Genomic DNA, 70,217 nt, shown 5'->3' with positions numbered 1-70,217 from the left:
ACTTATATTAACATTTTCATGAGTTTTAGTAAATTTACAAATGTGCAATCATTACAATGTAGCTTGAGAACATTTCTGCCAACCAAAAATATTACATTGCAGCATTTGCATTTAAACTCCTTTTCCATACCAACAACTGATTAACTTTAAATTTCTGTAGTTTTGCCAACCCTACAAATTTCATAAAATTAAATCATGTAGTAGGGAGGCTTCGTGTTTGCACTCTTTCACTTAATATTTTGGAAATATTTCCAATTTTATCACGTTAGCAGTTCATTCTTTTTTGAGTAGTTGTCTATTGTAAAAATAAAAATACAATAAGTATTGATTACTTATTTGCCAGTTGATTACTTCTAACTCGTGAGTAATATTGTTGTGATCATATATGTATATGTATATGCACAGTTCTCTAGAAATATTTGTCTTGTCACAAATAGTTACTAATGCATATTTATTATACAAATTAATGTTTCACTATGTTTGCAGGCATGTGCGTGTCTGTCCTTTCTGTCCTTTTTTTGCCCTCTTCTCTCTCCCCTTTCCTGTTCACTTCCTCTTCCCCATTAGTTTAAAGTATTTGCTACTGAGAAATATTTTGTGAATATTTGTGAATATACCTTAAGTAACCATTTTCTAACTTTCAAATTGCCTTCATAGTGTTTAAGGAATATTTGCCATATACTTATTAAACACTGTGTTCAATTTCTACTTGGTATTTTTTATGTGAAGAAATATAAAATATTATGAAAATAGATAAGGCATTCAATAGCATTTGGCAGTGTTGGAAGATGGATTCAAGTCTGTATGAAAATGCAAAGAACAATATGAAATATACTTTCATCTTAATATGCAATTAATTAGTTTTCAGATTTCAAATGAATACTTTTTAAAATTAGAACGAAGTGAGTTCATCAATTCTCTTAGTATTATTAGACTGATAAAATAATTGAGTTCTGCCCAAGTAAACCATGGTAGGAGTATAAAGAGGCAAAATAAAGAAGTCTGTCAAATGCAACATCAAAAGTTTTCTTTGACAATCTTTATAAATGACAATAATTATAATTAGTATAGTTATAAATGTATTCATCTGTGATGCATTTACCTGGCCCACAATCCTTGCTCCTGACAGATTATTTGCTTTCGTGCATGTGATTGATGTACAAGGTTGCTGTTCACAATGTTAATTTAATTTCTATCAGGATTCTAGGTGAATGGGTCTACTAGTTGGGTTCTGTGGTTATTTCAGAAACACAGACAGAATCTGTACGTGTCCTGTAACACTGTAGTGAAATTGAAACCCTAGGCTTGCAAAGACCCACTCTTCCCACTGAAATGATTCTCCTCAAGAAAATCTACTCAAGTGTCCTTGCTCTCATGCATCAGCCTATTTCAAAGTTTTTATAAGTAGCTGTTTTTGTAAGAAGGAAAATGAAAGTTCTAGTCAAAAAAAGACCAATACCAGCTGCCACTCAACATAACCTGATATAGTATCCAAACCCTTCATTATCTCATTTTCCTTCAGTGTAGACAGTATCCACTGGAGACAAAATGAAAATAAAGTTAAATCAAAATTTTCTTCTTTCAGAAACCTTTTCTGCTGATGCTTGACTTTTTCAGATTCAAAGAACAAAGTGGATGGCCCAGGACAGTAATTATGAATGAATGCTCTTATAATATTCCCAGTGAACAGTTTTATCAGGCCTTAACTGTTATTCTCTCCTCTTTTTGGGTATGTTGAACTCTTAATGGGTAAGGTAAAAATCATGCTGCACATGTCTGTAATGATAACTCCTAAAAATGAATTAGTCTGACATGGAAAAACTACATGTGGGGATTAGCAGTATGAGTCAAAGGAAAATGATTTTTTGTTACTAAAAATATCTCATTTATATTTGTTACATTTGATCTTAATTGTGAAGTGGATTGGATTAAGAGACACCAAAGAGGCACTTAAATTTTCAGGGCATCATGAGTTCATTGCTGAATTAACTGGAGTTTATATCTGAGTGGGTTAGTGTCTTGTTTACTTTTCTTGCCTTGCTGAGACAAAATACCCAATGCCCAAAATTAAGGAAGGAAAGGTTTATTTAGCCTACAGTTTGTCCACCCCTTGTCAACTTGGCAACCAGATACATTTCTTTAAACCAGTTTCCAGGTACAAAGACATTATATTCCATTAGAACCATAACATTTCACCCGCTAAAGACTCATGCACATTCCTTTATGCAAAAGGCATTTAGTCCATCTGCAAGAGTTGCCAAAGTCCTAACAGTTGCAGCATTGCTGAAGAGTCCAATTCCCAAGTCTCCTCCGAGATGAAGGCAAACTCTTAGCTGTGATCCTCTGTACAAATGAAAAGTTAAACACTTCCAACATTCAGTGGCACAAAATAAGCAGTACCATGCCCAAAGGTACAAACAGGGGGACATAGAGCATTGGGACCAAAGCAAGTCCAAAATCCAGCAGGGCTAACATTATGTCCTGTAATTCCACATGCAGCATCTGAAGCAACTTGTGGCACATTGTGAGCTCCAAAGGGTTTGCATGAGTCCATCCTATGGCACTTCTGGTGGTTATAGCTTCCATGGCTTCTCTCTTAGGCCTGCTTTGCTCCCTCCTTGCAGCTTTCCTTAGATGATCCACGGTCCTGGCTTTTCTAAACTTCTGAGGTCTCCAGTGCACTTTTTGCTTCACACTCACAGCTTCACACACTACCCACTCAGGGGCACACTGCCTGGCCTCCGAGGCCTTCTGAAATCTGGGTAGAAGCCTCTTTAACTTCAGAACTCCTGCATTCTCCATGCACCTAAAGCCAGGGCCATGTGGATGATGCCAAGATCTGCTGCCAACTGGAGCAGTAGCCAAGCTTTCCTCTCTTTTGGCCATAGGGGTTGAGTGCCTGGATTGCTGGGCACTCTAACTCCATTTCTGAGGAACAAATCCTCTATGCTGCCACCATTCGGGAACCTGGTGCTCTGAGGCTTCCTTCTCAAGGCAAGGTCTTTCACCTTTGCAGTTTTGAGGCTACAAAGGTGGAGACCTGCTGCTTCTTGTGCTGCCTTCACACCATCTTTTCTATTCTCCTTTTCCTTCTCAGCAATAGAGATCTCCTCAGCCTTATCTTTGCAGTCCACAGCATTACTGGAGCTTCCTTTCTGGTCAAACTCATTTTTAAATCAGTTTTAAATCAGTTTTAAATCATCCTGCTGGGCTCTTTGCTCTTGATTCTCAATATAAATCTGGCTAAAAGCCCCAAACAATAGCCATGCCACTTCCTCAATATCTGACTGCCTTGAAATTTCTTTTGCCAGATTAACCAGTCCGCTGCCTCCCTTAATCTCAGTCTTAGGCAAAGTCTCTGGACATGAGCAAAATGCAGACAAACTTTCTGACATGCCATAGCACACATCGTCTGGAGTCCAACAACCAGTGAAGTCCTTCTTCCCAGCAGAAACCTCCCGAATCTGGTCTTTACCTGCAGGATTTCTATCAGCCCTCTGGTCTTCGGAGCTCTGACCAGAATCTCCCAGACAGAACAGTCGAAGGTGTTCTAGCGCTTCTCTTTCAGGTGACATCTCTGAACCTTTCCAAACACTTCCCACAAAACATTTCCAAAGGCTCTTGAACCACGTGGTCATGTATAGTCACAGCAACAACCCCACTCCTCTGGTACCAAATTCTGTCCTGGTTACTTTTCTCTCGTTGCTGAGATGAAATACCCAATGCCCAAAATTAAGGAAGAAAGGTTAATTTAGCTTACAGTTTGTGGAGGTTTCAGTCCATACTTGGCTGGCTCCGAGACAGAAGACAGCAAAGCAACAAGAGCAAAGTGGGGAATGGCAGCCGAACAGCAAAGCAGCCAGGGCAAAAAGCAGAATGGCACCAAGCAGCTTCTTTCCCTGCCTTACATTGTAAACAGGCTACCCCCACCTAAGGGGCATGTAGCTCTTACACAATCTCCATGTGCTCCTCTTCCAAAGGCTCAGGATGTATACAAAGTAAGCACTCTGGCTTCCTGATGAGTCACTTAGGTAAACCTCTAGACTCCCCAAGTTGACACAATGTATCAACCATAACAGTAAGACTGATCCTAGCAGGGGAAAGGAAGTCAGTAGGGGTATGACACTGAAGGGTGCATCTTTTCTCTAGGTGGGCCCTCTCTGCTTCCTGACTGCCATGCAGTGAGCAACTTCCCTCCACCACGTCCTTCCACCATGGTGTCTCTGCCTTGGCTCCAGCTGAATGTGGACTGAAGCTTGGAAAACAATGCTCTCAAATAAAAACTGTATTTCTTCCTCTAAGTTATTTTTCTCAAATGTTTGATCATCGTACTGAAAAACTGATTGACACAATATAATTTAAACGTAGACACAACAGACCTAGACACAATAGTTAGCTTTTTATTAATATAATTAATTCAATTAAGTCATTTTGAAGGGCTCAATATCATCTAATCAAAACATTTATTCACAGTGTATCAGCTACCAGAGTGACATCAGTCAAAATGGTGAAACAGGCACCCTCAAGGTCTTATCCAAAGAAACATCAAAATATGCAGAAAAAAAAAAAAACTTTTCAGAATTGTGCAAAATATTCAAAAATTTAAAGAATCCACAAGAACACTAAATCAAGATAATGGGACCTTAAAATTATAAGAAAATTTGAGGGTGTGTTCATTTGTACAGGTTCCAAGATGCTTTGCTGCTTGATAGTGCCTAGATAATAGGAGACAACATTCCTAATGTGGAACCTGGACCACTACTTCCACAGGGAACAGAGAGAAATTATTTTCAACACTGGTTGTGTATATGACACTGTTTAGGGACTCTGAAAAAGAGAAGAAAATGTCTGTCATTCTTTCACCTAAATTGAAACTTGTGGTAGAAAAATGGAGGTATTTTATGAAAATACATTGTTAACAAAAAACTTAGAACTACAAAAAAATTATTGTTAAAGTAGACAATATAGAGATTATTTGGAAAAGACATAAGAGTTTATTTGGGAAATTAGAGCATTAAAATCATTGAAATAGAGTGGGAAAGTGTAGAAAGTTTAGCACATTCCTAGGAAAGGGTGCACACTCAGGACTGACCCCAGAAAGGTCAATAGTAAGTTTTCACTAGTGTTGAAGGGAAGTGTCTCAGCAGAGACAGCCTGCACATTCAGGCTAAGGGATTAGTCATTTTTCTTAACTTTATTCCTTCTCTTCTGTTGCCTCTTGGCTCCTGGAAATTTCAACATTTTTGTTTTTCAAAATACTACCTAAACTAAAACTAAAGAAACAAACTTTAGTAATCAACACATGGCATAAGATACCAAATATACAAAATTTAATTTTAATTTGCTTAACAAAAACCAGCTACAGTTCATAGCATGTAACATATCAGAAAGAGGGATATAGTCTAGCTTCTAGAATAATCATATAATATTTAAATTGTTCCACTCTAACACAAAGAATTATAATATGGACAGATAAGAAATCACATTTTTTTCATGGAAGAATTTAACTGATTTGCTGAAAAATCACAAATACTGGACTGCACAAAGATGTTTAAATCAATTTTCTTAAATATGCTTAAAGAGTTAAAGGAAACTGATACAGGAAAATAAAAACTCCCAACCTGAATGATATCTGGGACAGGTTCGTGTTCTCTAAAATTGAAGAATGAATTTTAGGAACAACAGAGGTTAAGAGCAGAATATATTTATTGAGGGAAAGAAAAGTAAGCTTCTGTCTGAGAGAGGGACAGAAGGGGGGCCCAAGTGGGTTACCCCAAGACTCTGTCTTTTCTAGGGACTTTTATAGAGTAAAACCACAAGGTGAGGTGGGTCCAAGGTAGGGGAAAAATGGACAAAGCTATGGACAGCCAATAATAATTGTTCAGGTACAATTGATTAAATTGGGATCACATGGGAAAGCGAGTCACGTAGCAAGCTGGCGTGAATACAGAACAGGGGCTTTTCCTGTAAGGGCTTGGGTCAGGGACTCTTCAAGATGATCGCTACCTATTTAGAATGTCGATCCCTCATGTCCAACCCTTGGGAGGTAAGAGGATGTGCTAACCCTAACCCTTTGTCTTGAGGTCTGCCCCACAGGTATCTTGTCTTTCATGTTGGCTCCTTCGAGGGCCTGGCCCTGTCTGACTGCCTATAATATTTCTATCTAACTCAGCTGCCTGTGACAAAACCACAAATAAAACTCCAAAAAAAGGCAAGATGGACTAATGGAAACTAGTAATAAAAAGATGGAAACATAAAATGGAAATAAAAAGAATTCTGGAGATAAAAACTGTAATAAATGAATTAAAATTTCTTTCAGACACTTTTCATGGAAAATGTGATCAAACAGAAGAAAGGTTCAACAAATGTGAAGACAGATCAATTGAAATTACCTGATGGATATTAGAAAAGGAATGAAGAAAAATAAGAATACAATACATTTCTGGCACCCTCTTAAGTATATCAATGAAAACATAATGGGAATTCAAAAAAAAGAGAAAGGGAGAACAGAAAACAAGAAGAGCTGTGCTTAAACATACCAGCAAAAAAGTGATTCTAAGATGTCAAGAGCAGCATCCTATTTACATTATCTTCCAAAAGAAAAAGCTACCTACAATGAATTACCTACAAAGAAGGAAAAAGTCTAGAGAAAAATTATAAAATGCTACTTAAAGAACCTTAAAACAATCTAAATTTATTTAAAAAGACATCCCTTATAAATGGATATGAAAACTTTATACTATTATAACACCAACAGTACCCAAAATGATCTAAGGACTCAAAGCCCTCCCTGTCATAATTCTTATCAAATAAATATCAAAATATCTACAAACATAAAAGCTAATTCTCATGTTTATATCATTTTAAGAATTCTCAAATACCTAAAATCTTCTTGAGAAAAAAATAATAAAAGTTAGAAGATTCATATTCCACTTTAAAATTTTCTTCAATGGTGCAATAATCAAAATGCTGCTATTACTGGCGTAAGTATAGACACAAAGAGATTGATGGATTAAATTCAGAGCCCAGAAATGTATCCATACTTGTAGGGTCAGTGATTTTCAATGAAAATTCTGAAATTGATCAACGGAAATGAATGGTGTCTGTAACACCAGAATACCAGCAACCAAAGGGATAAAAGATCTTACTAGACATCTTTTAATGAGAAGCATCTGACAAGTACAGGAAGATATTTCCACCACCATTAATTAATTAATTATTAGGTAACTGCAAATAAAAATCACAACATTCAATTTTTTACCCAGCTATATAACTGAAATTTTAAAACAGATGGGTACATTATGCAAATACTTTATTATTTAAAAATTGATGGAATGTAAAGTCATACAGCCCCTGTGGGAAACAGTTTGTGAGCTTCAGAAAGTTAAACAAGTAATGATGGAATGATCCAGCAATTTTACTCCTGGTTATTTATTAAAAAATAAACAACTGCAAACAAGTATGTAAAGTCATATGCATGTGTGCTTAATAGGCTAAAGAAAGACAAAAATCTCAAATTTCCATAAAGGAGAGAATGAAGAATGAATGAGGATAAACACATGCAATGAGACATCAATCAGTCCTAAGAACAAATGATCTAAAAATATAGTGCTGAGTATAGATGAACTGTATCACCTATTGCATGATTCCACTTATTGCACGTGAAATATGTAAAATGGGTGAATACATTTATGCACAGCAAACTGATGTGGTCATTGGCTATAAAGAAAGATGACTTGTAGTAATTGCTTTATGATTAGAGGTTTCCTTTTTCTAGGATAATGTAATGTTTCCTTTGGGGTGATGGAGATAGAGTTTACAACCTTGGAATTTACTAAATGACACTGGTTGTTCATTTTAAAATGATTAATTTTGTTATGTGAATTTTTCCTTGATAAAAATCATTCAAAATTGTCAGTCAAAAATGAGCTGAGATTTGAGTTATTTAGTATACATGATTCTCAGTAATCTTTATTTAGAAACCCATCTAGGCTGAAATCCTGGTTTCATCTTTGTCCAATTATGTTACATTTGGTAAGGAACTTTTTCTTACTATTGTAGACCATCTTTAAAGTGGATAAAACTTAATAACCACAGAGTGCATTATAATCGGTTTTATTACAATTAAATGTGTGACTATATCCACATCAGTATTATTTAATTCTTCAAAATTGGACTACTACATAGGAATGAATTATAACGATAGTTTTAGTTGTCGGGATGTTCTATAACAAGCGTGAGTTGCCAGTTCCGTCTTTCTCTTGTCTCCTAAACTACATTGCTGTTTGTTATTGAAAAACCATGTGTGCCATTTATATCACTACTTCACAAGTATTGTAAATTCTTCAGTGTGATAATTCCATCTTTCTTAGTTTTCATTCGAGCACTGATGTTCATATCTTTGGAAATGTTTAAATGGAGTAACTCATGTACAAATGTGCTGACGTGTGTACCTCACGGTATTGCTGCTGCAAATTCATACACAAAGTGTCTCAATGATTAGGATTCCAGAAAACAAATTACTCTGTAGTATAGGATTCTTTAGGTTTCAAAACAACATTTAACTGAAATTATATGAATTATACATTTAGAAGTAAAACTTTCATTTTTCTGTATTAAATACATATCTCTTGAACCATGATTCAAAAGTAGTGGCAGCTGTACCTTTTTACAATATTTCAACTTTGTATCTTTGTGAATGAAATAGTTGTTCAAGCATCTAAAACCCTATTCTGGGAACAAAATTGTCATTTCAAAGCTTTCTTATTATAATTTACTTTTTCTGGATAAAATTCAACCATAAAATAATTAATGAGTGTATTAGCCTACTCAGGCTGTCATAACAAAAAGACATAAGCTGATACTTTACACCAGAGAAATGTATTTCTCACAGTCTTACCAATGCACTAAAGTACATGTCTGAATTCAAGGTACAGGCAAGGTAGGTATCACTCCAAATTCTATTCTTTTGTACTTTGGGTAGCAGCCAAGTACCTGTGTGGTCACCAGACCTCTTCTTTATGTGCACTCAAGATGTGACTGAGTGAGAAAGATTTCTGATGTTGCTTTTTATTCATGTACGAATTTTGGAATTCCAACCTTCCACATTATGGGCTCAACTTAGCCTTGATTACTTCACTATGAAGCCTATTTCCAGTAATAATGACAGTAAGGGTTCCAGATTTCACATAGGAATGGAGAGTGGGCACAATTCAGTGCGTAGCATGTAGACACTCCTTCCTTAGTAAAAATTCTTCCTGATAGGCTTCAGTAACAGCATACTGTAACATACATTAAACACTTCCAGGGTTCAAATATTTTAGCTCAGATTCATACAATTTGGAATTTTATTAAGTCTTCATAAAATATCAGTGTTTTATACTATCCAGTAAATGCACACATATTATTTTAAATTATGCAAAAACTGCAAAATAAAGAACAAGACAAAACTGCTGATGGAAAAGATGCTTGCCCATCAAAGCACCACTAACAATTCCATCTTATGCTCTTCAATAAAACATGCTGTGTAGAAGTGATTGCATTTGAAGTTATTGGTACATTTGAATGCAAACTACCCAACCATGAAAAATGAGGCTTCCATTTGGTATAAAAATAAATTAGGAAGCAATGCTTTGCTAGCAAAGCCATTAGAGTACCTCAGTTCATAACTATTCATGGTACCATTAACAGATGTCTTTGTTCACACTGCGAGCTGACTTATCTTATTGTTATATTCAGTATTACTTTATGTCTAAAGTGAATCGAGGCAACTTGTTTTAAGATATAATAAAATCTATCCTGATATAGAGATCCTGTGGGAAATTATACAATAATGTTACCTACATAACTAATTTTCTTCTTATGAAATCATGATTCCCACTACACTTTTAGGACTATCGAAAGTATTGTTTAACATCACCATTTCCATGTTAATATATCAGTAAATCATAAAAATGTAATACTTTGTGCTGAAATTGAGCCATTTCCTTTGGAAACATGAATTTTCACTTCTAAATTAAAAGTTGCATGATGTGAATTCTATGCATACTGCATCTTGCTTATTGACACTAAAGTCTTTTTTAAAATAATTATTTTTTGCAAGTCATACCATAACCCTGGTGACTAGCACATGTAAGATAAATCACTCTAAAAAATGAAAAAGATGAACGTTGTCTTTTACATTTATTGATATGAAATTTCTAAAAAATAGTTGAAATCCCTAAGGATATCTTCAAAGGAATTTTCATGAGTTCATCCATATGTATACACACATACACACAACACACATACACACATGCGCACACACACACTGATATGCCTGTCACAAGCAATGTGGTACAAAAAGCAAAATGTTTTTCTTAACAAAGAATTATTTTAAATCTCACATGGAAGAGCTGTGTCTCTGAGTTTATTTAATTATGAAGCTCTGCTTCCTCATTCACAAAATAGGGATAATAAACTATATTATGAGTAAGGATTAAATTAAATAAGGATTATAACAATGAACACTCAATGTGGTAAATGTATTATCTTCTCTGAAATCATGATATTTGTCTAGAATCATCCTGAAGTAATATTCTTCCTAAGCAATCAATATGTGATTGGTTATTTTCCTCACCCTGTCTCCTTCAGTCAAGGAACATTCAGATTACTCCGTAACTCGTTGATGTGTCAATTTCGGTCAAGTCTTCTCTAAAGGCATTTTGGCCAGGGACAGATGCTTATTATTTAAGTAAAATATGGGCACTTATTTGAGACTGAAAATTTTGAGCTTTCCTGGGTGATGTCAAATGAGTAGGAATAACATCCAAATTTATTTTGTTGTAAGTACACCAGAGAGATTCCTACGTTTGGAAAGGAACCATTTAGTACAGGATCTCTGGTGGGAGACACCTCCCCATCTTGTGAAGGATAGTGTGAAAGGCTAATTACTTCACTGTTCAGTACAATGGTTTTGTTAAATAGGTCTTTTAAAAAGGTGGGAGGGGGCTGAGGATTTAGCTCAGCTGTACAGTGCCTGCCTGGCAAGCGCAAGGTTGTGAGTTCGATTCCCGGTACCGGAAAAAAACCAAGAAAAGAAACAAACAAACAAAAAAATATAAAGGTGGGAGGAAGAAAATGAAGAAACAAAGATGCGGATTATGCTATCCAGTTACCTGTTTGCTTTCAGATTAGTTTCTCATACTTCTGGCGGAATCCTGTCTCCCGAACCCCTTGGAGATCAGTTCTTTCTGATCCATTCAGTGCCCCCTTTTCTAAGTAACACTACTCCTGCTTGTGTCTCTCCAGCTTCAGTGGTAGTGTCAGGATCTGGACACTGCAGATTTCCAGTCAACTACACAGTTTTCCCTTTTATTTTCTATATTTTGGAGACTTTCATGAGAAAAATCCATACCGAATTCCTTTTAATGACGCAATTTGGCCAGGGTGTACTCCTGATAGATGTGATGCAGTGACCACATTGTTAATCAGTGGAGTACCACTTTTCAGTTTTGAAGGAAACTCTTTGAAACGGTCTAATTTGCAGAGATTTCTCTCTCAGTAATTCAAGTCAGTCTCTCAACATCTGTGATTTGTAGAAACATCTTTGCAGGGCCAACCAAAGAACCATTGCTCTTTTAAAAGACCTATTTAACTTTGACTTGGACAAAAATGCATCACTCAAAAACAGTGACAAAGTTTATATATTGTTAATATGCCAAAATCTTTATTAGTGAAATACTTTGATTTCCTAATTTTATTTTTCATTTTGCTTACATTTATTTAGGTCAGAATCTAGTAGCTTTAACTAATTTACTTTATAGGAAGTATTTATTCTTCATCATAATTTGCAATGTTAGTCCCCACTATGAAATCAGTTGCCCTTATCAGATTTGCTGTCATGTGAAATATTTCATATTTCAAATTAAATACATATTTAAATTAATTAGGTGTACATACACAAGAGAATCATTCTGCTTCTGAATAAAGCAACAACTGACTATGAATGAATACCATTTCCTCAGTTAGTGTTTAAAAATTATAATTATTAATTTAATATTCAGGAATTAGTAGCAATTACATTTTAATAGATATTCAGGTCAGAATTCCAGTATGTATTGACTAATATTTGGTCATACATATAGCAAATTCCCAACATAAATTTCAAAAGATGGAGAAGAGCAACTAGGTTGATTCTGATATCATATCTCCATAAGGTCCCTTTCCATAGATCTTATCATATAAGCCAAACTTCAGTAAAACCAAAGCACTTTGGATAAATCCATTCAAATGTTTAAAACCATTTTCTTTGTATTCCTGTCCAATCATTAATGCCATAATCCCACAAGTAAATTATTTTGACTGCTGAAATTATAGGTATAATTTGTCAACTAGGATTTATACACAAGTTGCATAAATTCATCAATTTAAAAATCATATATTTTATTTTTTCAAGTGCTGTCACAAGCTGGTGATATATTTCACATATTTTATGACTTACAGTAGTGTCATGACAGTATTTCAGATTCCCCTTGTTCTTATATAATTCCCAGTCTCTGTATCAATGTATTAATCACTTAAGCAACAACAAACTAGAAAATAGTACAACAACATTCATAACAACAAACTAGAAACACTATATCAAAATATGTACTTCAGTTATTTCCCCAAGAAGAAATTTCTGGAGTAATATATATAGACTATTTCTAAAGGGGATGTTAAAGTCATGGTCACAACGTGCACTGGTTTAGTTTATTTCTATCAAAGCAATAAACAACAGTATTTTACAAGTTTTTCTTAGAGCTATTAGTCTGAATTTTGACAACATGTAGAATAAATCAAAATGTACTAATTAAATCTGGGACCAAAAGAGTCTCCTATTCATCAATTTTAAGAAGCCAATTTTGCATAAAATATCAAGATGAATAAACCTATTAAAATTGATATTTACAAAGGAAATATTATCAGACCGAAAAGTAGATGATTGTTATTCAAAAATAAAAAGATACTAAAATAATTATTTTTAAAATGTTTAATGATTGGAGAATTTATCATAATGATAATACAATTTCCAGATATATGTTTTACATGTTTCTTTTGGACTTATTTTTCAACATTTTTTTTCTTATGAAATATTTATAGAATTTTGAAGAAAATTTGATTTTCTTATCATGGTTAATACTGGGTAACATTTGAAATCCTTTTAGAGTTTCATTAGTTGGGATGCCGACTGGTTACTCTGGTATAGATTTTAGAATAGCCATAACTTTAGCTTACAAGTTGATCTCCCTTTTAATTAACAGCTCCACAGTAAGCTGTCTAGCACATTTACCTGCCTTCCCTAGAGTGTTGTTCTTATACACTGAGGATGTTACCGTCTAGAATTATTACTATGATGAATGAAAAGCAATAGCATTAATAGTACAACTAATTGTCTCTGCCACAGGCTACTTTTTGGTCATAATATTGAGATGTTATGATTCAAGTTGCCCATATTTCCAGAGTGAATATGCTGAAGACAATTTCTATCTGTTCTTTTTTCAGGTATGTAAAACTTGATTGGGGAACATTTAGCAGTGGTTTTCCCACAGAAAAATGAGTGTTGTCAGTTTCCAGACTGAAATATCTATGACATAATAGCCTTTTTGGGTTTTTTTTCTCATTTACTGTTCCAACTACTACCAAATTTGTTTATTTTATAGGAAACAACTTAGGGTGCTAGGGAAGTGATGCTGCCCATGGGGCACTGAAGTGAGAAGCCTTGGTTTCTCTCCCATGTGACAGTCTGTGGATAACTATTCAAGGACATACATGGAAACCCCACTATGTGGCAGACCTAGACCACTTCTCTTCCGCTTCTGTGGCATTATTTGTTGCCCTTTACTCACTGAGAGATGTTTTGCCACCACACCATGAGCTATATAGCCCCATGAGAAAAACCAAGTGAAAAATAAGCTTCTTTGCTTTTCCATCAAAACCATGATGCAGAAGTTGCACATAACCCCTCTACTCCCATCATGGTCTGCAGAATTCAGCCATTTGACACAAGGCACAAGAAATACCTGTGTTTGTGGGACCTCAGAAAATGGTGCTATTATTGAATCCATCAAAAAAATATTTCACTGTGGTAGAAGGAAATAATAAAAGAAAATAATTTGGTAGAAGGCTGTGTACAGTTTTTACAACAAAAGTAATTCTGTAATCCAAAGTTGACCAAATAGATGATAGATAGGTAGGTAGGTAGACAGATAGATATGGATAGATAGATAAATAGATGAGAAAGAGTGAGAGAGACAGAAGCATAGATAAATAGACAAGATAGATATACAGATAGGTACACCAATATAACTGGGAGTTGAACCCAGGACCTTCATACTAAGCTACACAGCTTTTCATATTTTTTAAAAAATTTTGAATCAGGGCTTTTCTAAGCTAAGTTGCCCAGGCTACACTCGAATCTGTGATCTTCCACCCTCTTCACCCATGAGTGCTGTGATTTTGTGCATTGGCTCTGTTTGAATAGTTAGTAATACCTTTACAATCATTGTACTATGTAGATATATTAAAATTAAAGTATATGCAGGTTTGTGTGCTTTTATGTCAACTATAAGAGAAAGGATATACACACATATGATTATAAACAAAACTATATAATCAACTAAACATTAATATTATTTTAATGTAATGTAATTCAGGATATTGTTCATCATTTATATTATTTTTAATGATAAAATGATGTAGCCTTAGCATCAGTTATACATTTTACCTGTTTCTGGATGTGATGAAGCAGAGTAATGTAGAAAATATTTATGTATGTAAATATGCTTTATTAAATATTAATAAAAGTCAATATTTATTTGCTAGTTAGGTAGGTAACTTAAGAAATCATTTTAAACAAAATACATTTAGAGACTGGGGATTTAGCTCAGCAGCACCGTGCCTGCCTGGCAAGCACAAGGTCGAGTTCGATTCCCGGTACCGGAGAAAAACAAAACAAAACAAAACAAAAAAATACATTTATTCACCAACACTCAAATGCCATTTCAATGTTGAGCATAGCTTCAAATTGAAGTTGTTTTATTATCCTTAGTAACTTTGTAAACCTCTCTGTTTCACTTTAGGAAGACAGCATTTCTTTCCAATTGAAATATGGCTTAATGTGTAATTCAAATATTGCTGGAAGCCAAATCTACATTTTTCACTCTGTCATATTTCAATTACTTCTAATGAACTATTACAACGTATTACTATAAAAATTTTCATATCTCTTGTTTCCAAAATTAACAGGCTACTGAATGGTAGAGTAGCGATTCTTTTAGGTTTAGTTTGGTTGCAGTCATACAATAAAGATTCAATTCCTCCACCAGTTTTAACAATGGAGCAAATAGTGCATTACCAAACTTAGATTAGGCATTAAGCTGAGCCAAAGGAGATGCAGGGTCAAGCATGTGTGGTGACATTTTGTGGCAACATAAATTGGAGTTTTATGACCTTATTATTTAAACCCAGTAACAAGAAAAAAAATTCTCTAGGAGAACTTGAAAACCTTTGTCTACAATCTCCATTTAAGAAATTGATCTAAAGCCACCTGAACAGAATCAAATGCTGCTCACCCTGAGATCCATCCCAAGGGCTGGCTCAATTCACTGGGAGGCAAGCCACAGCAATTAAATGCAACTGAGTCTCAGACCTTTCAGCATTACCGAGATTTCTCTATTAAATCTACTTTACAAGTACATAGACTAATATAACACACCACTGGCACACAAATCAGAATGTGTATACAAATGTACTTACATGAAAGACCCTGATAATTATTGCTGGCCTATGGAAGAACAGAATCAATGGGAATGAGTCCCCAGAATGGATTAGTATCTCTCATATAATTACTTTAATATTGGCCATAGTTTCAATAGAACCACTAAAACTTTTTCTTAGACCATTGTATAATGAAAGTTATGTATAAAATGACTGGCATTCTCAGTAAGATTATGAATATGACTCTTGCACATTGGACATCATTTTGAGTTTAAAAGGAAAATTTATCTTGCTTATATTGAGTTATACCACATGTTAATAATTATAATCATGTTAATGTAAAAAGGATATATTTTTATATTAGTTGTGCTAGACTAATTCTATAACCAACACCTTTATTTCTCAGTATTGTTTAAAATAATAACATTTCATTTTTCATTTACATTATCATCCAGGGTTCTGCACTGAAGTTTGTAGTGAGTATTCACCAATCTACAGGGTACTTTGAAGGAATTGCATGTAGATGGTGCAGGCTGCACGCATGTGCACTGAACATTCAGCCTCAAGACTGCTAAGTTCCTCCAACATTGCACATACCTCAGACCCCCTACATGACTACATCTCTTCTTAATTAATGAGTAATGCGACTGTTAATTTCACTTTCACAAAAGAAAAACATATATGTTTCTAACTTTATAAAATTGTATTACTTTATTGGAACTAGTAATCTATCTTGTACATTAATATAACTAAAGAAAAGATAGGTGAAATGGCATACAGATAGGTTACAGAAATAATCTGCCTTAAGAAAATGATATAAGCTATAATCATTGCTTAAAATACACAAGTTTAACAAGTGAGTTTATGTTCTGAATGAAGACACATTAATATTTTCAGGGAATCCCTTACCTAAGTTGAAGATTTTCTCTCAGACTCCCAGTACACCATATAAACAAAAGCAGACTCTGCTCATTTGTGGCTTGACACTGCAGTAGGCATGACCCAAATAAATAACTCAAGCAATCCTTTCATTAAAAGAAACTAAATGCCAATTCAGTTTTTTCATTAGCATGTAAGTCTCTTATGTCATAAAGTAATGTTGATCTTATCAACAAAAATGTCTTGCCATTCTGAGATATAATGATGAAATATCAGCTTAAGAGACATTTGTATCATTTTTGGTAGTAACCCATTGGGATTTGTGGACAAGCCTCCATGGCACAAGAACTCTTTTCCAAACACTAAAAGAATATACTTAAAAATTATAAAATAAACAAGTACTCTAAATTACCTGCTTCATGAATATTGTTTTGGAGTGCTAATATCTTTTAAGGAATGTACATTAGAGGGCATTGCAGTAGAGTCACAAGCCTTATATGAAACTCAAGAGAAAGGTAGCCATGTCTAGTACTCATTTCCTTTAACAGTGCTTAATGTTTTATCAATGAGAAAAAATTACTACATATTTATAAACTTAAAATAGCAGTAGTGTATGTTCTTATATCTCCTACCAGCCACCAGTGTGGGTATTTGTTTTGCGATTTAATTACAAATGATAACTTATTCTATTCATGGATTCTGTGTTCACTCAAGCGGACTGTAGAAGAGAGACATTTTGGCAGTTGTCTTAGTGTCCTACCTACCTCGTGCTAAAGAAAAAGTTATTAGATTTTCCTTCTTCCCATCTAGTCAAAAATATTTATTTTATGATGTTAGATATATACATTTTAGGGTAAACAATTCAACTTACTGTATATTTAATAATAATATGCTGTTAAATATCACTGAAAATAAATTAGAAAGATGGTTACCTTGTGGTCAAATTTTGAATTTCTCATGAGTAACATTTCTGAGTTGTCTCACATTTAAGGTAAAATAACATTATTTAGTATGATTCTATAAATCCAGTTTTTATGCATTTTTTCTGAAGCATTATATGAGTAAAATTTCAATTTTTTACACAGGGAGTCTATAAATTAGGAATAGATTTAAACCATTTTCTTTCCTTTCTATAGAAGCAAAAGATATCAAGTCATAAATAAAACTTGTAAGATCATTTATACTAACTATCCAGAATTATACAGTACTTGAAAGTTGATTAAAAACTATTTTACCTTAACATTGCCTTCAGTTTTACCTGTAAGCCTTTCTATAAGCATAAGAAAGGTTGTTATTTTTGTTGTTGTTGTTATTGTTTTCTTATTTTTTGTCTCAGTTGACTATTGGGATTGTCTAGAACAAAAAATGTGTAAAGCTTTCCTCAGTATATCAGGGAGATAGATGACAAAGGTAAGCTTGTTGAGTAATGTAGGAACATCTCGTCAGTGGTCCAGTAATCTCTCCAAAGGCAGATATAGGAAAGTTGGCTAACAGTAATCCAGGATTAAGGTGCGATCCTATCCATGCTTTCCAAGACAAGAAATTATCAGAATTGGTAAGAGAGATGAGTTAATGCAACAATTCTATTACTTCTTTAAGCGTATGAGTCTGAAAGAGTCACCATTCAGAGTTTGAAGTTATACACTTTGTTCTTTATGATGACGCTTCATGGTATAGGCAAGTGAATTATAACACAAAAAAGATGTAACAATGTCACTTTATGTAGCAGTTGAAAAAATGGATGGCATACTAGGTACAGAAATTAGTATTTGAATTTTACAGTACGTACAAATATCAACTTGCTTTTTGTGTTGTTTAAATGAAATTCTAATAAAAGCAAATGAAAATTAGTTAAACCAACAATTTTAGAAATGAGAAAAATCTTAAAATGAAAGTTTTTCTGATTTGCATCATGACTTGAGTAATTTTGGTAAGTATTGTAAGTGCTGTGAAATACAACTACTTTTGTATGATCAATCACAATATTTGATAGTTCTTATATCAGAGGAAAGTCTTAAATGTACATATTTATACCTAACAAGTTTGATTTGAATTTCTATTACAGTAAAATAAGAACATGCTCTTTATATTTAACAATTGTAAAAATATTCCACAGTAACACAAAGCAGTGACAGACATATTAATTCAGAAAAAAATACAGCACAAGGAAATAGTATAAGAAAATTCCAACCCCCCTTTTTTAGAAAAAGACACAATAATGTTCAGAACTTTAAATATTTCAGAAACATTTTTACTTTGCTTAAGAATGTAAAGTGTTTGTGAACCGGTGTTTGTTTCAGATTGAAATTTATATATATATATATATATATATATATATATATATAAATATATACATATATATGCCATTGTATTTAATAAGTCGTTAAGCTCATTGGACATGGTTGAATCATGATGTCTATAAATGATTATTAGTATTTCTTATATGAATAATATTAAAATTGCATTGTGACAAGAATTTTCTTCTATGAATCAGAAGACAATTTCACATGAATACATTCTTGAATCCGGATTACTTCCTTAGAATAGAAAGACAATATTAAAAAACTCCCCTTTTAATGCTATTTGGGCTTTTATCATTGTTAATGTTACTTTAAAATTTCTTAACGATACCATGAAAGAATGCAAAATTATTGAGAAGTTCTTAACTGCAAATTATGTATGTAATGCACATTTACAAATGCATTCCAAGCCTTTATTTTTTTAAGCTTAACTGACTTCAATGGAAGTAGACTAATTCTATAAATGTTGCTATTTAGCATTTTTGATGTTACAGCACATTTTAAATTAAGGCAAATTGATTTATTTTTACCATTTTTTGCAGTTTAAAAGCAATGATGTCGAATTGGTCTTCCTGGGTTAATCTGAAGCTGCTGTAAATAATTAGTAACTTGCTATAGATCACATTGTGGAACTTTTTTCACAAAACCCTAATTCTGCATCTGTCGCACAAGTGTTTATTATGGATGCCGAGGAGCAACAAGGTAGGGGTAGAAGCCTGTCTGTTGAGCTCTTTACCAATTTAAAACCACCACATCCACTTCTGTATTGCTTGATAAATTCTAAATGCTCCAAAATACCATAATCTGAAATTTTACTGAACAAAATTTAACTCATATTTACCGTGAAACCCTTGTGACAGTCCTAAATTCCTGATTCAGCTTTCCACTGCTGACTAACTATCTTGGGAAATAAATTTACAAGAGGATGTACTTATTTTAGCTCCTACTTCCAAAGGTTTCAAACCTTGGTCGTCTGACTCCATTTTTTATCGTCCTAAGGCAAAGCAGAACCACCACTGCAGAAGGGTGTGACAGGGAAAACCTGATCCTGTCAGAACAGCCAGGAAATGGAGAAAAGAATCTGGGGTGAAGATAGACACTTTCCTGATATTGCCTCAGCGACCAACTGCCCCCAACTCTGTCCCACCTGCTAATAGCATTTTCAGTTCTAAACTCGTTAATGGGTTAACCCGTTGATGAAGTCAGCCCACTCGTGATCCTATCACTTTCCAAAAGCGCAGCAGCAGCCATGGAAGTATGCACTCTGCTGAGCATTTGGGGGAAGTTTTGCATCCCAAATCATAACAAGGACCTTAAGTTACAAAATATAAATTTTAAATTCCTTCGAAGTGTGAAATAGTTTTCAGAGCATAATTTTAAATATCAATTTAATCACTATTCCAAAAGACATCTTGAATATATTACTATGCAGACACCCCTCATTGAATGTCCACATTGTGGTCCTACAACTAGTTCATTAAATGAATTAGTCGCCAAATGAGGAATTGTATATAGGATGTACATTACAATAGTCAGAACAAACAGAGAGTCAAAGGAAATTCCACCTAGATGACAGAGAAGTGAGGTCATTGCCATGACTGTACCTGACCATGTGGTTCAGAAACCTTTGGAACTGGTTTGCTGGAAAACTTGTTTTGAAAATTTGGGAAATGCCAACTATATATGCCTTAGAATACTGTGTTCTGAGTAAGCAAACATTTAGGGGGAGAGTTTAGTCATATCTTGGAAGAACAGAATGCTGAGGGAAGTGTAGATACTAACAAAAACTTTACTGAATTTGAACTGGAGGTCCTGTGTATTAAACCTGGGCACAAAATTTGTCTTCATTTTGCCCATTGCCTGAGACTTCAAAAGAGACTTAGATTTTAACCATTGTTGTTTAAACTTAGGTCTTTTAGGAATAAAATAATAAATAGAAAAATAAAATGAATCAGTGCTTACCTCCTTTCGAAATTAGAAATTGATCACCACCTTTGAGACAAATGTAAAATTACAGAAATGGCCAGCATCCTTTTCAATGTTCTTTTTTTTTGTAAATATGAGAATACCTCAGTCAACTTCTGAGTTTGAGATTACAAAGAAATTGTGATTTCTCAAGAAATGATCACCATGTATTAATATCATGAGAAATAGGATCACTAAAGTAAACAGATACATAATTACACCTGTAAAATATGCATTTTGATGATGAAGAAAAAAATAATATTTTGATTTGAATCACTGGGAAATCAATACTATTTTATTTATGAAGCTCCCAAAGATAGAAAATTATTTGAATTGATTTTGAAGTTCCAAAAAAATACAATAGAGACATATGGGACCTTAGAAATGGGTCACAAAATTTTACTGCTGCAGGAAGATTTACATATTTGCATTAAATTATTTGGCTAATCATAAGTAGATGGGTTTTGGACACCAGGAGAAATATTTCGGAAAAGGATTAAAGTTTACTGAAATAGTCTATCATCTTGTCATATGCTGGGTATCTGGTAATGAAACTGCACAGGAAATAGCCTGTTCTGTTTTACTGCTTTCACTTCTTGTTTCCATCTGTCAAACTACAACTTCCTGGTGCTGGCTGAATCACATTACTCTGAAAACTTTATTTATCAATTGCATGTTACATTCCCTGAAAAGAAGCTTCTTAATCATGGTATAATTGTGTTCTATTTATTGAGAGTTGTGGAAGCATTACATTCTTTACAAAACAAATACATTATTTAATTGTTACCTTATTGAAAAGTACACATTTAGCTTGCCATTTGTAAATCATCTCCTATTGCACAAAGCTATGAGTCAAAATAATATACATAAGTATCTGTAATTCAGTAGTCTCCTCCCCTTTAAGTTTGCCTCCACTTGAGAATACAGATGCAATGAAAAAGTTGTTGATATTTTTGACTATTAGAACAACACCTCAAAATGGAAAACCTTTTACTGTGTAGGACAAAGCTTAGTTAATGAAAATTTTCTCATTAACCTTGAAGAGACGTTTATTAACATGTTCATAAAGATACAAACAGCAGCTGTACTTGTATGAATTACAGGCTTATGTGTATACATTTTAGGACAAAGTTAAGATGAGTTCATGTCACTTTATCCTTATTGTTAGTTTGACAAGCTGATAACTGTCTTTCACGCTCACTTGCCCTTCATCCAAGGTCTCATACTTTAATTTATAATTGCTTAGAAGACATCAGCATTTGTCTGTTAGTAGGCAAACTAAATTAGGCTTATAGTGAAAGGTATGAATGCATTAATTTATTTGTATATTTATGTTTCTTCTTTCTTTATACTAGGGCACTTTATCTTTTGTAACTCAGCTTCTGAGAAATAATTTGAAACTCTGACAAAATAGGAAATATGGAATACACACCTGCACCAGATCCAAGTCAAAATACAGTAGTTCTATAACACATCCTCTGGGTCCAGTCTACATCAAGATTACACAAAGACAGTAGATAATAATTTATATAAACTAGCCATGAAGAAAGATAATTTATCATTATTTTCCTCTTGTGGGCCATGAATCCAATTTCAGCACTTAAATCTTATGTCCTCATTATAAAAAGTAATGATCTTCTCTTCTTACAGAATGTATTTTTATAACTGTTGAATGGTCCCTCCTCTCACTGCACAAACTCTGCATAGGAAGACAACTTTCAAAACCTTTGCAACTTTGATTCCAGTGGCTAAGTTCTGCACTGTGGTCATCAGCTGACATCAATGTGTTAGTACAAGTTAGTCTGGTCAGTCTCTCTCTTTGAATATTTTGGAATTAGGACTAACTGGTTCTATTTCTTTCATGCTGAATAGTGAAAAAGAGATTTCAACACTGGTGATAGGTTTATAAATTTCAAATGAAGAAAGTTACAAATCTCTCCTGTATGTAATTGAATGATTTTTTACAAATTACTCCTTTGTATAATTGAATAATTTCCAAGATAGGAAAAAATGCCAATTATAAAGCAAAAGTCTTTTCATAATTATGTATAGACTCAGTTTCCAAAATAACTGTGGCACTTTTCCTTTGGGTGCTGTGGGCAGCCATGTACATTGAGGATAGGATTCCAGTGAACCAAGGTTTAAAGGAGCTGGCTTTAACAGTACAGACTGTATTTCTTGTATAGACACAATACAAACAGAAGGGGAGTAAAATGCAATAAAAATAAGACAGACAAATAAGCATATCTATTTTCATGTAACATGCTATTAATTTTAATATGATAAACTCTAGATTTCTTTTTAAAGGAAGTGTTGTTAGATATCTGACTTACTACATTTTTCTATGCTTTGCTATAATAGTATTGTGCTCCACAGATAATGTGTTTTTTACAGATTGAAGTTGTGCAACAGACCTATGATGAGCAAGTCCATCAGTGGCATTTTTCTGAATGCTCATATAAACATTAGCATTTTATTAATGAATTATTTTTATTAAGGCACGAACATTTTTACACTTCTGCTATCACACACTAAGAGGCAGCTTTACAATGTAAGCATAACTTTCACACCCATGAGGAAAAATAACTTTCGTGTGGCTCACTGAAGCTGTGGAAACAATCTTACAAAATCTCCAGGTATGCCTGTAAAATAACCAGTGATGTACAAGAACAGTATTAGAATTTTTGAGCCACTAAAATGTCAATGCTAAAATAAATGACAATGCTCTTATTAAGTAAGGTAACATTCACTAGGTGTTGTAATAAACAGTGCAACTATACCAGTCACATCATGTAATGAAATGCTTAATAAGTTTCCAACACAAGTCACATGACTCTCCTGGATGCCTCTCTAGGGGATTAGGAATGGGAAATATGAATTTCTGTTGTCCTTAGCATGGTGTTCAAAATATCTGGACTTGCTTTAGCATTCATCCAACCTGCGCTAGGGAGGAACTGATATGAATACATTTTGCTCCTTGTGTTAGTACAACATTTATATCTTCACACAGCCATTAGGTTTTCCCATGTGAAAAGAAAAATGGAGTGCAGAATTTTTTCACAGGTAGGAGTTCATAAACATGAAGTATGGGCCATGTAGATTTAATGAGAATAAAATTTCATGCACTCTTGTCTGAAAGAGCCATGACCGTCCATGATATAAAGAAATAGGAAGGTCAATAATTTAGTCCAATCATATTGCCTAAAATTAAAATCCCTACTTGAGTATGATTACAGAAAAACTTCCATGTAATAAATCCAATGGGTAGATTTTTAAGTGACCCTTTTTATTTTACTGATTTATTCTTACCAAATAATGAGCAGCTAATATTTGCTTTTTTTTATTAATGAATAGTTATTAAAGAAGACATAGTAGTGACCCTATCTACTCATTTACCTGTGGATATCTCGCTTTGTCCATTAATTTCACAATAATTATTAGGTATAACCTTTCTGATGCACAAGAGTAGCACATGTGAAAAAGAAATGATTTTTATAGCAAGAAGAGATTCATAACTTTGCTTAACATATACTGTAAAAAGTAATGACATAGTTTTGGAGTATTAACTTAAAGTTTTTTGCTATTTGGCTTAAATAAATATCAAAATAAGACTTAAATTGCAAATGCAGTTTATTTGATTTTATAATCTTCAGCACTCTAATTCTCTTTTAGTAATGATTTACTAAATTAGTAGGGTTTTATATTTTTAAATTGGAATATTTTAAATTGGGATTTTATTTTGTTTTATACTCAATATTTAAATTCTATTTTCTCTCATTAGTCTGATCTTATATTTTTAAATTGGAATATAAATCTGAGCAATGTGCATTGTACATGCTTTCATGTTATATAGCTCACTGCCAGATAGTATATTTGTTATTAAATATTAGACATGATGTGCTATACATAGGGACACACCTATATCATATGGCTTTAGCAAAGAATAATGAGAATATTAAGTGTAATATTGCTTAAGGGTTTTTAGTTTTACAAATAGCATGTGCTTTCTTGGCATTATAAAGTAGACTTTGAGGTTTATTCTTCAAAGCAGGTATTGAATATATGTCTACACATTGAACAAAGCATAATCAGTAGACATATTCTCCCTTTTCAAAATATTGAGATTGTGACTGGATAATCAATGACTATACTAATTTCTCTTCCTGCAGAAAGTAGAAAAGAAAAATTGAAATGTAATTATGAACCTTATTATTACCTTTTAAAAAAGCATTAGAACATCCTGCTGTACTCCCAAGGTGAAACACATCTTATGTCTAGTGATAATTTTTTCTTAAAATCACTATATTTTTGAGAAGGGTTACACTACCCACAACTCTTTCCAGGTAAGTTTTAAGAGGAAAACCAAAAGTAAGACTGTTAGTTACCCCTACTGAAGTGTGTCTAAGACTGATGGGTCTTCCATGGTTGTGGCATGGTAGCAATCATTTTCCTCCTGGCCATCACTTCTTGATGTCATAGCGTTGAAGTGGTGATCAGAACCCTAATGTTTTTGCTCTATCAAAAAGAAGACAGACACCTACTGATTTCAGGATTTCAAGCAGCTGCTATTTGCAGTATTCTACACAGTAACCAGAGTGCACTGGCACGTGGGGTGAAACATACTGCAGTGAAACATCCTGCAGAATATTTTTGCAAACTTCTCTGGCCCAGGGAAAATGAAGCCTTTAAGTGAATAATTTCAGTGGTCCAGAAAGACATGAGGAAAAAAGAGCTGGACAACTCCTTGGCATGAGCTTTGCTGCCAATCCCAATGGAAAAAGCTGCTTCCTGAACATTGAGAAAAGTATAAATGATGTGGAACTTTGGTTTCCTTTTCTGTTTTAATTTACATCAGCTCAACAATTTGCTTCTTTCTAGCTCATTAGCACAGCTACTTAACAGACTGTTGTTTTCTTACAGTACAGTCCAAGACATGTACTATCCCCTTATCAAGTCTCTGTACCATGTCTATACTCTTAGCTACTTGCTTTATAAGTAGAAGCACCTCTTGGAGATGTAATCAAAACTAAGGCCTGAATTGAATTCTAGCCTAAGCATGACATCTACAAACCTCTCAGCAAGTAGGACTGGTAATTTATTTCCAGGTAAAGAAGCTGTGCTCTCATTTATCATATTGGAAATTCCACAAATAAAGAGAACGCTCACCACACTAAAGATTATCACCACCATGCCACTGCTCTAGAGTCAGTGTGACCAAGGAAAGGCAAAAGAAGCAGCAACCATGCTGAGGGAGGGGAATAAACAAGAAAGTAGAAAGGTGCAGAGGAAGGGAAAAATGCTTTCAAACCTCTTGCTTCTGCTTCCATTTTTCTAGCTATGCAATAATTAAAATTTTTAGTTTGATTACATACAGAACAATCATGCTTTTGATTGAGAAGAGTGCTGTCTCACAATCTATGGAAATAAATAAATTTATTCAAATTGAAAGAACTGTTTCAGGTACCTAGATCCTCACTTGCCCATTACCAATACGATGGAGAGATATGTGTGTGTGTGTGTGTGTGTGTGTGTGTGTGTGTGTGTGTGTGTGTGTGTGTGTTTTGTTTTCTCACTACTGGTTATTAAACTGAAGGCTTTCTTCATGCTTGCCAAATGCTTAACCACTGAAAAACATTCCCACACCATGATATACTAGTTTTGTAAGAGAGTGATCTGCAGTTAACACTGCTGGATCTCAAAGTTATTATGACATTGAGATCCTCGTAGAATATTGCCTGGGAATATTACCTATGCTTGTTCAGGGATAACCCCTTTTATTTTGGAGAGGATTATCTACCTGCTACAATTCCAAAAAAAAAAATGGAGTTGGAGGGTGATTTTATGCAACTCAACATCTTTTATTTGGCTCGTGTGTTTCCACAGACCTCCAACTGGTTGGGTCAATTCAGGACCTAGTAGACATCCAGTCCCTGTCATAAGAAGTACAAACAGCATCTTCTAAAAACCAGAAAAACTATCTACAAAGTTAGGAGGGAAAGCAAAACAAAATGATCAAATAAAATAAAATCTAAATGCAAAGGAAAGCTGCCTAGAAATTGCAAGGACAAAAAGGATTGTCAAACTTCTTTGTAGCCAGGTAGATACAATAAACTGTACAAATATTTTCAAGACAAACTGACTAGACTTCAAATACAGAGGACTCAGTGGTACCAGTGGTCACACACAGTTCATCCTACATTTATTTTGTAATTGGATGATCACCTACGTTAGCTAATTGTATTAAAGTTTGCTTCTGTCTATGACAAATAGTTTTGGTGCTTGGAACAGGATGTTCACTGAAGTTAGTTCCCTACCCTTTAATAAACCTAGGAAAAAATCTGTTACCTTCCTTGACAACTTTGGGACAGGGAGAGGTTCTCACATTTTTGAGAAAATATTCTGGGCTCTAAACTGACAGAAAGCTTCTGGAAGTAGTTATAAGTCAAAGAGGCAGAGAAAGAATCAACAATTACAAAGTAAATGCTCCCAGAAAAGAGAAAGGAAGTGCTTGCATGATTATGTCTCCAAGATTGTGTAAGCCCTTGGGTCAGAGGAAGGTCCAGGGCTGTGGGTAGAAAGAAGGCCAAGGTTCAGATAAGCTGAGTGCAGCTTCCAGGCCCTTTTGGCCATCAACCCCTTTGTAACTTAGCACTGTTTGGATGTAAATAATTATCTATGATATTTTTTGTCTTTCTCACATCTTATAGAACCAAAGTACTTTTACAATGTTTACAAACTTCTCTGAAAGCTGTTGTAATGTTGCTCCAAATCAACATGCCACACCAAAGAGTATGACAAGCAACCTCTTGATTTTAGTCATTTGCATAAAATAATTGCAATCAGATCAATGACACTCAAATACTATGAATGTAAGTAGAAATTAACACTAAATGCTTGAATTAACATTAAATGCTTGAATTCAGTTGTCTAAATACATAAAATTTAATGGTTTTTACTTCAATTTGATATACGTTTTAGAGGTAAAAGTTTATACTCATGAAAGACTCAAACTAATTCAAAGCTAAGTGGATTACAATAATCTGTAATTCCTTTCGTGCTTCTGTTTATGGTTTTAGCATTGGAGATAGAAAACCTAGTGCTTTTACTTTAAATATTTCTCTAATAAGAAAAACTAAAATAGTTTTAAAATCTTTTCTCTTTCATTTTTGTATCCAAAATACAGTAAATACTTTAAAAATAGCAATGATATTGTTCAACCAAGGTGAAATTAGAAAACACTATTAATGTCTACAGATTTCTGCAGAATTATCTTTAAAATGATGTATTTTTAAATTTACTTCTAATAAGAACACATAACACAGGCTAAAGATGACAGGGAAAAATACTTTCCTTGGCTTCAGCTGTGTTTCAATTAAAATACTTACACTCCCTCAGGCATAACATTAAGACTGTTGCTCTCTAAGACTCAGAAATCCCATGTACTTACCATACATATTCTAACTGCAAAATTATAAAAAATAGAATTTTAATGGGACCCTTAAAATTCCTGTCATTTTAAAACTTCCTCTACACAATTATTTTTCAACCACAAGCATTTCCATATATATATATATACATGTTATTACAATTATAGGCATGAAAAATTTGAATGCCACAGCAATCAAATAAATAAATTTCAACTTACAAATTGTTTGAGCTACTGTTTAACAGGCTATTAGTTATCTATGTAAGACTCCATTATTATTTTGATATATGTCATGTTAAGGTAACGGTTGAGTTATGGTTATTCTGAAAAGACATGGTGCAACAGTTTTTTGCACATCTTGTGATAATCATGTGTGACTTTATTTTCCTAAAGGATTAACTATATTTTATAAAAGAAGAAAAGGAGAGATGCTCAATTTTCAAACAGAAAGCACTACCAAAGTTGGTGCTTTTTTGTTAAAACTTTTGTTCAACATCTCTGAAAAAAAGAATTTCCAAAATTCCAAGAAAAGAATGATCCAAGGCTGTGATAATAAGGGCAGCTGGAGAGTAAAGGTCAAAGAAAGGCTGAGGACTCTTCCTTGAGATCCTGGAAAGAGGTAAGAGTCTCTTAGGGTCTCCTTTAGCTGGACATGGACACCTCTAAAGATATTAAGAGTACCTTGTGTCCTATCAACTAAACAGCTGAGATTCAAAATTCTTCAGGGTACTTCGCCCAGCACATCTGAAGTCTGGGCCTAAGCTATACCACTGGTATACTAATATTACATTCTGTTTATGCTACTTTATGGGAATGAGCAAAGCAGAGAGATTCAAGCTACTAGGTTAATATAGTGATATACATAATTTAAGAAAATATCAATTATTAATTTGACAGTATTTCTTCTATTAAAAGGTAGTTCATTTTCTGACATCTTAACTACTTGTTAACTACTTTAGTAGTTTCAATAATATGAATTAAATTAAAGTCATAGATTCTGCATTGAAGGAGTACGTGGAAACTAAACGAATCACATCATAACAATTATTAAATGTTCAATTGTGGAATGCACAGATCAGTACAGACAAATGTAGAGAATATTAAGGACAGTTACAGAAAAATTATTATTAGAAATAATTTTTAAAGCGTACATAATCCAAAAGCAAAATAAAACAATTTGATAAAAATAAAGCAATTCAAGTGCCTAAGAATTGTAAAACACTGTGATGTGCCGGAGTTTCAGATGTGTGCTGTCACAGTTTAGAGATAAATGTTCCCCCAAAGTCTTGTGTGTTCAGAGATGAGGCTTTCCTGATGTGATTATTGAATCATGGGGTGCTGTGTACATCCGTGGAGTGTGCCATTAATAGGTAGACCTCTGCTGTGTAGCCTGGAATGATGCATCGCGGCTTACTTCCTCCTTTCTTACTCTCTACTTCTTGCCCAACACAGGGTGAGCATCTATCTTCTGTCATGCCTTTCCACCGTCCTATTTTTGCATTGGAGAGAGCCAACCACTCACTGAACATTCTGGAAACGTAAGACAAATTAACCTGTTCTTCTTTAAACTGTGTCCTGGCAGTAGGAACATGGCAAATACAGGAGATATCTAGTGAGAACACTAAGTTCTCAGAGTGATGTATGGCAAAAGAGGGAGAAATGCATGATGGGTGTTCACAGAAACACTACTTTCTAAAGCCTTTCCAGGGAAAGGTAAGATTTGGGAATTTTTCTTTAAGTGTGGTGGCAACTCAGGTTAGTGTTATGATCTAATCTTCCACTGAAAGTTTTTGTAAATGGGTAGAGAATTTTGTAGAGGTGAAATCTGGAAAAGTGATAATTAGGAGGATATTGAATATGTTATTTTAGTAAACAATAAATGATCATAATGCAGGTGAAAGTGAGTATGTTTGCAACATGTATTTATGTTAGAAGTTAAAGAACTTCTCTTGGGTGGAGAAGTGAGTGGAGTAAGATAGAGAATATTTTTTGGTTTGAGAAGCAGGATTGTTGGGGTGAACAACTGAATCTATGTTTTTATACTTGCAGAGGTGATGCCTGTTGTCTATGTCAAGACAGAAAGCAAGAAGTTAAGTCAAGGATGAAGTACCTAATGGATAATAATTAGAACCTGGTTTCTAATTTGGCCCTTTTTTTCTGTTTTGGCTTTATGACAGATTTGAGAGAGAAACTACCAAATAAAATAGATTAGGTGAGGAAATGGCTATTAGGAATATTGAGTAATTCTCAAAAATATTGTAGGCTAATAACAGGAAAAAGTAAAAATTAGATTTGAATCTCTCTAGCTGTGTAGGCTTTGAGTGGGTGGGTGGGAGGGGTGACTGAAGGAAAGTCCTATGAAAACATCAAAATATATACATAAAATCCAATTTTCTAGAAGTCATGGTACAGTGATTTATACTTGGTACATGTGTTCAGAATGATCAGAATATATTGGTGCTGACAGATATTAAATTATGATGGAGAGGCAGGTGGCGAGCAGGTTACCTACTGAGTACTTTACAATATTTTTACCACTATGAGATTTTTTTCAATTATTCTGCTTAAAAAAGGATTATGTGTTTTACATTTTGGAAAGATCACTCTACATTAGTGTGGAGGCGTGACTGGAAATATCTTAGATGGGAAGTAAGAATTTTTTTTTTTTTTAAGAATAGTAAGTTATTTGATTTTTCCAAGTAACAATGCAGAGAGATTCAAACAAACTTTGCTAATTAAATAAAAGTTAACAATTACATTTCCAGTAACTCAATTTCCAAAATTAAATATAAGTGTAAAGGAAAATCACATAACTTCTAAATTGAGAAACAAGAATGTTAGTGAAGAATTTACATGTAATAGAAATGTAGCAAACATACACTCAGGGAATTTCTGAATGTAAATTAATAACGGTGGTTTAGACATACTTACTCAAGACAATTTATTTTACCTTTAGTAATTCTAAAATTACCTTTTCAGATTATGCAATTAAGCATTTAATTCATTTACATTACCTAATTATGTGATAAAGAAAATATCTCTCTCCAGAGTAAATGTTATTGTTCATCATTTGGATTTGCTTAGAATTTCAGCTTCAGCATAACAGTATGCTTTTCCTGTATTAGCTGTTGCTCCCTTTACAAGTATAAAATATGAAGGTTTCCTCAGGCCTGGTGGAATAAGGATGCAGATTTCCATCCTAAGGCTGAAGTTGCCCCGCCTGCTTAGGGATGTTATCCATTTCATTTAGGCTCTTGCTTTTTCTGATATCATAAGAATAATTTTGATACTGATGAAAATCCTTTAACCTGTGCCTTGTATGAAAATTGACATTTTTCTTATGTAAACACATGAAGATATTGGTGGATTATATAAAGCCACAACACCAACTGTAATAATGGCAATGACAATGCATTGTGCAAAGGGATTGATATATTAGATTATATATTAGATGCCTAATTATAGGAAAGTTCAAGGAGCTACATGGATCAATAAGGAAATTTCTGTAAAGTAATTCACATGTTTATTTAAATATTCAAATGTGTTCTATATTCGTGAGTGAAATAATGATCACATTGTCAGGTAACTGTGAAACAGGAAATGATATGTTTGAAAAGGTGCAAAGAGATGAATGCTTAGACCTCAGGCTGAAATAGTGAAAGGTTTAAGCTATTTTCTCCACAAATTTAACAATTCAATACTGGAAAATGAAGTGAAATTTAGATATGGACTACAAACTACAAAATAAGGTATCATGAGTCTTAAATTTTTGAGAATTTAGTAAGGAAATTATTTATGAAGGGACTTTTTATTTGGGGTGGGAAACCCATTGAAATAATTGAAGATAAAAGGCATCACACAGGCATTTCACTGTGGAATGTGTTGAGAAATGATATATGTGTATGTGAACCCACATGCAAACTTGTATAGGTGCATATAGAGAAAAAAAGAAGAATATAATACTAGAACAAATAAAGTGAAATGTTAAGTGTCCTAATAGTTTACCAAGTTTCCTTTTATTACGCTATTTTGCAACTTGTCATAAAGTCTGTAATTGTTGAAAGTCAGTCTTTTTTATTTTAAAAATAAAAGGACGAAAACATAAAAACAAACACGTATACATTTACAAAATAACACAAAAACAATTCAAGCAATACTGAATTTCAGACAAGATGATAGGAAATTAACAATGGTGGTTGTATTACATAGTGATGTCTTCAAACTGGTTACTCAGGTAAACAAATATGGACATGTAAGATTGGTCAAACAATTAAACATTAACTGTTCCTTTCAATAAAGCAATAGAAGTCAGTAGTACAACTATGTTAGCTATCCTGTGTATACATGTATACATAATTTTCCCTTCTTTATTTTCTCTTTTTCCTCATCCCAGTTGTCTTAAAATTGTGCTTATAATTTTAATTATACAATGAGGACAGATTTAGCTTACACCTAGGGATATATTTTTTTGGAAGTACTCCCAGCACTGTTACAGCTGAAGGGAGGTAGATGTTATTCTCTCCTTGTTATTTATCAAGTTCTGTTTCATAACAATTGCCCACTTCCCTGTATAGAGTGTCACAAGGATTCGTACTGAGAGAGAAGCTCTGTGAGCATGAAATGTTTCCTAATTTGAATTTATAGTCTATATACTTTTATAAATGTTTTGTTTGAAAATTCTTTTTTCCAGAAACTGGCCAAAAATAATTCATGATGAGAAGTGTCATGGTGTCTCAACAAAGTATGAATCTTTAAATGACTCAATTTTTTTTTTTTTGCACCAGGGACATAGCTCAGTGGCATAAGCACCTGCCTGGCAAGCGCAAGGTCATGAATTCGATTCCTGGTACCAAAAAAAAAAAAGAGGAAGCTGAAAATTTTCTTTGTTTCAGTGCAGTATTTTAAAATATGTTGTAGTGTTCACTGTATTGAAAACAATGCAGCAACCCAGCTTGACACTCACAAAAAGCAGGTGATCTGTTACATTTACACGTACAGAAATTGTGACAATCCAAAATCATGTCTATGTTAAAATTTTGTGAATATTTTAGGTTAGTAATGTTGTTTCACAACTTTGAAATTATATAACTCGACGTCATTTTTGATGACAAAATATAATATCCTACAGGTAAATTAGTGGATATTTACAACTTCATATTCTGATGTACTTTATTCTTAATATATATTTTGCCTGAGTAATACTAGTATGGGAAACAAGAGTATGTATGGTTTATAAGTTTTCATAATTCACTTTAAATTATCTCCAGTTAATAACATTAATATATTTGTATGTATAGTATAAAATAAAAATGACTTGGAATTTCATGTCTGTGTGTCCAGGTCAAAGTTAATTTTGAATTAAATTATGAGTCCAACTTTATTTTTTCCATATATATTTCTGATTTTCCATCAGTGTGTGCTGAAAGATAGTCCTTTCTCAATTGAATAATACTGTTACTTTAGTGGAAAATCATTTGACCATAGACATAATGATTTTATGCCCTTTAATACATTTCTTTAGTTTATATTCTGGTACTACACTGGTTTGACTCATGTGGAATTATAAGGAATTTCGAGATCGCTGGCTTGAGCTTCCGAGTTTCTTAAGATTTCATACATATTTTAGGAAGAGATTTTCTATTTCTGTAAAATAGATTAGAAGTTTTATAGGAATTTCTTTAATTTTATAGATCTCACTGACAAATTTTGCCATTTTAACAATATTGTCTGTGATTCTGTGAACAGTAAATGTGATTCCTATTATTTGTGTCATCTTTAATTTCTTTCCACAACTTTTGTAGTTTTACACCTCTGTGTTTGAGTTTGTGCTTAAGTATTCCATTTCTTAAAAAGCTATGAAGATTTATTATTTATTTTTTAACATATGTAATTTTTTATTTCTGTAGTTTATCTTCCATGGTGAAGTGCAGAGTTTAGATTATGGGACTTGTGCATTTTCAAATTTAAAGAAATTAGATTTGTAAAAAATGTTGTAGGAATTCACATTTATGCTAACAATGAATAAAATTAATCTTTTCTCAGTATTTTCACCCAGTTGGCATATTATTACCTTTAATAATGCACCTATTTAGTAGACATCAGATATATTAATATGCTATTAATTTTCTATTTTGCTCAGCTATGGATTAGGTATAAGGTACATCCTAAGAAAGAGAGATTGGTAGATGCATGAGATAATTCGTCAAATCCAAAAAATTTTTAAAGAAAGAAAAAAGGAATATGTACCAAAAATTCCTTCCTTTGATTCAATAAGTATTATGCAATAAATGGAATACACAGTGAACATTGAAGCCATTTAAATACATTTTAAAATAAAAATAGATCCTCTAAGTAATACTATTTTTGAATGAGAATAGTGAAATTTCTGATATATGATTAAATTAATTTGGCATTGCCTTATGACATTGTGTTTGAAGTATTGTAACTTTGAACAATAGGAATTCCAATATTTCCAATGTATAAGTACTTGTTATTTGAAATTTTCATTAGATAAACTAATTGTACCTTTGGTAGCTAAAGCTCAACTACTTGGAAATCAGCCAAGAAGTCCTAATGATTTTCATCAAGTTCATTTATTATGATCATTTCTTTTATTTATCTAGATCATAATTTAAAAGCATTCTTTTCATTTTTATAGATGATACTTCTACCACTCACTTAAAAAATGAGTAATAACATACATATGAGCAAAACTTTTACTAAAATCTGTATTTGCATTTTAAGTAGCACAGATTTTATGTTATATGTAATATTCTGAATCATAATAATGGGATACATCTAGTTGTCATGTCAACAGTTATTTCCAAAATTTACTTCATTATTCTTTTATTATCCATAATATTTCACGTAAATTAAGTTTTGAAAAACAAAACCAGGTGAAATGTGGCTGCTGGTGCTAGCCCCACCCACAGCATTCTGAAGAAAGAATTCCTTCTCCATGCTCACCTTGTGACTTGTAAATTCAAATTCATTTCTCATAAAAATTAATATTTACCACATATCGTCAACTCTGTTTAAATGGGTTATACAAGAAAATACCAAGATAATACTGCATTTACTATTCTTATTATAGCAATGAATATAAAACTATTCCTTCGTGCCATCTGAAATATTGCACATGTCACTTGCATATTTTCCTAAGCTGTCACTTATTACTTGCATGACCAAATACTGAAGTGATAAAATGGTATGAAACATTGGTGGAAGTTTCAACCTTGGCAGTGAGGACTGATGAATGATTGTACAATTTTTCAGTGATTATATATCTCAGATTCTTTGCTAATTTGGGAGATTTCAAATCAATTACAATGAAACATAAATCAAAAACATAAAAGAACAAAATCTTATGTACAATAGATTCAAAATTAATCTATAAAGGAAATAAGTGTTAACTGTCCTGAGGTGACATCATTACCGAAACATTACCTTACATGTATTGATATAGAAATGTCAGCGGAGCATAAAGGAAAAAAATGGAGAAAACAGAAAGTAAGGAAGCCATGCACAAAAGAAATGAATATTTAGAGGAGCGGTTATACAAATTTGTATTACAAAAATAATGTAAAAATTAATATTATAACTTTATATCATTTTATATATTCTTTAAAATGTTTACAGGGTAAAAACATAAATAAAATAATTTTCATTTAATTGTTTCACCATTCTTTAGGGAAAATGCATTTGCCATTATTAAAATTTCTAATTTTTCTATTTCACTGATTTTTTTTCTTCTAATTAGTATTACTCAGTTTTATTCTGCAGCTAAAACTTGTATCAAATAAATGTGATACAGAAAACTAATGTGAAACGAAGGATTTAAATATCATTGAACTGCATTTTGAAGTTGTAAAGTGTAACTTCTGCCTGAAAATACTTAATACAAAGATTAAAAAGATGTCATTGAATGTGACAAATATTTTCTGGTTTTATAAAAATAATAAACTACCTTGCATACCATCCACTAAATAATAAAATAATGTTAATAAATACTTCATTTTTGTGAAATTTAGTTAACAATTGATAAAATACAAGAATTCAGAGTTATAATTACTTTCAGTTAAGGTAGAAAAATTACATGAATGCTAAATTTTTACTTTTTTCCATTAAATAAATAAATAAATAGTAAATAAAACAGACTTTTTCTGGCTTTTAAACTTTTTTATTAGTACATGCTCACAGTACATAACATTTACTTTCTTGTTTGGAGTTGGTACATGCATAAAACACATTTTTATTTCTTTTTTAATTCCCTTGCCCTCCTCTCACCTCCCCCTCCCTCATATCTTGATCATCTTCCTGTTTGAGTAAGGTCTATCTTCCCACTTCCTATTATCTATCTTTATTTTCCTCTCATATTAAGATATAGATTACATGGTGTGGAAAAGAACTGTGTTTTAGTGAAAAAGTAGATATGTAAGTTTCAGTATTGAGTCTATTTCCTGGCAGGTCATTCTGTCAACTGACAGATACAATTGCATGTGTTTATTGTCCATAGTATAATGTTTAAAGGATGTGTATACTGGGCAATGCCTGGATTTTAGCTTTTTAACAATTGCAGTGTCTCAAATAGTTAAATTTTTGTGTTGAAAATACTTTTTTGTGGTTTAGTTATTTTGCTTTTCACTCTTTTTTTCCTCCTTCCTTCCTCTCTCTCCTTTTCTGGTCTTTCTTTCCTTCCTTTTATGTCTGGGTCCTGACTGACCTGACAGGTCTTAGCAAATACTATTGATATAATGTCTAAGTGCCCAGAACAGTCTGACATGGAAGACTGACATTAAGACAGTCAGATTATAATATTCAGATTTTTTTAAACATTACATTCCCCCCTTACCTTTTGCTTAGCTCTTCACTCCATTGACCGTTTTACTGACGTTGGTCACATAATTTTCAAAGGAAATTTATCACTCCTTTTCTTGAATGATTCTTAAATTTGATTTCATGCACAAAACACTCTTTTATTTTTTCTTTTAAATATTTTATTTCTGCTACCAACTTCACAGTATCTTTTTAGGACACTTTTTAATGGCTCTTTCAAGTCTTAGGACTGGCAGTATTCACCATGTATTTGGCTCTGAAAACCGACCCGAGTGTGATTCTTTGTTATAAGGCCCATTCTAACATACTTTCCACTGGACATCTTTGCTTTCAGTCACTGTCTCCCTCCCTCTCTGAGTCATAGGAAAAGATAAGCCTTCGATTTGGAGAGAGATAAAGTGGAATTCATTTTAAATACTTATTTTTCATTTTAATCATTATATCTTATATTTATTACATGCTTTTTACCATTTTAGATGCAGTAGAAATTAGAAAAAATCTTTGAAATGTGTGGTTAAAGCAATATTGTATGGAAATAGCTACACAAATCAGAGCTGCACTTTTTCCCCAGATATAATGATAATGAAATCTAAGAAAGAGTGCTTTGCTTATTTTATATTATACTTTGTGTTGGCTTAGGGGAAGATTGTCCTCAGATTGTGACTGTTATGGTTTGTGCCTGGGTGTCCCCCCAACAGCCTCGTGCAGTCTTGGGGCAGGCTTCTAGGGTTTATGATTGATTCATGGTCCAGTGTTGGGATTATGGGTATGAGTGCTACACCAGTCCTGGGATGGGTGGTTTGCATGCAGTGTAAGGGAGGGAAAGAGGCTGCTGGCTGCCACTCCTCCTTTTTTGCTATTGTTGTTTTTCCTGTTTTCCACCACCATGAATTGTTGCCCTCTGCCATGTGCCACTCTGCCTTGGAGCCAGCCAAGTACTCACTGAAACCTCCACAAACTGTGAGCTTAATTTTGGGCATCAAGTATTTTGTCTCAGCAATGAGAGAAAAGTAACCAAGACAGTGACCTAATTTCTGTCTCTTCTGCATTATAAGTTTGGCCCCTGCAAGCTTCAAGCTGATGTTCCAGCTTTTGTGCCTGCTGTTTCCACTCGAATTCACCAGTTGGAAACAGTGCTGATAGATTTGAAGGGATAAGAAAGGTCGATCAGGGAATGCTTCTCTTGTTCACTGACCTGCTATAGCTCCAGCTCTCACAAGGCAGCCTGGCATCAGGTACCCCTCTTTTTCCTTCTGTCACTTTGGCTGAGAGAAGATGTCAATTCCTTGTTCTGGTTGGTCACCTAATGCACTTTTCTCTTCTTCTCAGCACCTCTATCACTTGTGTTTTTTTTGGAATAACTATATTCTGTTTTAAAAACTCAGGGTATATAAGGAAGATAATCAATGATGCAAGGAAGAAAATGAAAGAATTCTATGGTCATTTGAAGAACTCTAATATCATGAAGACATAAAGCATGTCTATGACAACTGAGTTAAGACAAACATATTTTTGCAGAGTGGAAGTGATATGAAACCTATGCAACAAGGAATGTGCTGAGTTTATCTACTTATCACTGGCAGGGGCAACTAACTTCTAACACTCTGAGCATTTGTGGCCTCTTTGAAATATTTTATATTCTCTTTATCCACTTTATAATATTTTTTCAGATCTCTATGTATATTTCATATAAGTATGTTGTATTTCAGTATACTTATTTTCCTTCTCATTGACTGGTTTCTTTAAAGAGAAATGATTTCAGAAGTGGTAAATAAAAGTCTAATGGACACAAAAAAGTTTCTTTCTTTAAGAAATAAGAAAATATGTGTAGTAGTATATAACATACCCGAATAAGAAGTCAAAGAAAAAGAAGGAAATGAATTAAAGAAATAACAGCCAAGAAAATATACCAACATGAAATTTACATATGAGAATATGTATTTTTTGCTAAGATTTTTCAAAGAACTATTTTTTTTCCAAAAAATTTACAAATATCAAAAAAAAAAATCCATGAAATCTAATGATGTGTAAGTCTTTCGATGGAGAGAGAAATAGAAAAATTTTAAGCTACTCATAGTTTATGTAAAACTCCCTAAGTATATCAAAACAAAATTATATATAAAATCTTTAAATCATAATTATAAAAAGTTTTAAATAAAGTATTTAAAATGTTACTACCATATTAAGTAGTGTTAAGTTATAAAGTAACATGATAGCAGGACTATATTAATTTTAGAAATCACAGAGAACAGAACTCATTTCTTTTGTAGTAGCAATTTATGCTTTCTCATTTCTCAAAAAATTCCAGCTTAGCTTAAAAGTGGGTTTAGTAACCAACTAAACCCATTATTATTTAACCTCTGCCGAAGTTAACAGTTCCAACAAATTAAATACAAATGAATGTTTGCCTTAGATTTTAAACTTTCTTTTCCTTGATAAATTTAGAATGCACACGTATTATCAAAAGTGTTTACTTCTATTTTAAAACAGCTAAATTCAAAAATATACCTTTAGTGTAAATGTTTATAGTCACGTAGTTTACATTTAATATTTGAATACTAAAGAAAAATAAAATGTCTACTGTAATTCAGTATAGCACAGACATGAAATTCTGTACTTTGCACTCTTTAGCCTCCATTTCTCACTTCTTCCACTATCAGCACCACAGTGGTAACTTAGAAACTGTTATTTCATTCTTTATCTCTATATATTTTTATCTCTGTAACTTTTAAAATTCCATACATGCGTGAGATCATGCAATAGTTTTCTTTCTGTATGTGGTTTGTTTCACTCAGCATAATGTCTTCTAATTTCATTTATGTTATGGTAAATAACATGGTCTCTTTTTTTAACAGTTGAATGATGTTCCAGTCAGTGTGTTAATGTGTGTGTGTGTGTGTGTGTGTGTGTGTGTGTGTGTGTGTGTGACAGTTTCTTCATTCACTCATCAACAGAAGCCAAGTTTGTTTGTATGTGGTGATTACTGTGTTATGTAATTACACTTCAATGAACATGGGAATGCAGATAACTTTGTGAGCTTATGATTTCATTTGGGTATTCACCCAGAAAGATTTCTAGATCACACATTGGTTGTGAAAATAGAAAATTATCCTGTCTTCCTTTGTCATGGATGGCTTTTATCAGACTGAGATAATGCCCATCTACTCCAGTTTTCTGGTTTTTTATCATGTATACCTGTTGGACCTTGTCAAATGTTTTTTTCTGCATCTATTGAGATGATTATGTAATTTTTGTCCTTAGTCTGTTGATATGGTATATTAAATTTGTTGATTTTCACATGTTGAACCATCCTTTTATCCCCAGGATGATTCCTGCTTAGTCATGGGGTATATAATCTTCTTGATGACTTGCTGTATTCTGTTTGCCATTATCCTACTGAGGATTTTTTCATCCATGTTCATTAAGGAGATTGGTCTGTAGTTCCCTTTTCCGGTTGGCTCCATCTCTGGTTTTGGTGTCACATTAATACTTGCCCCCAGGTATGACTTTGGTAGTATTAGTTCCCTTTCAATTTCATTTGAAAGTCTGAGGAGTAATAGCATTATATCTTCTCTAAATTTCTTAGAATTCATCAGTGAGTCCATCAGGACCTGGGCTTTTCTTTGTTGGTTATTTTTAATTACATCTTCAATTTTATTGACTGATATTGGGTTATTTAGAATTTTTATGTTTTTTTGGATTAGCTTTGTTAATTCATATATATGTAAGAATCTCTCCATTTTCTCTGTTTTTTCTGTCTTTTTAGAATAAAAGTTCTCACAGTAGGTATTGCTGATCTTCTGGATTTATGCAGGTTATGTTGTTATTTCACCCTTTTCATTCCTAATTACATGAATTTGATTTTTTTCTCTCTATTTTTGATAAGGTTGGCTAAGATTTTATCAATTTTATTTAATTTTTCAAAGAACCAACTCTTTGATTCATTGATTCTTTGCATTGTTTTCTTAGTTTCTATTGCATTAATTTCTACTCTGACTTTTTAAATTTCCTCCCCTCTACAAACTTTGGGTTTGACTTGTTTCTCTTTTTTGGAAATGTGTGGTTAAATGTTAGATTGTTTATTTGAGTTCTTTCTGTTTTCCTGATACTAGAATTCAGTGCTATAAATTTCTCTCTTATGACTATTTTCATTGTCCCCTAAATTCCAGTATGTTGTACCAGCATTATCATTTAATTGTAGAAATTGTCTAATATTTTCTTTAATTTCATCTGTGACTCGTTCAGGAGAGTTGTCTTAGTTACTTTTCCCTCATTGCTAAGACAAAATACCCACAGGCCAAAATTAAGGAAGGAAAGGTTTGTTTAGCTTACACTTTGTGGAGGTTTTAGCTTATATTCAGCTGGTTTCAAGACAGAATGGCACAGTACAGGGGCAACACTTCAAGGCAGCACAAGACAGCCAAAGCGGCAAGAGCAAAAGAGGGGAGGAGAGTAAGCCTCTCTTCCTCCCTTATATTGTAAGCAGGCTATCCCCACTGAGGGAGCATGTAGCACTCACATCATTTCCATGCCCTCCCCTTGAACAGGCTCGGGATGAATACAAAGAACCCTGTCCCCTGATAAGTGACTTCTAAACTTCTCAAACTGACACAGTGAACAGCATCCCAGAGCTGCAAGATCATGTCCTTTCCACCCCAAGATGTAGAACTTCTGAGTCACTTAGCTAAGGGTCTAGACTCCTCAAATTGACACAATATATTAACCGTAACAAAGGTGTTATTTAATTTCCATGTTTTTATGGAGTTTTTGTAGGTGTTTTTGTCATTGATTTCCAATTTCAATGCACTATAACCTAATGGTATGCATGGGATAATTGCCATTCCTTTGCATTTACTTAAGCATGTTCTATGAGCCAGTTTGTGTTCTATTTTGGGGAATGTCCCATGTGCAGGTGAAATGAGTGTGTATTCTGATGTTGTGTGGTGGAACACTCTGTAGACATCTACTAACTCCATTTATTCACAGGTTTGGTTCAGTTCTGATATTTCTTTGTTGCTTTTTGTTAGTTGATATATCTATTTGTGACACTGGGATATTAACGTCCCCCATTATAAGTGTGTTAGTGCTTATTTTATCTTTCTTGTCTGTTAATATTTGTTTAATATACTTGGGTGCATCAATATTTGGTGCATGTATATTTATGATTGTTGTCTCTTACTCTTGGATTGTTCCCTGAAAAAGCAGGTAGTGACCTTCTTTGTCTCTTTTGATTAGTGTTGGCTTGAAATTCACTTTGCCTGCAAATGGAATTGCTGCCCCTGCTTTTTTCCAGGTTCTTGTCACATGATGTACTGTTTTGGATAAGAACTAACATTAAAATGTCCATACTACCCAAAACAATATATAGATCTAATGCAATCCTCATCAAAATATCAATGATAATCTTCACTGTAATGGGATAAAACAACCTTAATATCAGTATGGAACCAAAAAAAAGTACTATGAACAGACAAGGAAATTTTGAGTAAGGAAAATTAAATTGGATGTATCGAAGTTCTTGATTAAAATTATCTAACAAAGATACAACAAAGTACGGTACCAGTGTTAAACACATAAGCAGATGAGTAGAAAATTAAAAATCCATAAATTAACTCAAATGTACACAGGTAAACTTCTTTTACCAAGAGCACCGGCATAATGAGAAAAGAATAATCTTTAATAAATAGTCCTAGGAAAACTAGATTTCTGCAAGCAAAAGAATGGGCCTTTTACTTACATCATAAAAAATTGGTATCAATAAAAAACATAAATGTAACAACTCCAACTATAAAACACAGAGAACAACACATAGAAACCTCTATTATTATTCAACTTATACAGAGAAAGGGGAACTGCTGTACTGCTTTAGGGAGAACATAAATTAATGTAATCATTATGGAAAAACTACAGAAGTTTCAGACAGATTACATTTTAAAGATATCTGTTACAGTAACACTTAACTCACAGTTGTCCTATTTAGACATATTGTAGTTAAACATGAAAATGGCTATATACTGTTCAAAATCTATAATTTTTATCACCTTTAAATTCAGTAAAAATAAACTTTAATATTAAGATGTTCAAATACACTTATCTTTGATTTTCATTTCACAGAGGAAGAATATATCTATCAGAGAATGATAACTGCAGTGTATAATTCATATATGAATTATTACATAATTCATAAATTGTGTAATTTATGAATTACATAAAAAAGTATTGTCTATCTCTTTGTATTTGATTGCCAAAAATACAAAGAGATAACCTCTTTGTTCTTAGCTTTGGCAGTGATCATTTTGGTATTACATCAAAACTTCTGGCTAGAAAAGCAAAATAAATAAATAAATAAATGGGATTGCATTAAGCTAAAATCTTTGATCATCCAAAAAATAGCCAACAAAATAAAAATGTATGAATCATGTGAATTGGGAAAAATTATTTGTAAATAAAAAGTTGATTGTTAATATTAAACTAATTTTCGGATCAGAGTTTTTTTGTCTTTCTTCTTTTGGTTTATGTAGGTTAAATAAAAATGAGGTTACTCATAGTGAGTAATAAGAGAATTTCTCTTCTAAAGTAACATAGTATAAAAAACCTTTCCTTGAAATAGTTTTGTGTCTCATATAAATTTAGGTATACATATAAAATTACTCTGAAAAAGGAAATGGTAATTTACAAATAACATGGTAAAAGTATAAGAAATTTTTTCAGTTATTTTTAACCTAAATATTTATGAAGATTCTCATTTACTAGTACATATTTGATTTAACATGTGAAAATCAATGCAAATGGCAGACATTGTGGAAAGGTTCAGCAATAGTTTTTTTATCGTGCTTGATTGTTTGGGTTATCATCATTGCTATAGCTTAGACCAAAAATGTCCCCCAAAAGTCTCAAATCTGGAAGTGAAACCCAGTGGGAATTGGGGGTTCCCTCAGGCTGTGCCCAGAAGAGTGTGTTCTTGTCCAGACTCCCTGCTTCTCTCTCTGCTTCCTGGTGACCAGGCAGTGTAAAACTTTTCTCAGCCATGCAGTTCTGCTATGCTGTTTCTGCCTTGACAGCTTATGAGGACATTTTATTTTGTTTTGTTTTGTTTTGTTTTTGTAGTAAGGGGGATTGAATCTAAGGCTCCCTGTTCAGTCCTTGGTTTTAAATTCTTTTAAAAGTCCAGACAAGGTCTTGCCTAATTTCCCAGGCTGGTTTTGAAATTGTGATCCTCCTGCTTCAGCCTCCCCAGTTGCTGAGAAGACAAGAATGTGCCATCATACCTATCCCCTTTCATTTTTTGTTGAGTTGATATGCAGAACACAGCTTTGGAATATTTGCTGGTTTATTTCCAAAATCACTAATATATTTTTGTTATTCCCAGAGAAATATTCTTACTGTACTATATTAACCACATTCCTACCTTAGTGTAGAGAACCTCGTTGGTCTCTCGTTGTACCCCAGAGAGAAATGGTAGTGAGTATGAGGAAAATAAAGACAGAGATAAGAGCTAGGTCAGAGGAGGTGACCTCAACTGATCGACAAGAGGATCTAACTTCAACAGTAGGGGCACTTATTTATATTGTTGCAAAGTTAGTATCAGGAGAGGTAATGTTGCCTAGTGACTAACAGCTGTAGTTGTCCAGGCAGGATGTTTTTCTTAAGGTAGCTTGACTGCCTCAGGCACTCTGTCTCTGTCCTGCCTTCACACATATGACCAGTTTCCAGCTCCCATAGTTCCCAACACCTTCGAGTTAAAACAGCAGCTGCAGACACCCCAACAAATCTCCGGTGTTCATTTCCCTTAATCCTTCTTCAGTTTTGAAAGTTTGCATCTCGCTTAGCTTCATTTATTATATATCATAAAAAACTATTATTTAATACAGAATATTATCTATAAATATACACAATGCAAAATCTGATAAAATGTTGACCATAATACTGTACATGTAAATATTCAAAAGGTACTTAGATAATGTAAAGAAACTCATTGTTATCTTACCCGTAATGCTGCCAAAATAATAATACAAAACTAGATGGTGTTTGAAAGTTACTGGATGGCACATATGCAGATAAAAACATGAATATTTGGAAATTTAGTATCCAACATGTAGAGCTTATAGTAGTCCTTATCATCTTAGTTCATCCACTCAAATAAAATGATTTTCATTTATCCTTTAAATGGTAAATATGCAATATTCATTATGAAATCGTAAGAACATATTAGCGTAGAGAGTGATGAACTTCTTTCATTTAGATTTTATGATGTGACCTTTGTTTCAACAGTAACTTAACATTTTAATTAAATCTAAAATCTATCCATTTAAGATGCCCTTCATCCTTTGGTACCACATTTTAGTGAAAGGATTTTCCATTGTAATTGTAACAGTTAGTGACAGATGTTATTAACAATTCTCAATGATTTAAGTTTATGTTATTTACTTTAAATATCTGTTCTTTTATTCTAAAGTTGTGAATTAGTTCCTACAAAACTGATATATTTTAGGTAACATATATATTAGTACTAAAGTGTAAATGTTTTAATAGCCTGATATAAACAGTTACTGAATATAACATCTGTATCAATTTGCTAATTGTAAATATCTTAAGACATGGCAAGTCCCCAAAAACCAACCGAAACGTACAAGATTGGTGCTGTACCACACAATGCCTAGTATATAACAAAGATCCTCCATGCTATCTTTGAAGACTGGTACAATTTTTGTTCCTTTGTACTTGCCTTATTACTTTATATATTACTTCCATATAACTCAGGTCAGCATAGAACCAGAATTCTCATTGTTGCTGACACTTTAGATCTTTCTTCTTGCCACATGGCCCCAGTGGGCAATAAGGAGACTTGTCTTTTTAAAGGACATGTTCGTGATCTAAATTATTATTTATTCAATTCTGTTTTCATAATTAATTGTTTTTCATTCTAATGCAATATAGCATAAATGAGAAAGAGACTTCATATAATCAAATTTTTAAAAACACCTCCTTTTAAGAGAAAGAAAAGTTCTGAAACACAGTTGCTTTTACCACCTCAAAATATCACAGCAAATCAAATTTGCACACTATTGTTTGGATACAGGCACAGGCACACATATACAAACCTAGACAAATACGTATCTTATACAATAAATAATGTTTTTTGAACAGCAAGAAGGTCCCCTTGCAACTGAGCCTCTGACATGGCCAAACCTCAGATCCATTTCCAGTGATCTCCCTCTTGGTTCTCATGTCCTTGAGTGAGGTCCTCCCTTGCATGCAGACTGGCCTTATGACTTAATTTTACACAGTAGAATGTAATACTGTTGCACTTCCTCGATGAGGTTGCAAAAGACTTTTAACCTCACTGTCATAGAATATCTTTATTTCTTTCTTCCCCTTCTTGCTCATGTGGCCAGGAACTGAAGAGACCATCAGCCTCAGTCCAGTATCCCAAAAGCAAGTGAATCCAAGCAACAGCTCTATAAGTGAGATGAGAATAAAATTATTTCATTCTGGGGCTTTCAAATGAAATCCAAAGCCTCCTTGATACCTTGACTGAAGCTTCACGAGAGACTGAGTATAAATGATCAAGCTAAACTGTGTCCAGTTCCTCCCTGGGAGTATAACGTGGGCATCCTATCATCATGCACTGCAGCTAATACATACATACATCTACCCATTCTTCTAACTAGTTTCAGAAAAAAAAACTATCAGTTCTACACATTGTTCTTCATGTCCGTATCAACTTTTTGAAAGTAGATTTTTGTCACATATATTTTAGGTATAAAGCATCATTTTGTAAGAATTGTTCATATATTACAAATGTTACTATAGTAAGTCAAATTAGTGTGCTCAACGTTTCACATATTTGCCCAAATTTTTGCTTTTCTGGCAAGCACGGTTGACACATACTCCTTTAGCAAAAATTCTGTGTGATATATCTTTATTCAATGTAGCCATCATATTGTACATTACATTTTAGACTTAATCATCCTACATATTTGCTACTGTACATCTATTGACTTACTTGTTCGCATTCTTTCCTGGAAATCATTCTTTTATTCTCTATTTCTGTGTATCTGAATTTTAAAATTTTCTATATGTAAGAGAGACAATGACATATTTTGTTTCTATGTCTGCCTATTTCATTTCTCATACTGTAATCTAGGTCCATCTATTCTATAACAAATGATAGAATTTCTCTTTTAGATTTTTAAGGCTGAATTTTATATGTACATATATTTCACATATATTGCATACATATCATGATGTATATCCACAAATTATATATCATGATATATATATACACATATATATATTTACACTTTTTTACCCATTCATTCATGGATAGATATTTAGATTCATTCTACATCTTCACCTTTGAGCATACTATTGCAGGAAACATAGGAGTGCATTCTTAAAGCAATAATTTCATTTCTTGGGGAAAAAAAGAGATTTTTCAGTAATAGAGCATTTCTTTTTTACTTTCACAATAACCTCCATACTGTTTTCCACAAGGGCTAAACCAATTTACATTTTTGTCAAAACACTACAAATGCAGCATTCAGTAATTTTTAAGCACATCAGTACTTTTTATTTTTTTGTTTGTTTGTTTGTTTGTTTGTTTTTGTTTTTCTCCGGTACCAGGAACCGAACTCACGACCTTGCGCTTGCCAGGCAGGCGCTTTTGCCGCTGATCTAAATCCCCAGCCCCCATCAGTACTTTTTAAATAGATCACATCTCTGTTAAGCTTGTAAAGCAAAGAAATAACCACACTATTATATAGTAGTCATAAAGAAATAATAATAATTTACCAATTATTACTATGGCTATGTCCTTATTACACCAAGAAAAATTTAAACATTTTATTGTAATATTATAAAAATTTTATAAATCTGATTATCAGACAAATGTAGTTTATAAGTATTAAATAAAAGGGAAAATAGTATTTTGCCTGTATCTGAGCAGACTCAGACTGCAGTATTCATGTGTAATGGAAAAGAGAAAAATAAAATAATATCTTGAGTTTTTCAGCCTATCTTGTCATTTTTACAGAGATGATGAATCACTTTTAAGATACTGAATCTTGCAAGGAATGCCAGTTTCCATGTGTGTGAAGATTTGTGGAGAGCCTTATTACCTCGGTAATATTAAGAAACATGAATGCTCTTATCAAAGTCGAGCAGTTTTGCAGAAATTGAACACACTATTAAGTGGGAATGCTGAATCGCCAATTTCTTTCACATTTTTGCTAATACATTATATTCAGCTAACATAGTTCCCCTATCTTAATTTAGTCAGCACATGATAAATTTAATGCTCCATTTGAAAATATGTGAAATTGTAATAGACGGTGTTCTATAATTGGTTGATTCATTAGGTGGTTTAAAAATCCATGCAAGCCAGAACACTAATAACAGAACACATGTGAAAATGCTCAGGCTTTAATAGCATTGAGAAAATTTTACTTTCAAGATTAAAAAAATCTAGCTGAAGGAAAAGAGAAAGCATTTCTTTTTATACATATATTTTTACTACAGAAGGAAAACAATTTCCCAAAGTAGAAAAAAATCTCAAAATGTACATGCTTACTATAAGATCTCTCCATGGAAATGGGTAAAAGTATTTGCAGATAGCTATCTGAATGACCTTCAAAGGTATTCATTCACTGCAGGTATGAGTCAGCTCAACAGATTAGCATGTGTAATACAATGTTAAATCACAAGGTACATAGTTGTGATAATTTTCCATCTATCATCTATCTATCTATCTATCTATCTATCTATCTATCTATCTATCTACCTATCTATCATCTATCTGTCATCTATCTACCTATCATCAGTTTGTCTGTATATCTGTGTATTATCTATCTATCATGTATATCTCCATCTATGTGTGTATTCATAAAGTAGTTATACAATGCACACTTATTATTTAGTGCTGTGATCAAATTGATATCTTCAAAAAAGAAAGATAAAACATTGTCAGGATTTAGATAATCTATAAGTTAAATCATTTTTTATCCTTTTCAAATGTTATCAGAGTGAGACTGGATGAGTGTTTATTTAGTGCAGATATTTAAAGCTGTTGCCCTACAGTTAGGGAAAAAAAATCTTTAATTTAGGAAAACTGAAATGTAAAAGTTTGCATGTGATGACTCTGTGTCCTTTCTCTAATCCCAAATGTGTAGCTGTACAAAGTTTCTTAAATATAAAATACACAGAAGTAGGTGATTTATCCACCTAGTCACACACACACACAGCAAGTATTGTGTGAAAATTTATCATGGGTGTTTAATGTTCACCAACTTAATATTCCACTTGTCATTTTTGGTTGCATTTTACAAAATATTTGCTTTTGATTCTATTATTTTGAAGAGAAAAGTGGGTAATCAAAGTAATGCACAGACATTATTCACATCCATTATATTTTTAAGTAAGTTCAAGATAGATTCCGTTGGGCTCATTTATATTTTAATTTCCTAATTTTAAACTTTGTAAATATTTATGGGATATCATGTCATAACTTGATATATGGATAAAATGTGTACTAATCAAATAAGGGCACTTAGCATTTCCCTCTCCTTAGACAGTCATCATTGTTTCACATTGAGGACTTTCAAACTTCTCTCCCAATTATTTATAAAATACATAAAAAAATCATAAATGATAGCGATCTTCTTGTGTCAATACTACAACTTATTCTTCCTATCTAACTGCATTTTTGTTACTGTTGTGTTAACCCTCCTTCCACCCTCCCTGTCCCCTGCCCTTCTACTGTCTTTGTTTCCTCTGAAATCCTGTTAGACAGGATCCTTTCCTTATTCATTTCTGATCTTTCATGCATGTTTTCGTGTCCCTTTTGTCTCCTGGATCCCTGCTGAGAGCAAAAATGTTTGCAAAATACAGAAGCTTGTAGAACAGGCAGATAAATCGTTTTTAAAAAGGCTTCCTCGTGTATGCTTGGTAAATTAATGAAAATCGATATTCCCTCATAAGAGACCAAAAACTTTTAGCTTCTCAGGAATATTTCATTTTCTAACAAAATTTATGTAATATTTTTCCAGGCTTTTGTAATTAGCTTCACAGTAGTTTCTCTTGCCCATATTATTCATTTACTGAGCGTAGACCGAGCAGAGGGTTTTGCTTCTGGGTGCAATATCCTGTCTTCTCTGCAGACAAGAGTTCCCCATAATTTTACCACAGTCTAGACATTTTGTAGAAGTTAAATAAATTATTTTCTCTTTCTATAACAGTTGGTGAAAACAAAAGCAAGGGAAAACAAACAAAAGTGTTCAGGAAAACCACCTTTTTCTGTTTGTCAAATGAACCTTTTTCCTCTAAGTCTAGGAAATAAAAATAGAGTTCCTGAAATTCTGTGGCCATAATCTATATTTAGTTGACTTCTTACTTTTTATTCCTTCCCAAAAGTTACACACAAGAATGAGCTTGTTTTTACGTTCATAATCACAGAATGTAACAGTTGTAGTCATATGATGCTCTACATAAGGGGTAATGCTGATATTTTTAAGTAGACCACCTACTACCAAAACACTAGTCCATTGTTCTCAGACTGTGAATAAATGCACGTATAAATGCACACAGACTTCAAGTTTTGAGAAATCTGTGAGGAAAATAGCTCTGTCTAACTCAATTTTGTAAATTTTGTAAGAATTAAGTAATGTCATATTAAAGTCTCAAACATCACTTAATCTGTGCTACGTATGAAAGTACATCATAGCAGACTCCAAAATAAAATTTATTGTGGGCATTATTCTAAGGTGTAGCCATCCTAGAATCAAATTAAATGAGGCTCTCATTCTTAAAATTGAAGCTCAATATGTTTCATATAACTTTATCTCTATTCTGCTGAACATAGTAGAGACCTAACCCATCATAAACATAGATAAAACGATGGATAAAGGTAGATAAATAGATCGATAATAGTAATGTCAAAAATAAAATCAGAAGAATTCATATCTTAAAAGTTTCTTTTCACTTATTCTTAAGGTTATTTATAACAGATGCCATAGTATATAAACCATTATTGATATTCAATGGATATTTGAAAATGGAATTGGTTGCTTTCAATGGCAAGCAAAATCCATTTATTTAAATAGTTGGATGTTCATAATTCTTTTTACCACCTAAAATTTGGACCAGCAATGGTGTAATCAGAAATATGTAACTTTTGCAAGAAAAATCATTGTTTATTGTCACAAAATATTAAGCACTACCTAATTTAAGAAAAATTAAGTTACCACATCAGAAGAAATAAAGTTTTAAAAAATATATATCAGTCTCATATTTAATATTAATTAATATTTACCTCTATAAAATTATTATTTCAACTCTCATTGCAATATCAAAACTCAAAGAAAGAACAACCAGAAGCTTAAACAATAGAAGCAAAAAATAATTTATAACATCTTTGCCATTATTTGCATGTGATAATTTTTAATTTTTATCTAACTCTGTGAAGCAAAAGAAAGCTTTTTAAAAATATTATGAAGCAGATATTTCAGTGACATTTTTCTACACTAATGTTTGATAACTTAAATGTCTTATGGGTGCCTTACATCTACTAATATATTTAATACATAAATAGTAACAATCTAAGACAATATACAAGGTACAAAATTACATTTTCATTAGTGCTAATTTTAATTCTAGCTTTCTGTGCCAAGGGTCAACACGCAGTGGCTCATTTTACCTTTTGCACGTACATATTTTTTTGCAGCAGTACCTGGCCTGCTGAAACGTCTCTGGCTTATATCCTGATATAACAGCATAGTTGATAATTGGGAGCCATAATATATAAACTTTAAGGATTTTTTTTCGTTCTTTACATACTGAATATTGATCTCTCTGTGTTCAATTATGATTTAGAATTTGATTAAAGGTTAAAATTCATTACAAAAGATACATTACATTACCTCCATATTTTTATTTATTTTAAAAGTTCCAAGAGTTTAAAGCCTGAACAAAGCAAATCTAAAACTATGCTTCTATCTACATGTTCCTCAGTGAATCACAGGGCTAAATATTAATAAATTCTTAGAGTAATAAAATGTTCTTCAGTTAGTTGACTATGTACATGGAAATTAAATACTTATTAAGCAAACATCAGAAGTATTACTTGTCTCTATTGATTAGACTAATAATTTTAATTCTATCAGTGTTTATCTAACACTATAGCAACAATCTTTAAAAGGACTTCAGCACATCACAAATATTTAAAATATTATTTCCTAAATAGGTTGACACTGGTCTTATATAAACCCATATATTACTCCAGCTTTAACTAGGAAAATGCATATCCTAAAATTCATTATAAGAATATTGTTAGTAATAAATTTATTTATTTATTTATTTATTTATTTCTGGTACCGGGAATCGAACTCACAACCTTGCACTTGCCAGTCAGGCATTGTGCCACTGAGCTAAATCCTCAGCCCCCCTTAGTAACAAATTTAACTGCTCCAAATAACTTAGCTCAATACACATTAGAATTACAAATGAGGTCACTATACTAATTCTATATCTCAATTCTATACTTTCTCTTTATTTAAGTTATTTAAAAACAGCAATCACAAACCTCAAAGAAAGAACAAAATGGAATTGGGCTACTTCAACTTATAAACAGGTACTCATATAAGATTTTAGCACCTATCTTCAAATATTATTTGTTATAAAACAAAAATGTAAGTCATTTAAAGTCATTCCTAGGGTATTTGATTGTTTGGTTTTTTTTTTTTTTGGTTTTTCTCTGGTTCCAGGAACCGAACTCACGACCTTGCGCTTGCCAGGCAGGTGCTTTGCCGCTGAGCTAAATCCCCAGGACCTGCTAGGGTATTTGAATACCACAAATAAATCAAATATTTGCCAACAATAAAAAGAGATGTTGATGAGTAATTGACAAACCAGAGGTGTCTTGGTTACTTTCCTCCTGCTGCTGAGCCAAAATACCGCTGCCCAGAATTAAGGAAGGAAAGGTTTATTTAGCTCAGCTTGCGGAGGTTCAGTTCATACGAGGAGGGTCCAAGGCAGAGTGGCACTTGGCAGAGGACAACAGTTCATGGCAATGGAAAACAGCCAAAGGAACAAGAGACAAAAAGGAGGAACAGCAGAGAGCAGGATCTTTCCCTCCATTATACTGTATGCAAACTACCCACCTCAGGGCTGGTGTAGCACTTACACCCGTAATCCCATCCTTGGACTATGGATCAATCAAAAACTCTAGAAGCCTGTCCTATGACTGCATGAGGCTTTGGTGGGACATGCAGACACAAATCATAAAAGGTTTTATAATTACATCTAAAATTAAAACTACTGGGGCTGGGGATTTAGCTCAGCGGCACAGCACCTGCCTGGCAAGTGCAACGTCGTGAGTTCGATTCCTGGTACCGGAAAAAAAAACAAACCAAAAAAAAAAAATTAAAAGTACCTGTTCTCTAAAGAGATTGTATTGACATTTCATGTACTCTCTGAATTGATTTATCTATTTCACTAAATGCCTTATTTTGAAAAGTTTTTATGTGATGCATATCCTTTCCTATAATCAGTTTTGCTTGGTTTGAAGATGATCTTAACAGAGTTATAGTTACTGAATTTCTTCTAACTCAATCTCTTACTTTTTCATTAAAATATTATAAATGTTCTGGTTGGTAAAGTACCTTATTAATCTGTAAAATCACATATTCTCTTGCTCAATGCATAAACACCTTGAATAACAGTATTTTGAATATGTACTGCATTATTTCACGCAGCTAGTCAAAATTTCAGTTAAAAAAACACACACAAATCAAGGGAAAACCATTTTGAAAAGGGAAATAAGAGCACTGGTAAAGAAAGAGAAAATTATTCAAAGTAATTTCTTTTAAAATAGCTTTGAATTATATAGTTTATGTATTTATCTTTTTTTTCCAGGAAACAGAAAGATGATTTTGGTTAAAATAATATTTCAGTTGCCAGATGTTAAGTTTTTATTTAAAGTAGTATATGTAGAATGAGAAGACTCTCACAATCTATATTTAACAAGTCTATAAATGATAGAATATATTCAGAAATTTCTTGCTTCTATAATGTATTTCTATAATACATTCAGAAATTTCCAACTATGATAACAGTGTCAACTTTTTATTCCCAACCCACATCTTCAAATTCCTAAATTATCAAGATCAATTTTAAAAAGTACATGAATCTATAAATGTAAAATTATTGGAAAGGAAGGAATATATTTAAACTTTGACAAAATTTTTATCATCTTTTTAGAAGAATTAGTTCTATATACTAGCAAAAATACTGTTAGTCTGCCATTCTGATAATACGCCTGTTAGTTGAATAAAATTGAAGCATGTCCACTTACCAAGTAGCTCATTTTACTCATGGTCAGACAATTCCACAAGGAGACTGGAATTACAAGCGAGACTGAAATGAAGTGAAAAGCAAACAAGTAGTAAATGAGTAAGCACAGGTTTGTTCTCTCTAAGTCTGGCCATAATGGGAAAAAATAAGAAGTATGTTCATGGACATCAACACAGGAATATCAATGTTACAAGACCATGTATTGCTTATGAGAAGGAAAAAGATCTACAATAAGATGGAATAATTAATGATTTAATTTACATCAATGAGTTAAAAAGATTGTGTTAGGTAGAAGATGACTTCCAGAACACTGAACAACACAAAAGACAAAAGTAAATACCAACAGTGAAACAAAGAAAAGAATGATAGTGAACGGCAATACACATTCCTTAGCAGGCCTAGTGGTTGGCAGGCTACTATTTTCTCTGTGAAGATGTTTTTAATTTTTAGTAGAGAGCAATTTCCAGAGTTAGATGCTTCCAGAAATTGGAAACCATTACCATGGCTGATGTGAGGAATGTAAGAAAAACAAGATCGAAGGTATAACTGAGATAAAACCCTCTGAATTTAAACTGGAAATAATCTTCAGGTTAGATGATTTGCTCCCAGAATATTCAGTAACCTCAGAATAGGCAGAGAGAATGGACAGTGACATCTTTTGGACGTTTTGGAGGGTGAGGAATTCAAAAGAAGAACAATAAAGAGAGACAGTTTGAGGTTCTTCTTAAGGTTATGCTTGAAGTGATATGTCACTCTGCCTAAGCCGGAAGCTAAGAATACAAACTGAACAGAAGGTTCATCAGGAAACAGCCACAAAATATAAAAAAAGTAACAACCACTGAAAAATAGAGGTCTCAATAAAAATGAAGGAAGAGACACCAAAATGAAGGGAGTGGGACTAAAAAATGGGATGCTTGAATTTAACAGTTGAAAAGACTAGTTGTACTTCGCTATTGTTTAGGGAAAAAATGTGATATTGGGATTCTCAAAGTATGAATGTGCCAAGTTACTAAGAGGCTGGGTGCTATTATATGATATTGCATAGAAATTTAAAGTCCACAAGGACATTGAAAAATCTGCAAAAATGAGAGAAGGACATGAGCTCAGCTTCTCAGTTAACAACAAGAAAGGTAAGTTTACTTAAAAACAATGAAATGGAGAAGAATTTAGTGTAGTCCAGAAACTTCAACTTCATTGAGGCAGGGCTAATTTATAAATGGATGGGAAAGAGAGGTCTACAAGTAACACAGTGTCGTGCAGGACTCAGTTTCCACCTTGCCGACAGCATTCAGTGGAAGGAGTATTAATGCTCTCAGTTTTGACAGGGAGATGAAAGAAGTTAGGAATGCGAGTTTACCTTCTAAAGAACAGAGGTCCAAGAATGTAGAGGAATTATCTGGGTGCAGATGAGAGGAAGTTTGGATGATCAGAAGGAATTAGTGGCTGAGGCTGACTTGAGGGTAGAAGTGTGAGGGGAGATAGGCAAGCTGAAAGGGTTTGTGGGCAATGAAGAGACATACTGGAAATACAAAGCCTGCCAGCATTATGCGGCCACAGCAGTCCTCGAGCACCAAGAAGAACCTGAGCACAGTGATAAGTAGAAGACTTTCAGCCATGTCCTGGATAGGTGACACCTCAAGTAGTTTGTTATGAAGATTCCAGTCAAGTGGGAAGAGAGTGGTTGCTGTCATCTGTGTTCTAGTTGTGTATTCAGGTTTGCAGGGATAGAGTTCTCATTTTTACATGATATTCCTGATTTTATTTGTATACTTATCTCATTCTTCTTTTGCTTTATATTGACCAATTTCAAGCTGCCCCCGAATTTTATTTACAATTTTTATTTGCATATAGTAATATGACTTTTTAAGATTCTCTTTAATTTCAAGAATATTCACACACTTAACTTGTGGTTGCAGATTGACATATTTCCCACACATTTATTTGTCACGATGCCTAAGAGAGACTTGGCAATCTCAGCTTTATTTTCACCATCCTCCATTGACGATCCACAGTAACCCATAGAAAGGTCTGTGGATTGTGCACAAAGATTGCTTTATATTTCAACAAAGACGGAAAGAGGCTTTTATGACAGACATTAACTTCAAAGAAAAATGGAGAAATAGTTTTAAATATATTGATCTTTGTACCATACAAATTGAGATTCTATATTTTGCTCCTTGAATCTACACAGAAACTGCTCTAGGCCAAAAAAATGCATCAAGACTTACAAAAGCTTTAATTATACAGCCCTTTTTCTGAGAACAGTATAATAAAGAAAGAAATTAATAATATACATCATCAATATGTTTTATAGATAATCATGCATTAATATGTTACACCATGCAGAGGAGGACAAGATGATTTTTTCAAGAAGTTGTTTGCCCACCTGAGTGTTTTGGTGGAGCATCAATCTTAACCCAAGGATGACAATTTGAAGTTCTGTTTATCTCCCAATTAAGAAAAGCCACATCCTAGATCTGTGTCATTACATGCATTCTTAAAATTATTTCTATCCACTATAGTTGTGAAACATACTGATTATTGTGAATTATTATCTGAAAACTATAAAATTTACTTTATTTTTCTAAATATATAGTGTTGTCACCTTCTGAGCTGATGTATTTACTGAAATGCACTTTAATTATGATGTCAATAAATCGCTAAAGTGTGTTGTAAGAAAACACTCTATAATTACTGACAAACTATTTCCACAGTAGTCAAATTCCTAAAAAAATTTATTCATTTTATTGTCCAGAGTTCACCTGAGAAAAATTAAAGACAGAATTTTCATTATGATATCTTTTAAGTTTAATGCGCAGTGAAGATCATGTAACAGATGTTGAGGGAAATAAGGCTGCATACTCAGAATTTAAAATAATTCTTCCATCTAGCTAAGAAGCAAATGAAAAACTCAATGTGAGCAGATATCCAAACACAGTCTTTTTTACATGGCTATAATACAGGACCTTTCTGTGACGGACATTCCTAGCAGTTCCCAAAGATCACTCCTCCGCACACAGCTAGATTACATTGTTCGGTCTCCTTTCCTGCATGCTGTGGACATTCAACCGGATGTAAGCAATCAGACTTTTGTGAAAGAAATATGTCTTCCTTCAGGTCAAAATTTATAGGAAGCAGATATGTGCCCCACAATTTTTCCTTGGGCTGGGGCACAAATGACAGTCTTTCATACAAATCTACCTTTCTGTGAGCGTGTATGCCTTGTGAATACCAGCTTAACTTTGGAAGATAATGAGTGCAAGACATGCATGTAAGATATTATGCAATTTATACTAATGACATATAAGCTTTTCTTTGGATATGGCCTGAAATTTTGGGATCACCTTGCTTACCATAATTCGTATGTTTTAAAACACTAATTGTTGTTAATAGAGTTTTAAGGGAGACATAATAACGCACAGTCCACATTTTCTAAGGTGTTGTTATTTCTGCACAGGCTTAGCTTCTCTTCATGTGCCCTTAAAGAGCATGATGCAGAGCAAGTGGTAAGTTAAACTCATTGCCTACCTGGAGTAAAGCAAGGTAACTGCTCATAAGATTACTGCTTTTAATAACCATGAAAAGGCACAATTTCATATATTGAAGTTTTCTACACTGCATTAATTATTTGCATTGTGAAACACTGGAGACCTAACTCCATACAAGAAAGTTAGAAATAAAGACCCCAGTTCTTTTGATAACTGTGGCATTCTACAACTCTCCTCCTATACAGTCAAGTGATCTATCCCTGAACTAAACCTGTGGACTCTCTAGTCACATACAATACTAAATTAGTGCCACAGAAGCTTATAATACATACTGCAAACACTGCTTCTGTTGTCAGGAGAGGGTATGGTAGCTGCACAAGATAATCACCTGACCATTGTGTGGCAGATGTGAGAGAACCAACCAGACAACAAAGATTCATGAAGTAGGCTGAGGAGATATAGGGAATGAGTGACAGCTATGAGAAAATAAGATTACCATAGAGAAAATTAATAGAGAATCCAAACTTCACTTATTTGCCAGTAACTAATAAAAATCATGACATTGGTCAATAAGGGAAGACAAAGCAGTCCAAACAGAGTGGTTTTTATGAAATAAATACTATTAGTCACAGTTATCCACAGATTTTTTCAACTTTTACAGTCAACTGAGACAGGGATTATGGAATATTTTATAAGAGCTACAAATTGGATGAAGCAAAATTATAGTCACAGCTGGGAGAGTCTGGGAAGCTGAGGACAATGAAAGGGGTAGTGAGAGTGGAAGAGAGAATCAGTCTGCGGTGCAGATATAGTGCAGAGTTTATTTATGCTACACAAAGATGCAGTGAGAACCCGTAAGGAATCAACAGCAATGTAATGAATGTAATGTAATGAATTAAATTGGACAGGTTGCTAAAAAGAAAGAAGATAGGAAAAGCTTTAACAAAACCTTTAAAACACACACACACATTCACATGCATTTTAGATACATTTTATTTTAAACAAAGAAGTTAGTTCTTTTAGAATTAAGAAGTGACTGAAAGTGTTCTGAGTAGGACAGGGCATGGTAAGAATTCACAGGGTCCTGATTTTCATTGTTGTCACACTATGACCTGTTTTATAATGTTTAGGACTGCACTGTGTTGATCATTTTTACGGTTAAAAGATTAGACATTTACACGGATGTAAACTTTTTCAGCGTGAGTATAATTTTGTGAGCCCTCTAGTTTCCTGGACATGTTCAGCCATGGAACATTTCCTGTCTGCATGAGAGATATCCACTTATTCCTCAAGAGCAGTTTCAGTCTAGAGTTGGTAGCTGTCTAATGCCTCCATGTAAGGACAGCTAGCATTACATTAGATAAAATGAGACCAAGGTTATTTTGAAACCTTACCAACTGTAATCAATAGCACTGAAATATATAAGGCTATAAATATAGATACGGTCTGCTTCAGTTAAGTCATGAAAATGTACATTCTAAGCAAACTGTGTGGTCTCAGTTGTTTAATCCTGTTTTGTGCCATTTTTCATTCCCAAAACGTACAGCCTCACAAACACCTTGTTGAACTCATCTGAAGGAAAATAAGACATCACTTCTAGTGTAGCTGAGGAAAAAAAATGTGATTAAATAGATAACTAGCAATATGTAAAAGTAGATTTCTAAGCAGCTAAAGAGAAATAAGAGAACTCTCAGAGACTTTAGGCTTTCTAGCCATCAAATAAATTTCTTTGGGCCACTGATATACTTAAACCAAGAGATTAAAATTAAACCACATGTCACATCTTCATTATTACAGCTAACCATTTCTCAGTTTAAAAAAGTCCTTTCCCTAACAGCATTTATATGATTTATTTTATTAGTTTTCATCTGCTTCTACTCTTAACCTCCTTCTCTTTACTAACAGCATTTATTTTATAGCCACACACATATTTGAGGTTTATTGATTGGTTCTGGTGATTAACTGATGGGTGAATTTTGCTGGTGTATTGTGAAGCATACCAGCAAGAGAGGTATGACCTGCATGATATGGTCAAATCGTTTAAGGTACACTGTTGCTATCTATCTATTTTAGAGAATTTAGAGATAAACACAAAAAGAAAGTGTGTCCAACCTAAATATTAGGAATTGAGTCAACTAAAATGGATCTATAATAGCACAATAGATTGCAGCCATATAAGTTAGTAAAGAACTGTAATAGTATTTTTTCAGTAGGGCACTAGAAAAGCTCTTGCTCATATATGGTTTTAACATTGCATTAGGATATTCTAGGTTTACCTAATGTCAGAGTGATGTGGCTTCAAGATAAAAAGTAACTTTGTTTTACATTTCTTAAAGGTTCTGTGGTTGGCTTTGCTCTAAATTGGGCATGAAATAAATGTATTACAGCAAAAGCAGAGAAACAAAATCTATTATGAACTTGAAATGAATCTTGAAATAGCAAATCATTTTCTACGGTGTGGCATTTTCTCAGCTATAGTTTTGCTTTATTCATTGGTAAAGCTTTGCTGAAAAGCAATTACTTTTTGCTTTTTTTTATTACTTTTGAATTCAACATTAATGTTCACCTCATCTCCATTAGTTTTATCTTGAAGGGACTGCAATGATTTTGAGGACTTTAAAAGCTCTATTTATTTTTGCTGCATTATTATTTCCTTTACTATTATCTTTCACAGATTTTTTGCATATTTCAGATAATCTCAAAATTATGCAATAAGATTATGAATTATGTACAGTTACAAAAGTAACACCAGCAAATTTCCAGTTCTTTAATCCTATAGTTCCTCAATTCCTTTTTATCTTGGTGGCCTGCTTAATTCATTAAAAAGCTGTAGATCTGTGTGTTTGTTTCTCAGTAAATATTATGCATAAGCATTTTCAGTTCATTTTTAATTGTGTATAAAATATCAGGTCAGAAATGAATTGTATATGTGTGTGTTATTGTATATATGGTAGCTCCCACAAATCAGCTAAGGTGTTTTAAAAGTTAATGATATGCTAAAATCATTTGATCATTTTAAATAGTCCAGTTAATTATCATCATAGAATCATAAGATTTTCTACTCTAATGCTACATCAATATTTTCCAGGGAAAATTAAGGGGACACTCAAAACTATGAAACCTTTAGCTAGAGCATAAATAAAACTCTTACCAGAATAATAATGCCATAATATTCCTTGTAAAGGAAGACTGTCTTCATAAATACAGAGTTTACATTAAACATAGACTATGAAGATGGTTTTGGAGTGAAGTGGGAGCAGCACTGGGACAGCCATGTGAGAAGTACAGGGTAGAGAAACGGCACTTCCACAGCTGAATACTATAATAAACGGACTCAAGAGATGAGTGCATGTACGGCGGGCTGCCCGTGACTATTTAGGGTGAGGCTGCTGCTTTCAGCTATGTGAGAGAAAGAGGATTTGCAGTGCTGTTTCTTTTTCATTTTTTAAATCTTATTTTTATTAGTCCATGTTTGCAGTACATCATGTTTACATTACATCATGTTTACATTTCCTGTGAGGAGTTGGTATATATACATAACATACCTTAATTTCTTTTTTCATCTCTTTTACACAACCTGCAGTGCTAATCTTAAAATTCTTAGCTCCATCACATGTGTAAAGACCCTCTTAGCATGAAAACTAACAAAGGAGATGGGGAGTCAGAGCCTCCAGGGATGCTTTCCCACCAATTCAACAATTTGAACAAATATTCGTGCATCAAACTGTCCTCAGAAAGGATAGAGAATCTAACTGAGAGAACACAGTACCTGCGTTTGGTATAACAGGGTAGACAGACTGAAGATGGCAGGAAGGAAAACGCTGCCAGCCTCACACCTCCCTTAGCTCCAGCATCGCAGTGTGGAAAGGAATGCCCAATGCTTGGAAGCAGGAAAGGACATTCAGTTCAGACCTTTGACAAAAAATCCGCAACAAGCCTGCTACACTGAAACCCGGTGCAAGGCAAGCAGGCCTCAACACCACTATCCTCAGTCCCATACTTGCACACTAAGCAGTTGGAATGCCATTAGTGGTGTGGTTGACCCTCCTCCAATTTTAGGCTTAAAACATGAAGCAACAATCTAGTCACTGGGGAATAAATCACAAAACTTACCATAGGGCTTTGCCCTAGATCTCTGTACTGGGTCCACCATAGTGAGATCCAGAACCAGGCAGTAAACAACAGCACCCTATCTCACAGACCTCACAGAGAAAGACTCTAGATCCTCCCCAGAACCAAGCAGAAACCTTTCTTTCCATACGACTGACATGCATGTCTGCCTGCATCACAACCAGCTGCAGTGTGGGCCACAGCGCAGCTCTGAGACTATGCAGGTCCTCATGGCTGTGAGAGTCAAATATGATCCAGCTTAAATCAATCTTGTTGGCCAAAAGATGGCTCTCCCCAGTGCTACTCCAGCCTCAGGTATAATATCCCACTTGCCGGGATTAGGACAGGATTGTAGAGAGTGGGGTTGGTCTTGGAATTTAGCACAAGGATGGTAAAACTTAACCAGGGGGGGGGGGGGATGTCTTAGTAGCCCTCACCATCAGAACTGCTTTTGGACCAGCTTTGGTGCCAGGCAGAGACAAAGGCTCCAGTCTATCAACTTCTATTCTAGTCACCATCACCTGTGGCTGGTTGCAGCAGTATTGGGCCATGAGTTTACCTCAGCAGTAGACATCTCACGGAGGTGTGAGTCTTGGTACCACTCCAATGTCTTTCTAGTGTTACTGGGCTATGGGCTTAGGGAATGGCCTCACCCAAGGCTTTAAAGCTAAGGTGTGGTCCTTTGTGATTCTGTCCATGTGAGCAGACCCGTGGATTGTATAAAGTAGGCTGTTAACTCTGTAGAAGGTGTTTGGACCTGTCCCTCACCCAGGGAGAGGATTTCAGGGACACATCACTGTCTTACTCACTTTCTTTTTGCTGGGAACAAAATACCCAATTGTCTTGGTTACTTTTTTCTCGCTGCTGGGACAAAACACCTGACGACCAAAATTAAGGAAGGAAAGGTTTATTTCGCTTACAGTTTGTGGAGGTTTCAATCCGTACTAGGCATGATCATAAGGCAGAGTGGCACTTGGCAGAGGGCTGCATCCCAGGGAGGCAGTACAGCTAAGCAAAAAGCAAAGGCCAGAGTGGAATGGCGGAGGAGGAATGCCCTCAAGCACTTCTTCCTCTCCCTTATATATGCAAACTATCCACTCCAGGGCGGGTGCAGCTCTCACACCCATATTCAAACTCTAAAAGCCTGACCCATGCCCGCAGGAGGCTTTGGGGGGACACACAGACATAAACCATAACACCAATATTCACAGTGAGAAGCGGATGGGTTCATTTTGACTCATGTTTCAGTAGTTTCAATCTTTGTTTGTTTACTGGCTTCAAGGCAGGAAGGATTGGCACAGGGCATAGTTGAAGAATAGCTATTTAGCATATGGTAAATAGGATCAGAGAGTCTAGGGAGGAACAACCTGCCTCTTCCAACCAGGCCCAACCTCCTTTTAGTAAATGCACTATTGTGCCCCCAAAGTCCAATCACCTTTTAAAGGTCCAATCTACGATCTCACGAAGCTTTGGTGGGACAAGTAGATGTGAACCATAGTATCACCATTTTTAACCTCCAGTTCATGTTGAAAAACAAACAATTTGCATGTTTAAGACACATATGGGCTTGGAATGCTCTCTGGGGAAAGCAGTGCCAAAACAAATATACTACAAACTTGGGACCTAGGACAATATCTGATAAAGATATAACAGAAGTGACTATGGAGTCAGAAAAAATAAGCAAACCTGCTTAGAATTTCTAGAAGGATAGGCAAAAGAAGGAAAGATGACAAAGACTGGAATAAATACCTAATCATTCAGTGCCCAGTTAATGTCATATGCCAACAAATATCAAGGGCTTTCATAAAACCATAGACTCAAATAACAGTCCAAATAGGGTGCGAAAATCTTGCCTCAGAGCAATCACCACAGAAGAACTCTCAAGTGAAGACTTTACAGAAACTGCTTTTTAAAAATCACTAGGCTTCATAAAAATCACAGAGAAGCATTTCTGTTATGGTTCAAATCTCAATGCCAACATTGTGAGGAGTGATTAAAGATATAATGGCCAATTTATTATCTGCCATTCATTTTCTGTGTAGGGAAGTTTTATGGTTTGTATCTGAATGTCCCCCCTAAAGCCTCATTCACTCATTGGTGGCCCTTTGGGGACCTGATTATTTATGGCTAAATGTGATATGGAAAGGTAAGCATGGTTAGAGGAGGTGGGTCGCTGGGGGTGTGGCCTGCAAGTGTACATATCCATCCTCCTGTGATTGGTTTCTGCTTCCCGTTTGCAATGCCATGAGATGCTTTTTCCCGTCATACCTCTTTGCCACAAGTACTTGCCTTAGAGCCAGATGACTACAGGCTGCAATTTCTACAAACTGTGAGCAAAAGAACAAACCTTTTCTCAAGATTGCTTCTCAGGTCTTATTTCTTAGCAATAAGAAATTTTAATATTCTAACAATGAAACTTTACCTAGAGATGGAAACAATTTGAAAAGAATTAAACATAAATCCTTGAATAAGGAAAGACTGAACCAAATTAAAAACATGGTAGAAAACACCAATAACAGGATAGAAGAAACAGAAGATAGAAATTGTGAGCTCAAAAGCAGGATTTTTAAAATATCCTATGAGCAGAAAGAAATGAAACAGAACAGAAAGACATTTAGAACAGCATTAAAAGATCGAATATTCAAATCATTTGGATTCAAGAGGTAATTGTGAGTACATAAGGGATGAAAGGATTATTCAAAGAGATAATAACAGAAAATTTCCCAAAGATGGATAAGGTTACGAATATCTAACTAAAGAAAGTTCAAATGTCCCTGGTGAGATTTAACTCATCCAAGTGTAGCCCAGGACACATTACAATCAAGCTATCAGGTACTAATGATGAAGAGAAGATTCACAAGCAACAAGAGCATGGAAGTAAAGAATCATCAGGGGATCCCAATTTTCTGCTCAACAGTCTTCTTAGCCAAGACCTTAGGGCTGAGGGAAGCATGTCAAGAGATTTTGGCAATTATCAATCAATCAATCAATCAATCAATAAACCAATAAAGAGTACTGTGTCCACTAGAGCTATCTTTTAGAAATAAAGAGATAAAGACATTCCTAGATAATCAAAACCTGAGAAAAAATATCTATATCAGAGATGGCCTACAAAAACACATAAGGGAAGAGATATTGATGACTAAGAAGAAAACATTAAAATGTGTGAAGCTCACTGGTAGGTGTAGCTGTACAGACAAGTTCATAATGATCTAATACATATGGTAAAACCATCCATATCTTTAGTGCTAAAACTTAGAAAAAAACAATTAAAATCACAGTGATCACAGTTATGATGTTAAGTGATAGACATTATAGAAAGATATGAAACAAAATTTCAGGAGAAATACAATGGAAATACAATTTCTTATTAGTGTATTTTGTCTCTTTTTGATGACTTCTTTCATCTTTATGGTCATGCTGATATCTTTTCAAATGGACTCAAAGCTGCATTTTATAAGCTTCATAGTAATGAAAAATAAAAATTTATAACAGATAACCCGAAAAAAAATAAATCAAAATACACCAATAAAGTAAACCAGTTAACCACAAAGGAAGACAAGAAGAAAAGGAAGAATGTCAATAAAACTAGAAAACAAATAATATAATAATCATGGTAAGACCTTACCTCTTTATGACTTCCTTAAACATTTTGAATTTGAAGGAAGTGAGAACCTAGATAAAAACACAATATATTACTATGTGTTGTTTATAAAAACATACTTTTCCTCTGAGGATATAAACAGACTGATATTGAAGACATTGAATAGTGTTCCATGAAAACAGAAGTCAAAATGACCTCATCACATTTTACATCTAAAGGAAATAAAATCAATCTGGCAAAGAAACATGTGAGCTCCCATGTTTGTTGTAGCACTATTCACAACAGCCAGGAAATGGAAGCAACCTACATGTTCAACAAGTAGTGAGAAAAGGAAATGTAGTATCTACACACCACATCATATGTTATTTGGCCATGAGCATAATTAAATGCTGTCATTTGTGACAACTTCAACAAAAGGGAGATTACTATGTGAAGTAAAAAATGGTAAGCATAGAAAGACAAGAACCACATGATCTCACTCATATGTGAAATGTTAAAAAATTGATCCCATGGAAGTTGAGAGTAAATGGAGGTTTTCAGATTCTGGAAAGATAAGAAGGAGAAGAGAGAGACTTTGGAACAAATATCTAGACAGAAAGCAAAACAAAAGACAAAAATCTTGATCTAAGTCTCTTATCTTTTCCCAAACTTAACTCAGTGTGGACAATGAGTTCAAATATTTAGTGTAAAAATGCAATACTTTTAGGGCAGAAAATGGCTAAAATGTTCAGTATCAATACACAAGGTAAAAAGATGTTAGGCTCCACACTCAAAAAATATCATCATCTGAAATTGGAAAAATTGATAAATGGATTTTATCAAAATGAAAATTTTCCACTGTAAAAATAAATGTGCAAAGGATGAATACACAATATAGACAGCAAACAAATATTTGTAAATTCTCTGTCCATAAAGAGCCCTGTTCCCTACAAAAGCATACTATAAAGTACTCCCAAACCCAATAGTAAAAAAAAACCCAAGCTGTTGGATGGGAATATGAGCAAAAGACATGAAGAGGCATCTCGCCAAAGAAGATATAAAGATGTCAGTGCAAACACAAAATTGTTTTATATCATTAATATTCAAACAATAAATTTAAATTGAAGAGTATAATAAGGACCCATTTCAAAATTAGATAATATTTTAAAACACAATTTTTAAAATTATGTTTTTCTGTTGATGGGCATTTGGGTTGCTTCAATGATTTAGCTATTACAAATTACACTGTTATAAACATGGGTGCACATATATCACTGTGATATGATGTTTTTAATTCTCCTTCCAGAAGGGGAATAGCTGGGATAAGTGGGACCGCTCTTTCCCTAGTTTTCTGAGGAATCTCCAAACTGATTTCCACAGTGGTTTCACCAGTCTACACTCCTACCAGCAGTGCAGAGGGTTCTTTTTTCTCCACAGCCTTGATTTGAAAATATCAGTATGTAATACAACCATTGTTTATTTCCTATCACCTTGTCTGAAATTCTGGATTGCTTGCATTGTTTTTGAGTTATTTTGTAAATGTATATGTGTTTGTTACTATGTTTTTGTTCTTTTACCTTTAAAAAATAAAAATAAGATAAAATTTTGTTTTTCAATTCATATTATTCTGAAAGAATAAAAATGTGTTAGCAATTTATAAGTAATCAAATTTATTGAAGGAAGTATTTTAAATGAAAAACAAGTGAGTTCGGTGCCTTCTGCATAAAAGGTAGATTCCAGTAAATGCTGTGCTTGATTTTGAATCAAGTGACTCAAGTGTTTATAGACTTAATGACTTTCTAATTAGTTCAAAAGAGAGAAATAAGTACCCAAAGTTGCCAGAATTCAAAATGGGTAATGGGTTTCATTAAGAATGTTTAATGCACACAGCAACATAAGGGTATACAAAATAAAATTTAGTCATTTTTTAATGTATAAATTTAACTGCTGCTTCTTTTGCTTAGAATTTGGAAAAATAACATGTTGATATTTTTGTTCTCATCCCCAAGAGGAAAGAATTACGTTATTTTTATTGTATGTTATTGTATACATACGTTATTGTATGCTTTAATTACAGTAGTATGAATGCATGTTGTGTTTGTTTTTTTAATGACACAGAATTGTGTTTAATAATTAGACATATTAGCTGCAAAATAAAGGGAGAGAACACTAAGGAGTATTAATATCCATCATCTAAAAATTACTAGGAACACACCTATAGTTTAAAATTTAACAAGAATGATCAAAGTATGGCAGTCAGCTTTTAATAACTGTGACTAAATATATGAGACACACAATTTAAAACAGGAAAGATTTAGGTTTGGTTCACAGAGTCAGAGGTTTTAGTCCACGGTCACCTGGGCCTGGAGAAAGGTAGAACATCTCTCTGAGAACTTGGGAAAGAAAGCTGATGGCCTCGGAGTGGTCAGGAAAGAGGGAGAGACAAAAGAAAGCAACCAAAGCAAAATGTACCTTTCAGAAATACTCCCAGGGGCCTATCTCCTCCAAGGAAAAGCACTGCTTCCTGAAGTTTCCTCCCCTCCCAGTGTTCTGGAGTCAGAACCGAACCAAGGTGCCAACCGACAAACACCAAAATGTACGGATCGCCAACTGAGATTTTAGAATGAGCCTTTGTTAGCTGGCCAGCGACTGCCTGAGAGCCTCCACGCAGGGTAGGATCAGGTCAGCAGCAAACCAGGTGTGAGAGCAGCTTTTAAGCCAGAAAACCACGTCCTGCTTGGCAAGTGAACTCTTTGTGAAGCAGTCTTCCGAGACACTATAGAAACTTTTAGAAAACCTTCAAGAAAGGAACGATACATTTCAGGGAGTTTCAGGGAGTGGCTAGAATGCGGAATGACGCAGGTGGAAAGAACAAGAGGGGGAGTAATCAGTCATGTTCTTTGTGAGGCCATGCATGTCCCTTGTGAAGCCTTTACACCCAGTAATGCCAGCAGCTCAGGACCAAGGCTTCAACACATTAGTCACTGAGGGATGTTTCATGTCAAACTATAGCACATAAGAGACGACCCTGAGCCACCACAAAGAGGGTGTCAGAAAAGGCCTACTACAGGCCTGGGTTACTGCTAGATTATTTGTGTTAATTTCAAAGACGCAAGTAAATGTTTTATCTGCATTGTGTCCTGTCAGAAATAAGATTTACCTAGAAGAAAAGCAACACAAATTGGGGCTAACATTGTTAAAAGAAGCATCATTCCTCTTTATTTATACTCTGGGTTTTTCATACGAGAGACAATATCTAATGTTTACACTCTGATTCATTTCAGTTAACATTGTGGTCTCAGGTGAGCCCATTGTCCTTCAAATGACTCAAGCTTCTTCTTCTTTATGGCAGAGTAGTACTGCATGATATGTAAATAGCAGATTTTCTTTACCTACTCATCTTTGATGGACAATAACAGATAACTTTGGTAATAGGAAGTAGGGAGATAGATCTTTCTCATAGTGGAAGTGGATCAAGTGCTGGAGGGAAGTGAAGGGGGAGGAGGGACAGGACATACAAAAGGAGTTGGAATGTGTTATAAACATGAGCCAACTCCACACAGGGAGTGCACACATTGAGTACTGCAAACAGGCACCAAATAAAAAGGAAGGGGGTCGAGAGATGAGTGGGTGGGAGGAGGGAAGGAAGGAAAAGGGGCTGAAAATAGGAATTAAGATATCATGTATATGTAACAATGCCCCACGAGGAATATAAACGTTATATGCTACAGAAATGTACTAATAAAAATTTTAGAAAGAAGCATCATTCTTTTGGCATAATCAAGAGAGAAGGATCTTTGGTCATTTCTGTATTTGCACACAGTTCTTGTTTTTGTTTGGGTGCAGACATAATTACAGAGTGGTCTTGCTTTTGTTCTGCTTAAACAAATTCAGAGAATGAAATTGTCTAAAATCCATTTCTGGAATTGTTGATGTTAAGAAGGAACCACTGCGGGATAATTGTCAGTGTCAGGCCAAATATCAGCTGACAGCTGTCAACTTTGTTCATTTTTCTCTCTCAGATTCTTGAACGGGCTAGAAGTAATGAGGGAGCTCCTATCACAACGAGAGAAATGTCATCAAGCCCTAGAGAAAAGAGAGATCTTAAGGGTTGTCCTCCATGATGAAAGGGGTGACAGCTCTATGGATCATCTGGATAACCATGGATCATAAATGCTAATGCAGGTAAGTTCCCGAAAGATCTTATTGAAAATAAAGCTAGAAATGCTGGATGTGCATAAGTGGTCAGAGAACAGCAAAAACCAACAGTAAAGGGTGCGAACAAACGACAAACCACTAATGATTTTAACTACTGTCTTTACTTCATTAACATATATTCACTTTTAAATCCCACAAAACTTGACTGAAACCCATATTTAAGTGATGATGAGAAAACCCTGTGAATTACTTTGTTAATCTCTGAGTTTCAGTGACTTAAAATCTGAGACTAACTGGCTTTCCAGGCATAAATTAGATACCAAAATTTAAAAATGTAATTTTTCCCCCGAGTTTTAAATTGTGCTTGAAAGCCAAAACAGATACTTATA

General features: G+C 33.8%; 1 long non-coding RNA gene across 1 annotated transcript; it reads right to left on the bottom strand.

Annotated features, from left to right (window-relative positions):
• Positions 1-43,900: 43,900 nt before the first annotated feature.
• LOC106148770 lies at positions 43,901-68,427 on the bottom strand. The gene is made up of 4 exons (XR_001234451.1): positions 68,143-68,427; positions 65,716-65,762; positions 54,491-54,552; positions 43,901-46,601 (listed from the first exon to the last, which is right to left on the bottom strand). It is a non-coding gene; the product is annotated as an uncharacterized LOC106148770 (long non-coding RNA).
• Positions 68,428-70,217: the final 1,790 nt, after the last annotated feature.

Source organism: Chinchilla lanigera, unplaced genomic scaffold, assembly GCF_000276665.1.
Source record: "Chinchilla lanigera isolate Chin_1 unplaced genomic scaffold, ChiLan1.0 scaffold00027, whole genome shotgun sequence".
In the NCBI taxonomy this organism is placed as follows: Eukaryota; Metazoa; Chordata; class Mammalia; order Rodentia; family Chinchillidae; genus Chinchilla; species Chinchilla lanigera.
The sequence above is the reverse complement of the archived record's forward strand: the minus strand, read 5'-3'. Positions and strand labels throughout refer to the sequence as shown.